Below are 72089 nucleotides of genomic sequence, written 5' to 3'. Positions count from 1 at the left end.
GCGTTGGTGCAGGGCGGAGAGTTACCGTTCTATCATCATCATCATCAATTTAAGAGCCACGCTCTTGTCGGTGCAGCATTTTAGGGAAAAATAGGGCAGTGGTTTCCCTCTTACCTTCCGCCCCGCAGTACTCTGTCTGACGCAAGTGGGATGGTGCCCAGAGTAGTCTATTACAAAGCCATACTAGGACTCCTGTCCTCCGCCTCTGAATAGTACTGACAGTTACTGCTGCCCTCTGTCAGGTTCCAGGTTATAAGGCCCTGTGACTTGCCCCTTCCCTCCTGCATTGCCGTACCGATGGCTCCCATCTTCGCTTCTGCAACCGTTGAGGGCTTCACCCGTATCCCTAGGCAAGGGTTAACGCGATACGTACCGTTCTATACGTAGTATAATCATTCCTTATTTCATGCTTATGGGACCCGCTTTTCCCCATGTACATACGTCACAAACCAAATTATTCTTCCTTTGGAAGGTATTTCGGCGCGTTAAAATTAGCTGCGCTATTACCATACTTTTTATTATTAAGAATTTACTCTGCGATTATGTTGGTAGAGACAAAAATAATGCAATAGGTACCTACGAAAATCGGTATTTTACCTTCATTAAAATTTTCTTGCTGTTACTGTAGTTTTCATTATGGGGATTAGTTACGTTGTTTGCCACTGTTTTTAATGTTTATATATAAGCAGCTTATAGTATGTCCTGCGAGACATGAGCTTAGTCAAGTACCATATTATACCAACAGAGATTTTACTCACAAAGAGAAAATCAAATCGCAATCGAACAGACGCGATCTGCGGATGTTTGTTCCTAAGTATAATAATTATTACGGACAGAGAACCAGTAAATATTGAGTACCATCGGTATATAACGGATTACCTTCGACCTTAGTAACTGAACACTTTTCTAAAGTTGTTTTTTGTCAAAAATGTAAAGCTTTTTACTTGAATAGCCTTGTGACAGCAATTTTGGATTAACCCAAATTGTTAACATAATTAAAAACGACAATTAATCAAGTTTGGTTAGGACATTACAGTAATCGTTACATGAGCCATGTCAGGGGCATTTGGCGGCTCAATAATAACCCTAACACCAGGGTGGTCGAGTCGTGGTTAAAATATTGTACCTACTAAAATAAAATGTTGAAAGAAAATGAAAAAAAGGAGTGACCTATCTGCCAACAAACTGCTGTGCAGTTTGGCGGGCGGTACCGATGTACACAGCAACATTTTTGGAAGACATCATTATCTTTTTTAAATCGAAATATCTAACTCTCACGGGAGTTGCAGGTCTTGTGACTTTGCACGACCGTGTTCTTCCATTCTTCTTCTATAGTGTGGGTAATTGGTATGACCATGGGTAGTGAGGTAAATGACCAACCTCAGAAACCCTAGTGTCAGGGTTATTATTGAGCCACCAAAGGCTTATATGGTGTTGCAAACGGAACGATCGTGTTAATCAAAACACCACCGGGTCTTCGTCCTGTCTATGTAAGTATTGTCACTAAACTGACGTTGGCGCCATTTATTTAATGCTTGCTTGACAAAAGATGTTGGTTCAAGTCCCGTCCGAGTCAGATTTTTTTTAATTTAATTTTCTTTTTGTTCAATTAAATATTTCAACTTCAACTTAAAATCCTTCTTATTTATTATTTTAATCTATTTAGAGTTACGTATGTTAATGTCAATAGAAACTTTGTAATACTAATCTGATTTTACTTAGCATTACTACGACAATGAAATAACTATAATACCTACTGCTAATAGTTCGAATTTGGAAGTCAACGAACTTGTATCTAAACTATAATTGATAATATACCTTGCGGAGTACGCAGCTTTCTCTAATGAGGGATTAGGTATCCAAGAGTAAAGCCTAGATAGACCTACTTACTACAATAATAATTAGTGCGTATGAAATGTATTCTCAGTTCTAAGCTGAATCAAGCTTACCTAGCAAATGCCTGTTCACTCTAGCCTTGAAGACTCCTAGATTATAACGAGCTGGAAAAACAGATGACGGCAGATAGTTCCAGACCTTTGCTGTTCGAATCAAAAAGGCAAAACGTTTAGCGCGGATTTTTTAGGTATTACACTCTGAAAATATTGTAGAAGTCATTATAATTGTAGAGGGCGAAACTATCGCTGATTAAATGATAAAAGTTCTACGAAGCCACGACCGGCAACATTAGGCATGCGACTCTCCAGTTAATTATCACTTTACTAATCCTCCAACATAATGCTACACAGCACGACAAAATACATTTTCTCATTAGACCCTCGCGTAAGGTGCCACAAATTATGGTTGACCCACTTTATCCAGTGTTTGTTGACATTAACTTACTTATTTTTTGCTGCGAATTCGGTGGTCTGGAAATATTTGGGTTTCTTGGGTGCTAGAAATAGGAAGGTAGACTTTGGAAGAAACATAAGGCCTTTGGTTCCGGTCGCATAATGTAGGTAAGCTAATACGTTCGATAGCCGTGTCAATCTTGATGCAATAATAATCCTGAAACCAGGGATGGTGACATCAGTCATCGATTTTAGAACAATTTACAAGTTTTGTTTCTGTCAATTATTTATCTTTATTTTTGATGTAACTTATTCTAGGAGGAGGAGCTCGGTGGCGCAGCGGTAAACGCGCTCGGTCTGCGATTGTTGAAGTTAAGCAACTTTCGCAGAGGCCGGTCATAGGATGGGTGACCACAAAAAAAAAATTTCATCTCGAGCTCCTCCGTGTTTCGGAAGGCACGTTAAGCCGTTGTACCCGGCTGCATTAGCAGTCGTTAATAACCACCAATCCGCACTGGGCCCGCGTGATGGTTTAAGGTCCGATCTTCCTATCCATCCATAGGGAAGGCCCGTGCCCTAGCAGTGGGGACGTTAATGGGCTGATGATGATGATAATAATCTTTAAGTAGACTTGCCACATATACACTTCTGCCTACCCCCCGGTAGGCGTGATTCTGTCTTATTTTGTGCCTAATTTACAAAGTGACAAGTGTAAACGATTCATTGAAGATCTAAAAGAAATCAACATTATGATATCACAGTCGTTGGAATCGGGAAAATAGAAGCTCATATATTTTTTTTAATCTTCATAAAAAGGCTCATCTTTGCAGTCCAAGCAACAAAAGACCTCGAAATTTGTTCGGGCAACAATAAAATCAATTATGCGAATCGCAGAGTTCCGTGGCTCTGTTTTCCCATGGGAATCATTGAACCATGAATGCCAATGAACGTTTTGACCAAATGGAAATAATCAAATGGAATATTTCGTGAATAACCCTCTTTAAATCAAAATTTTCACTTTTTTAAATACTTAATCAAATGGAAATATACTTCGTGAAAACCGCTCTTTCAATTTACGTTTTCTTACATAAGTATATTTCTGCTTCGCTAGTGTTTCCGGGTAGAAACTCTTATCCCCGCAGGATATAAAATTCTAAAACCCCCTTCTTTGTGCTTGCCCGTATTATAAACAAAAACTTTGGTGTAAATTTTAACTTTTCGATCCCAGTGGATGGGCTCAAATGGGCTGTGCGTCGACACGCCTGTTTATCCTTATTACTTTTAGGAATTTTGGTTAGCGAGAAAGGATGACGAGAAAGTGTCACATGCCAGGAACATAATAATTATATAACATTTCTTATATTACGTATATAATGTAATTTATAAATAATGTACATGTCATAAACGCAATGTTCCTGAATAAATGAATTGGGTAGCTTTTATAATTCCAACAGTATCAGTACCATTATTATAACATTACAATACAAACAATACAAATACACTTTATTGCACCAAAATAAAAAGAAATAATCATAACATTTATCTTCAGCAATATAGTAATTATTCATTTATTTGCTTTATAAATGGTAGGTACAGTTTGCAGATGGTCAGCATTTAGCATTAGGTCAACATTTTTAGTTATGAAAATTATAACATGCAAATTTTAATGTCAATTAGATATAAAATTATAAAATTCAAAATAAATTAACAAAATATAACAAACTAGCTTTTGCCCGCGACTTCGTCCGCGTGGCGTGTTATATAAGAGAGAGATCTTTGTGTGTGTGGGAGTGCATACTTATGCAGTTTAGATTTTTTCATAATTTTTTTTCCCAATAACTCCCATTTTTCAAAATACAGCCAAAAATAAACTTTATATTTACTAAGGTATGCATGCATGCTAGATTGAATCAATTGATTGAATTGATTTTTTTTTTAATTGATTGTTCATTGAGTTTTAATTTTAATACACACTTCCTCTCTTCCCTTCAACGTTGCTGTGCCCTACAGGGTCCATGTTTTAGTTCCTATGCCTATGTAACACCCCATTGTACTACATGGAATGCAATAAATAATTTAATTGAATTGAATTGAAAACATCTATCTTACGCGGTTTCGATTTTTTCATACAAATGTTTTTTTCCCGCTTACTCCCGTTTCCGTGGGAATTTTGCAATATCCTGTTGCAACTAAGCTTTAAGTTAACTAAGGTACCTGCATGCCAAATTTCAAGCGTCTAACTTAAGCGGTTTAGATTTTTCATACAAAAGGATTTTCCCGCAAATTTCCGTTCCCGTGGGAATTCCGGGAATTCCTTTCTTAGTGCACCTCTACGGTACCTAAGCTATGTCCCTTCCAAATTTCAAATGCCTACGTTTAGCCGTTCAGGCTATGCGTTGATATGTCAGTCACTGAGTCAGTCAGTTTCTCCTTTTATTTAGATTTGATTTTTTCATACAAATGTTTTTCCCGCTAACTACCGTTCCCGTGGGAATTTTGTAATATCCTGTTGCAACTAAGCTTTAAGTTTACTAAAGTACCTGCATGCCAAATTTCAAACGTCTAACTTGAGTGGTTTAGATTTTTCATACAAAAGGATTTTCCCGCTAATTCCCGTTCCCGTGGGAATTTCGGGAATTCCTTTCTTAGTGCACCTCTACGGTACCTATGGTACCTGCATGCCAAATTTCAAACGTCTAACTTGAGTGGTTTAGATTTTTCATACAAAAGGATTTTCCCGCTAATTCCCGTTTCCGTGGGAATTTCGGGAATTCCTTTCTCAGTACACCTCTACGGCATCTAAGGTACCTGCATGACAAATTTCAAACGTCTAACTTGAGTGGTTTAGATTTTTCATACAAAAGGATTTTCCCGCTAATTCCCGTTCTCGTGGGAATTTCGGGAATTCCTTTCTTAGTGCACCTCTACGGTACCTATGGTACCTGCGTGCCAAATTTCAAACGTCTAACTTGAGTGGTTTAGATTTTTCATACAAAAGGATTTTCCCGCTAATTCCCGTTCCCGTGGGAATTTCGGGAATTCCTTTCTTAATGTACCTCTACGGTATTTAAGGTACCTGCATGACAAATTTCAAACGTCTAACTTGAATGGTTTAGATTTTTCATACAAAAGGATTTTCCCGCTAATTCCCGTTCCCGTGGGAATTTCGGGAATTCCTTTCTTAGTGCACCTTTACGGTATCTAAGGTACCTGCGAGCCAAATTTCAAACATCTGACTTGAATGGTTTAGATTTTTCATACAAAAGGATTTTCCCGTTAATTCCCGTTCCCGTGAGAATTTTGGGAATTCCTTTCTTAGTGCACCTCTACGGTACCTATGGTACCTGCATGCCAAATTTCAAACGTCTAACTTGAGTGGTTTAGATTTTTCATACAAAAGGATTTTCCCGCTAATTGCCGTTCCCGTGGGAATTTCGGGAATTCCTTTCTCAGTGCACCTCTACGGTATCTAAGGTACCTGCATGACAAATTTCAAACGTCTAACTTGAGTGGTTTAGATTTTTCATACAAAAGGATTTTCCCGCTAATTCTCGTTCTCGTGGGAATTTCGGGAATTCCTTTCTTAGTGCACCTCTGCGGTATCTAAGGTATCTGCATGCCAAATTTCAAACGTCTAACTTGAGTGGTTTAGATTTTTCATACAAAAGGATTTTCCCGCTAATTCCCGTTCCCGTGGGAATTTCGAGAATTCCTTTCTTAGTGTACCTCTACGGTATCTAAGGTACCTGCATGCCAAATTTCAAACGTCTAACTTGAGTGGTTTAGATTTTTCATACAAAAGGATTTTCCCGCTAATTCCCGTTCCCGTAGGAATTTCGGGAATTCCTTTCTTAGTGCACCTCTACGGTATCTAAGGTACCTGCATGCCAAATTTCAAACGTCTAACTTGAGCGGTTTAGATTTTTCATACAAAAGGATTTCCCTTCACTACTCTGCTCCTATTGATTGTAGCGTGATGAAAAGTATACTATAACCTGTCCAGGAGTGTGAAGAATAATTGTACCAAGTTTCATTAAAATCCGTCCAGTAGTTTTTGTTTCTATAAGGAACATACAGACAGACAGACAGACAAAAATTTTACTGATTGCATTTTTGGCATCAGTATCGACCACTTATCACCCCCTGATAGTTATTTTGAAAAAATATTTAATGTACAGAATTGACCTCTCTACAGATTTATTATAAGTATAGATATAGATGAAGTACTCTTAACCAACAACATATTTATATTTGAATAAAGATTAATATTATTATGTTGATACAACTTAAACAAATTATTTCGACCAAATTTGGTACCATAAAAACGGTCATTGTGACTAAACCTTAAAAGATAGACATATGCCGTCGCGGACTTTTTTTTAGATCATGTATAGAGGAATAATTCTTTCATACATATTTTTTGTGTATCTTGAACCGTTTTCGCAGCGCACGCAAAGAAAGCCTTCAAAAATGAATAATTTTCCCCGTTTTTTACACATTTACCGCTCTGTCTTTGCTCCTATTGGTCATAGCGTAATGTTATTTAGCCTATAGCCTTCCTCGATAAATGGACTATCCAACAAAAAAAGAATTATTCAAATCGCACCAGTAGTTTCGGAGATTAGCGCGTTCAAACAAACAAACAAACAAACAAACTCTTCAGCTTTATAATATTAGTATAGATAATCATTAACAGTCAGTAAAAAAAACTTTACAAAACTTTAATAAAACAAAATGGATGAATCTATACTAATATTATAAAGCTGAAGAGTTTGTTTGTTTGTTTGTTTGTTTGAACGCGCTAATCTCCGAAACTACTGGTGCGATTTGAATAATTCTTTTTTTGTTGGATAGTCCATTTATCGAGGAAGGCTATAGGCTAAATAACATTACGCTATGACCAATAGGAGCAAAGACAGAGCGGTAAATGTGTAAAAAACGGGGAAAATTATTCATTTTTGAAGGCTTTCTTTGCGTGCGCTGCGAAAACGGTTCAAGATACACAAAAAATATGTATGAAAGAATTATTCCTCTATACATGATCTAAAAAAAAGTCCGCGACGGCATATGTCTATCTTTTAAGGTTTAGTCACAATGACCGTTTTTATGGTACCAAATTTGGTCGAAATAATTTGTTTAAGTTGTATCAACATAATAATATTAATCTTTATTCAAATATAAATATAAATATGTTGTTGGTTAAGAGTACTTCATCTATATCTATACTTATAATAAATCTGTAGAGAGGTCAATTCTGTACATTAAATATTTTTTCAAAATAACTATCAGGGGGTGATAAGTGGTCGATACTGATGCCAAAAATGCAATCAGTAAAATTTTTGTCTGTCTGTCTGTCTGTCTGTCTGTATGTTCCTTATAGAAACAAAAACTACTGGACGGATTTTAATGAAACTTGGTACAATTATTCTTCACACTCCTGGACAGGTTATAGTATACTTTTCATCACGCTACAATCAATAGGAGCAGAGTAGTGAAGGGAAATCCTTTTGTATGAAAAATCTAAACCGCTCAAGTTAGACGTTTGAAATTTGGCATGCAGGTACCTTAGATACCGTAGAGGTGCACTAAGAAAGGAATTCCCGAAATTCCTACGGGAACGGGAATTAGCGGGAAAATCCTTTTGTATGAAAAATCTAAACCACTCAAGTTAGACGTTTGAAATTTGGCATGCAGGTACCTTAGATACCGTAGAGGTACACTAAGAAAGGAATTCTCGAAATTCCCACGGGAACGGGAATTAGCGGGAAAATCCTTTTGTATGAAAAATCTAAACCACTCAAGTTAGACGTTTGAAATTTGGCATGCAGATACCTTAGATACCGCAGAGGTGCACTAAGAAAGGAATTCCCGAAATTCCCACGAGAACGAGAATTAGCGGGAAAATCCTTTTGTATGAAAAATCTAAACCACTCAAGTTAGACGTTTGAAATTTGTCATGCAGGTACCTTAGATACCGTAGAGGTGCACTGAGAAAGGAATTCCCGAAATTCCCACGGGAACGGCAATTAGCGGGAAAATCCTTTTGTATGAAAAATCTAAACCACTCAAGTTAGACGTTTGAAATTTGGCATGCAGGTACCATAGGTACCGTAGAGGTGCACTAAGAAAGGAATTCCCAAAATTCTCACGGGAACGGGAATTAACGGGAAAATCCTTTTGTATGAAAAATCTAAACCATTCAAGTCAGATGTTTGAAATTTGGCTCGCAGGTACCTTAGATACCGTAAAGGTGCACTAAGAAAGGAATTCCCGAAATTCCCACGGGAACGGGAATTAGCGGGAAAATCCTTTTGTATGAAAAATCTAAACCATTCAAGTTAGACGTTTGAAATTTGTCATGCAGGTACCTTAAATACCGTAGAGGTACATTAAGAAAGGAATTCCCGAAATTCCCACGGGAACGGGAATTAGCGGGAAAATCCTTTTGTATGAAAAATCTAAACCACTCAAGTTAGACGTTTGAAATTTGGCACGCAGGTACCATAGGTACCGTAGAGGTGCACTAAGAAAGGAATTCCCGAAATTCCCACGAGAACGGGAATTAGCGGGAAAATCCTTTTGTATGAAAAATCTAAACCACTCAAGTTAGACGTTTGAAATTTGTCATGCAGGTACCTTAGATGCCGTAGAGGTGTACTGAGAAAGGAATTCCCGAAATTCCCACGGAAACGGGAATTAGCGGGAAAATCCTTTTGTATGAAAAATCTAAACCACTCAAGTTAGACGTTTGAAATTTGGCATGCAGGTACCATAGGTACCGTAGAGGTGCACTAAGAAAGGAATTCCCGAAATTCCCACGGGAACGGGAATTAGCGGGAAAATCCTTTTGTATGAAAAATCTAAACCACTCAAGTTAGACGTTTGAAATTTGGCATGCAGGTACTTTAGTAAACTTAAAGCTTAGTTGCAACAGGATATTACAAAATTCCCACGGGAACGGTAGTTAGCGGGAAAAACATTTGTATGAAAAAATCAAATCTAAATAAAAGGAGAAACTGACTGACTCAGTGACTGACATATCAACGCATAGCCTGAACGGCTAAACGTAGGCATTTGAAATTTGGAAGGGACATAGCTTAGGTACCGTAGAGGTGCACTAAGAAAGGAATTCCCGGAATTCCCACGGGAACGGAAATTTGCGGGAAAATCCTTTTGTATGAAAAATCTAAACCGCTTAAGTTAGACGCTTGAAATTTGGCATGCAGGTACCTTAGTTAACTTAAAGCTTAGTTGCAACAGGATATTGCAAAATTCCCACGGAAACGGGAGTAAGCGGGAAAAAAACATTTGTATGAAAAAATCGAAACCGCGTAAGATAGATGTTTTCAATTCAATTCAATTAAATTATTTATTGCATTCCATGTAGTACAATGGGGTGTTACATAGGCATAGGAACTAAAACATGGACCCTGTAGGGCACAGCAACGTTGAAGGGAAGAGAGGAAGTGTGTATTAAAATTAAAACTCAATGAACAATCAATTAAAAAAAAAATCAATTCAATCAATTGATTCAATCTAGCATGCATGCATACCTTAGTAAATATAAAGTTTATTTTTGGCTGTATTTTGAAAAATGGGAGTTATTGGGAAAAAAAATTATGAAAAAATCTAAACTGCATAAGTATGCACTCCCACACACACAAAGATCTCTCTCTTATATAACACGCCACGCGGACGAAGTCGCGGGCAAAAGCTAGTATATCAAAAACAAGATAGGTTCCTGGAAACTGTTATAACGATACATGGTAATACTTATTTACTACGTATTTCTAATTAACATGCGTATCTTAGAAAGTTCGGAATCGAAGTTTGATTAATAAAAGGAAAACGTTAGCGTCCTTACTCGCGTAGATACTTAATTAAATCTGAAATAAAGTTGTAAACAACCATTGAAGTCAATATAAACGAAATTGCTAACCTCGATCAAACGCTAGTTAACAAGATCGAACAAGAAGATGAAAAATTAACGAAGAAATAAACGCGCAGCATCTGCGTCAGTTCACTTGGGTAAAAACCATTTTCGTGTGACCTCTCGATCATCGGATCAGACAAGCATTCAGTAAGAAAACTGAAACTGAGCAGAGTCTTGGTAAAGTGGTCGTCAGTTGGACCTATCATGAAATATTCATTGATAAAGACCCATGGTGCCTCGCGATCTCTTTTATTAGCATTTAAGACAAGTTTTCTAATGTAAGTCAGAATTCTTTTCTTGAAAGCGGTTGGTTTGTGAAAGCAAAAGAAAATTGTACTTGAATTTCAAAGCTTGAAGATGTAGTAGATTATTGTCTCAAGACATTTTTATGTCGATGTTTTTTTGTGAAGATACCATGATAGTTTTCAACATGACCAACAACCAAAATTCAAATTCGAATTCAAAAATATCTTTATCAGTAGGTAGGTAATATAGTTACACTTTGAATCGTTATTTTTGAATATACCTAGCTACCACATATACCTAGACAAGCTATAAATGTTTCTGTTTAGGTATTTGATAATGGGAGATTTTCATTTTTAGAATTAAAACATCCGCCTAAAACTACTGCAGCTTGTCTACCTTCTTACCTGCTATAACCCATTTGCCCATTGCCCATTGTAAAAAAAAATCAACTTTCTTTACTCCTTATACTATGTCGTCTATAATACGAGAAAATATTCGCGTAAGATTTCAAGTACACTTCACTTTCAGGTTTTTTGTATTCAATATATTATATTAATAAATAAACATGTTTTAACCTTATGTTATATACCATACCAATAATAAACGATAAACGAATGGATAATAATATTGCCGCATTTTATTTAAAACTCTTTTTGTATTAAAATAAAACCAAAACTTATATTTTTATATAACTTATTTATTTAAACTTATTCAACTTTTTTGCACCCTGAGCGGTGGGCACGGATCGTTACGCATTAGGTGCCTCATGACGGGTACAGGTGTCGTGGTAGACCTCAAAAGAGATGGCCGGATGACTTGGACGCTTGCCGGAGGGACTGGCCGGAGTACGCACAGGACCGCGAAAAATGGATAGAGGAAACGGAGGATATTACTTATAAAACATAAACTATTAACTCAATCAAATCAATCGTAGACAGAATTTTCCAATTCAAATTCACTTTAGTTTGGGACTTTTCGAAGATCCCTAATGAGTCTCCATTTTCTTTGACCCAAATAAGCTATGAGCTTCGGAAAACAAACTTGTATTCCAACGATTCTAACGGTTCGTTTAATCCCTTTCTTTGAAACAGCCACGACGCAATACGCTTTGCTCCAGCTAATTTGGTCCGTGTAATAATTTAGACACCAGAATTTGCACGTTACACGGTAAAGACTGTACTTACAGAGAATATTAAGCTTCGTGGATGGTTTTATTTTATGTATAGATAGTCATCGTTTATAAAATAAAGTTAATACATGCATACATACATAAACTCACGCCTATTTCTCACCGGGGTAAGCAGAGACTATAGAATTCCATTTGCTTCGATTCTGACACACTTCTCTTGGTTCCTCCACATTCATTAATCACTTCATACACGGACGCCTGTTCAGAGTAGATCGTCCTAAACCTTGTCTAAGGACGTCTCCAAGGTCAATGTAAGTCCTCCTAGGTGTAAAATAAAATAAATATAATTAACAATTCAAGGCCTTACGAGTCTAATCGTCAAACAATTCCACCGAGTTGTTCCAGGCGCAAATATCCCCATTACACTCACCGCATTACCACGTTGAATGGCGATAGACAACCTTTGCGTCAAGAAATTGCACGCACGCATATCGGACCCCCTCTCTCTTAACCTACGCCCCAGTCCTCTAATGAAGGCTATAGCCTCCAACCAACAACAGCCTTTCGTCTCAAACGAAAGCGGCACAAAATAAAAGATTCCATAAATTGTAAAAAAAATAAGTAATTAATTGGTCAGTGGTGACGGCGGTAGATCCCGACTATTAGCCCTAAAAGCAACTCCACCAACCCGTACCTAGTGGAGCAGCGTAGGGGAGGTTGATGGATGGGAGGAATGTGCCCTGCTGTAGGACGTATATATTATGTAGACTCTTATGTTATCTTTATATAATTAAGTAGTGCTATTAGTGATGTACCTAATTAAATATTGTGTTGAAGTTGTTTCTAATTGTATTATTGTTGGTTGTTTTTGTTTTGTTATGTTACATAAATCATATTCATCTTGGGACTTCGTATCAAAAGTGGCTGGGAGTTGCCTTTCGATCGCATGTGGCTCAGCCCATCCAATTAAGGATTACAAGCGTGAGTTTTATGTATGAATTTAGATTGTAAATAAAAAAAACAACAACAAAGATTATCTCGTGACATTACCAAGTTTAATAAAATCGCGTTCTTTTTACTGATCTCGCATGGCTTTATAAGAATGTATGAACTTTTTATCTTTTAGGGTCTTTTTAGTCAAATGAAAAAATATGTTTTAAGCAGCTAAACGAATAATAATATGGTTCTGGCCGTTTCTATTTCTTGATTTTCGACGTTTCCACATTTGTAATTGGAATGCGCCTTGAACAACTTTTTTTAAAAGAAACTAAGTATTCTGTATTCAGCTGTTTTATACCGTCATCACCAAGCCCTACTTTTTATTTATTTTACATAGCAGTAATATCTCAGATGTCGCTTATGAACTATTAATTTTTAAATTAATAAAACCAATAGCAAAGTTCTTAAAATTCTGAACTCGGAATTTTGTTCGTGGTGCTTCACAAAATATCACTGAAAATGCGGGTTAAAGTCTAAGCTTTTTCCCGGCAGCTCGTCCTTGTATAAGGAATTAAGCAAGTAATAAGTAGAAGTAGTAGTAATTATAATGTTGATCTTTACCACTGAAGACATAATAAGATGACCCAGGTCATCTTTAAATTATATTTCATCTCTTTAAAAATATATATAAAGTTTGCTACATTTAAAACGTGCAGAACCCCTGTTTCTTAAGTTTATAAAAATATAATTTAATATATTTATGTACTTAACTTTATTCATTTTTCACTGAAGGGGCTTAACAGAAGTTGGCATAAGCGGAAAAATCTCCGAAAGAGTTGAAGTTGACTCGAGACATTTTTATTTGTTTTTGTCACATTCAACTTTTTTATATTCCGGTATAAAGTGTCTTATTAGCTTCGAGTGACGCATCCTTACTTTGTTCGTAAAAGTTCGGCAGTTGTGAATAGAATATTTTATTTATTTGGCAGTGGCATTATTCTTTTCCCATACTTACCCATTTCTTTGTATGTTTGTTGCTTTAGTGGTTGAGCGTTGGGTTCACTAACCGGAGGCCCCGGGTTCGAATCCCGATGGGGACATATCACAAAAATCACATTGTGTTCCCTAGTTTGGTTAGGACACCTGATTGTCCGAAGTAAGTTCTGCTGATCGTGCTCCGGAAGGCACGTCAAGCCGTTGGTCCCGGTTACTACTTACTGATGTAAGTATGTAGTCGTTACATGACCCATGTCAGGGGCCTTTGGCAGCTCAGTAATAACCCTGACACCAGGGTTGATGAGGTTAGTATTCCACCTCACAACCCACACGATAAGAAGAAAATAAAAAATGACAATAGGAAAAAATTAGAAAATGATTATCACGTGGTCAGCGGTGAAGGAAAACATCGTGAAGAAACCCACATTCCCGAGAATTCCAAATTATGTAATTGCTAAGATTATTTGCAATTGACAAGAACTCATTTGTTGGTTTACGAAGTCTACACTTTAATTCAATTAAATCTTCTCGTACCATCTTGTGCGTAGGTGATAAGGAGTAAATTAGAATCCCGTATAATAATGAGATGTAAATAAAGTGAAACTCCATTTATTTGCTTAAACTTTTCTAAAGTTTCGCTAACAAGACGACTCCAAGAAACAAGTTTGTTTAAGTACTTATCCTGAGTCTATAACGTCTCAAAAAGAATAACCCAATTGCGAAATTCAATGTTGAGTATTCATTAATAATGAGTTTTGTGATCATTGATTTTGCAAACATGTTTCCAAAGTTTTGTTTTTCGATGTAGAAATGGTTAATTTATTTTAAAATTAGGAGAGCTGGATAAATACTTAGTTTCAGCGAAGGAGTAACCATATTATCATCATCAAAAGCCTACGGTCGCCAACTGCTGGACATAGACCTCTCATACGGCATGCCACTGAGCTCGGTCCTCGGATTTCCTCCTCCAACCGCTGCCAGCCATATTACGGATGTCCACTCCATCCAGCCCAATGGCGTCCTACACTTTCTCTACTACTGATCTCCACTCGAGAACCCGTCTTCCCAAAAGGTTGTCGGTTCTTCCGCATATGAAGAATAAGAATAAGAATAAAATAAATTTATTGCCAGTAACAATTTACATTTGCTATATACACTAAGTAATGTGACCACCCTTTAGCCACTTCAGCTAACACCCTGTATAAGATGTCTCGTAAGAAGCAAGAGAAGAGTGTCAGGATCGAAGCAAATGGAATTCCATAGTCTCTACTTACCGCGGTGGGAAATAGTTGTGAGTTTATGTATGTGTGTACACTACAGTCATAAGCAATATCATGTACTCTATTTAGAACCCTGATGCACTATCATATTAAAATTTGTCATTTAATGAGACTTACGGTTTCATTTGTCAAAAAAGTTAATGTGACATGGTTTCAAAGTGTATACATATTAATACTCGTGACCGTACTAAAATACGCTTGCTATATCACTCCTTAACGATAACAATATACTACTTTTACAGAGAAGTGTCAAAAATATATGCTGATGCCAAATGAAAAAGCCGGGACGATTTTTGTCTCTGTTCAACTGCTTATATTCATTCCAGTAGCAAAAGGCCCGGGGGTCATGTGATATACCTCTATAAAGAGACAGAATGTACCTGTAATTTCCAAACTATGAAGGATTTCTAGTCGATTACGAAACCTGACGAAGTATGAAGAATGCTACAGAATAATGTTAATTGAAGTGTCTTCAATATTTTATAAAGAAAATCTTTATGGTGAAAGAGAAAATAAAAATATAAATCAAATTGACTTTACGATCAGCTTTATGCGTTTATTGGTTGTTCGCAGTACCTATAAATTCTGGGTCACATGGGATATTGACTACCTTACCACCTATTTGAATGAATATATCCTCACTAGATATATGAGGAGCTCGGTGGCGCAGCGGTAAACGCGCTTGGTCTGCGATTGTTGAAGTTAAGCAACTTTCGCAAAGTCCGGTCATAGGGTGACCACAAAAAAAGAAGTTTTCATCTCGAGCTCCTCCGTGCTTCGGAAGGCACGTTAAGCCGTTGGTCCCGGCTGCATTAGCAGTCGTTAATAACCATCAATCCGCACTGGGCCCCATAGCGAAGGCCCGTGCCCCAGCAGTGGGGACGTTAATGGGCTGGTGATGATGAGATATATGATAATATATGTATTGTCATATATGTCGTGGCCAGATCTTAAAATTGATCATTTCATGACGTGATCGACCATTTCATGAAATGGTTATATTTGACCATATTGTTGAAACGTCAACGTTTATTTATATAACAATCAACGTTTGGCTATATCATTAATGTAGGCGGTGTTCAAGCTCTCTCTCTCTCTCTTTATTTAAGAGCTGCGCTCTTGTCGTTGGAGTAATCGCCTCCATTTTCATTACTCCATAAATAGGGCGTGTAGAACGGTGGTTGCCCCGATCGCCTTTCGTTCCGCAGTACACCGACCAATTTCTCAATCGGTAATGTTCTAGCTAGAGCCCTACCAGAATCCATTTCCTCGGCCTCCAACCAGTTCTGATACCGCTGCTGGCTTGGCTGCTGCTTTTGCTGTTGTTGGCTGCTGTCCAAGCTATGCAAAATAAAATGGGAACAGTCGATTAATTTCTTAGGTTCAAGAATAAGTTTTATTCTTGTAATTTTCATTGTATTCATTCATTCATTAAATAGCTCACGATAACAGGTACAAATAGAAACATGTAACCAGATTTCGGATGGTACATCTGTTTCAATTAATCACTAAAATGATCAAAGTGCTGGCAAGTGTATGGTGAATCATAATAGTACCTACCACACATGTAATTTAGTTCACATCAGTACGTAATTGTATATTAGTAGTAACACAGCTTAGTAACAGTAACAATTCGATTAACAAACTGATTCAAATTACCACTTCCAATTAGATAGTACCTATTTATAGTATATATCGTAATCATATTATTATGTATAGACTCCACTCATGTTTAAAATAGGGTACGTAAAGCCAAATGTTTTGTTTAATTAATTACTAGACCACAAGCTGTTGTTAAGTGAAGATGACGGTTATCTAGTCTGCAGCCAATCAGCAATAAGTCACGTCAAAAAAAAGTTATATAGCCACAGCCTTCTCATTTTATTCTTAAAAAGTCGAATATAATGGTTTGAAAACAAACTGCGGTAAGTTTTCCTTCTCTGTTTGTATTAAAAGGTAAAAGCGTTCAAAGCATTTGAAGTATTCAGAATACTTGCAGACACTATTAACTTGACCTTAAGGCCGGGTTTCCACTGATGCGGAGATAGGTGAAGAGCGGAGATGTGCGGATTTGACCAATTACAGCGTTCGAGAGCGAAAAACGAAGACGCTCTGTCACACTCTCCCTCACGGTGATTGGTCAATTCCTGCACATCTCCGCACAGCTCCGCGTCAATGGAAACGCAGCCTTAAGGTCAAGATGTTATAGAAAGGTCAGCTCACGTTAATGGAATCGATTTAATGAGGAGGGGACAAGTAAAAAATAACTTTGTTATGTGATTACGACTTTTCAGTCAGATTCCCTTGATTTTCTAAAGTTCGACGGTTCTGTGCATTGATTAATCATGACATAATATAAGTCACCGGGTGAGAGCCCTTAGCGCTACTCATTTGTCCGGCCTAGTGGTTAGCAACATCTGTAGTCAAAATGTGACATCAGTAATACATTACGTACGAAAATAAGATTGAGCCAAAAACCCTTTCACTCACTGTCTGAGGCAAAACAATAAATCACGTCAAAAAAACAGATCGTTTCTATGAAGCTGTCAAACTTGCGATTGTAAATATAACAGCAATGTGAGCATCGAAACAAATTGCATTTGGTTACGTAAACAGTCGGTTACACTGTTAATTGCCAGTCATGTAACGGATCTCTCTGTTTTCAGTAATACCAACATTCACAATTTTCACACAATATAAGTGAAATAATTTAACAGTTATAAGTAGAATTTATGTTGGTAGGACGGTAACATAATTATATATTAAATAAATATTATTTATTAATGTTGGTGTTAAAATATATTTTTATAACATACAAGTACCTACTTACAAAATCCTTACCAATAAATAAAACATGTCAACTCCGATTCGCGCGCCGGGCGTTCCGAGGTATTAAAGAAAAATGTAATAATCGAAAATAATGTTTATTTTTTCTTTTTTATTGACTTTGTCGTTGAAAAACTATTCTTCACTAAACTACTAATCTCCATACGTCGAAATAGGTTGCCATTAGTTTCCCTACTAAAGGAAGTGTAAACATTCTTTTTACCGTTGAAAACATCTTATCTCCATACATCGACATAGGTCGCGATTGTTTTAGCAACTGCAAATATGTTTGTAATTGCAAAAAGAAATGCTTTTTTTGTGATGAAACAAAAAAACGAATTTCGGATTTGAAAGCAAGAACTAAATTAACGCTTTTTAAATAAAAAGAAACACGAATTACAAATCGGTGCCAGCCCAACTAGGTATTAATTAATACGGAACTAACTCTAATAATAATTTATTATTGTAAATAGAAAAAAAACCTTTTATTTCTGAAAATTGTTGCTTTGTTGTATCATATGTAATTAAAAAATAAAAATAAAAATATTTTGTAAATGTAAAAATATATTTTGCTGTTTTTCTAATGAGCTTTTTTGTGTTTGTTTCTTGAAGGCGGTTTTTTTATTTAAAAAGCGATAATATTTTGCTTTCCTCTTGGTGTATGCAAATGATGACGAAATTGATCATTACCCGACCCTCAATCTGATCAATTTTACACGGTACTTACTATATCAACAACAAACTTTATCTCGTTACAGAAATTATTCAAATTCCCAATGCACTCAACGTCGATAGAACTTTATCACAATCAAATCCATTAATGGCAGATGTGCAAGCATATTAAGACACGTCTCCGTCTTCGCAACTTCGTCACTATCAACTCGAGATATGAACTTACTACGACATGGTTCTACCTCCCAAATAGATCCGTCTTCCATTACATCTGCGATTTCACCGTTTCACTGAACAATTTGCGATAGATGGTTATTGTTGAACGAGTTCGTATAAACTTATATATTTATGGTTAGACTGAAGTTTCAACTCAATAATCCGACTTAGCAAATAATAATGTAATGGGTACGTAAACCAGTACTATCGAATGGTTTCTGTTCTATCGCTAAGTAATTACTACACTTAGGTTTAGAACTATTCCAATAATAATCTTGTAACAATCGGATTAGTCTGATAGCTTAGCGTTGTCTTGTCTTTTCGAAATAATGTATGTGGTTAGGTGTGTAAATTTCATTATTCGTAAAAGACGGTGCGGGGAGACCGGGAAAGATAAATCATTGTTCATTCAGTCGTATTTCCTTGTCAAAATAATATGAAGATGACAAACACAACAGAAGCTCACGACTGTATGTGTCCCAATTGGGGTAGTCATAGGTAGATCTGTCGCAAAATAAACTAAGGGTGGTATTAATAAATTAATCTCAGCTTCGAGACTGCCCTCAAGATCATGTCAATGTGAAAGTTCTTATATAAAAAAGAGACTTGAGCATGATCTTGAAGGCCGTCTTAGCTGAGATTAGTTTAATTATACCACCTTTTTAGTTTATTAGTTAGTACTCACAACGTGGTCCTGTGGTTGAGCGTTGTGGCTCACGATCTGGAGGTCCCGGGTTCGAATCCCAGTGGGGACCAATCACAAAAATTACTTTGTGATCCCTAGTTCGGTTAGGACATTACAGGCTGATCACCTGATTGTCCAAAAAGTAAGATGTTCCGTGCTTCGGAAGGCACGTTAAGCTGTTGGTCCCGGTTACCAATTACTGATGTACGTAAGGAGTCGTTACATGAGCCATGTCAGGGGCCTTTGGCGGCTCAATAATAACCCTGACACCAGCGTTGATGAGGTTGCTAATTCACTTCACAACCCACATGATAGAAGAAGAAGAAGCTGTTTAGGTGTTAAAAATTTTCATACTTTCACTTTCTAAGTAGGTAAGTATGGATATTTCTAGACATAAATTCCACGAGAATATCGTGGAATTGTGTCACGTGAATATCTGTTTTTTTATGAATCATATTAAATTACTGTTTACATTAACCTGAGTAATATCAATTTTTCATATATTTATTAGGTATTCATATTTTTATACTTTGTACAAATTACCTCGTGACCTGCCGTAGACAAATGTCGTTCGCAAATAAACTGAATTTTTTATTCCAGACAATCTTGTTTAAGTGTTTTTCGAAACTTTTGCAGCTTTAAAAACTATGTAAGCCTTTTCTAAGGGCCAAACAATTTGACTGCTTTGGCCTTCAATTAATTTATATGCCTATAAAAAATCGCTTCCGAAAAGTTTTTAATGAGTTTATTTTTTAAGCAGGAATGAGGAATTTTGACAGCTTCCCCAAAAAAAAATAGATGGCGCTGTACAGTGTTGCCTTCGTTTAACCTTCGAGTTTCATGAATACCAGACACATGTATCTTTTATCTTTGTTTTTTGGTATAAATGATGACCCTTGTTATAGCCAGGCTCAAAACACCTTACACGCATTATTATTCTGATCAAAATAAAGACAAGCAACATAATTTTATAGGGATTCTCTTAAAATGCATAAATGGTTTTGTCATAATTTTAATTATCATAATCCTTTTCGCATAAGGTTTTTAAGCATAATAGTACTTTCCCGTAATAACATCTAAGAATACTGGTTTGTTAGGTATAACTTATTTTTGGACTAATATTTGTTGGTATAAATTTGATTCGCATATAAATAGGTATCCATAATTCTTTTTTAGAATACTTAATAGTGTTTTGTCATATTTTTTACAAGGCATAACAGTAGGTTGGGGTGCGGCGGGGGTGGCTCTTGGGCCACACTACGCCGCCAGCATGTTTATCTTACACACGAAAAGTATACTGAATGATCACCAACAGCATGTAATAGAGTCAAAAAATATAAAAAGTCACAATCATGAACCAAATGCAACCAAGGAAAAAGTAAGTTTCAGAAATGTTCAAAGTTGTGCCAAAACTTTTCTTATTTGGAGTATAGTTTTATGCTTATAATACTTATGCTTATATGTCATTATTGTCATTAATTATTATGCTTATGGTAGTTATGAGTTTCAACATTATGCTTAAAAAGTTATGACAAATTAACATTATGCGTAACTAATAAAAGGACAAGTAACATTATGTCATGGTAAATTATTACATAAAAAATGATGCGTAAAAATAGAGAACCAATTTTATATCTACATCCATCCATGCATTATTAAAGGTCTACCAGAATCTGATGGCATAAAAAAGTAAAAAATATATTAATTTTCTTATAGTAATGTTAAACTGTCTCCTGTCAAGTCAAAGTACATGTTTTGTCAACAAAACCATTGTATAAGTACTTTATATAATGTCCAATATTGTCCGTCAATAGGTAAAAAATAAAAGTATCAAGACGTTTTCATCCAATTACCCGAGTGTTGCTACTGTAGTCTCTGCTTACCCCAGTGGGAAATAGGCGTGAGTTTATGTATGTATGTATCAGAAATTATTGTGACCATAGGGTATATTAGGAGCGGGAAGAGCAAGGAGAGCTAGTTCATATTTAAAGTGATCGAAGAAAGAAGAAGAAGTGGAGAAGTAAAGTTGACGTGAAGAAACAGTGTTTAAAACAGTGTCATGTGCAGTGTTTAGTACAGGTGTTAGTGCGGTATTTCGTGCAGTATTCAAGTGACGCGTAAAGTGCAAATTAGGTGGAGTGACGTTGACGTAGTTGTACTGTATAGCTATGTGCGCGTGCTGTAATGCGCGCTTAGAGAACAAAATCCGTTTTCTCTTGGACTTAGCGAGTTTCCTTCCAATCTCGAAACTCATTTCCGTAACAATATAAATAAATAAAACATCGCAACAGCGTCGCTAAACCGAACCTATATCGCCAAACAGCATAAACTATCTAATTCCAACTGAGAACACTTGAACACAATTATTGTTTCGTGTTTGTCATGTCCTATTCGATATTCCATTTGGCACAGAGGTTCGCTTCACTCAGCGTACTAATAAATAATACCGCTAATGAGTACGTACCGGTACAAACGGGATCAATACGTCTAATACCGGTAGAACCGGTACAAATGCATCCGCTGATTGGATACTGGGTATTCTGGCTTTGTATTGCACCTAGCCCTTGATGGGTTCAATTCATTTGTAATGTAGCACTGTCAGTACAAGCGTGCATTAAATGAGGGACTTACCAGGCTAAGCTTTTCCCCAAAAAAAATAGATGGCACTGTCCAGGCTCTCTCTCTCTTTATTTAAGAACTGCGCTCTTGTCGGTGGAGTAATCGCCTTCATTACTCCACTGATAGGGCGTGTAGAACGGTGGTTACTCCAATCGCTTTCCGTTCCGAAGATCGCGTTCGTTCGTGTCCAGACTCAAAGTGATAATTACATATTTTCGCATTATTAGGGTTCATAATTGTTCAAAAATATAAATATAATGTAGTGGCAGAAGTATATATAAAAATGATTGTTACTTGATATTTTGGTATTTGTGTAATTCTGAAGCTACCTATATTGCTTCTTTTTATTTCGATCAGAATTATAATCGTCGGAAGATTGGGTGTAATAAAAAGGGTCATCACTTATACCCAAAAACAGAAGTTTGCCAATCTGTCCTAAGAGTTTGCTTACCACGGCATACGACCACGGTTATCTCCTAAATATCACTAAATGAAAGAATTTCATAAAAATATTTTATTGTTTCATACTTTTTAGAGCGCGATTTTTTCCTAGTCGAGTTTTTTTAAACTTATATTTTAATTCAATTTTGTGTACCCATCAGTGGGAAATAAATTTAATATCAAGCGGGTCGGACCATATATAGTGGAACGTTAATGTATAGTTAAAGAAATAATGTTATGTACAGACTTAAAAATGTGCTTAAAAACTTTATCTCGGTAATTTTAAATCATTTTTTTTAGATTCCGGTAGATACCGCACTTTCACTAAAGAATTATTTTACCGTTAGTACAATTTTCACCAACACATTTAGCTTTAACAATGTAGACGGCGATACGGTTCACTATCTATTACGTTGCGCTCAAAAAAGCATCTTATCGATTTTAAGTTGGTTCATTAAAATTCGTTAAATCCAGTGAAAAAAAAAACATACGTGCCCACTCGATACGCAACTCCAACGTTGCAGTTTCCGATCGCTAAGCAAAGTTTCCCACACATTTTTCCTTTGAATTCCATTACTTTTAGTCTACATGACAGCTACTGAGAAATGGTTACTTGCTTCCTGTTACACGAAATTCACCTTTACATTTCTAGATTCAAAGTTTATATCAAATGCAATCTCCTAAGGGACACAGGTGCGGGTAAAGCAAAAATTGCAACATTATTTTAAGACACCGATTTCAAATGCGTGTGTTTTCGTTAAATAAACGTAAATATCTAAGGCATTAAAGTCCTTTTTGTAATATTGAATAAGTTTACACTACCTGCCGTGGTAGCCCAGTTGGAAGAACTCTCGACTCGCAATGAGAGATTGCAGGTTCATTAGGACAAACCCAAATCTATGCCTTTTGTTTTGTTTCGAATTCATATTTGGATCGGCTACAAGGAAAGAGAGGAAGGGGAAGACCAAGAAGAGCTTAAGTAAATGGAAAAGATTGAAGAGAAGGCGAACGTCGTGTCTTTTAAGGAAGTGAAGGAATTGGCCTTTGACAGACAAGAATGGAGAATGCTACACCGACAAGAGCATGGCTCTTAAATTAGTGATGTTGTGAAATGATTATCACCTGTTAGCGGCGAAGGAATACATTTTGAGGAAAGTCACACATCCGAGAAATGTGTATGGGTGTATGTGACCTAACCTGTAATGGGGTTGGTTATCCCTTAGAGATGTAAAATCAGCCAGTCATTTCAGTAAAAATAAACGGACCAATCAAATCTTCAGGCCAGATAAGAGACTCTGTGTAAATTGGGACAACGTTAAGGAATTGATGAATAACCTAACACACCCTTAAGTTGAAATTATTAAAAGCAATCTTGCCATATTTGTTAAGAAAATGATAGATGAATGAATATATCTTTAGAGTACCTATTCGAGTTATTTGAAATGAAATGCATAGATATGTGAAGAGATTTATTACCTCCATCATCATTATTATGATATATACAAAATAATTAATTATATCTAAAATTGGTACGCTTTACATAATTGTTAGAATTCTCTTTGGTGGACAGTGTAAGTATTTAGTGTACATTTGTAAATTACATTACATTTACAACTTTATTGGAATCGTGGTTTGTCATCTTTTCGTGTCCATACTCACATCCTAAACTTACATCCTCAGCTCACATTCTAAGATCATATTATTACTAAATCGCAACCTGGACCTGACTTCAAAGATTAGTGTAAAAAAATGCGTCCTTGAACAATTTTCCACCAGAACTTGAAGAAGTTTTATTGCTGTTTCAAGACAAAATGTCTTATATCTGAGTACATCTCACAACAAAGCAACATTTTAGCACCTTTGGTAGAGAGCTTTAAACCTAAGAAAAAAAAACAATTACAAACTAATAAATACGATCAACACTTAGGTACAAGTACCGAATGGAAGTCCGATTTCAGGGTAAAGATACCAACCAGTAGTAGACGTGAACATTTTTAGCAACATCATAACTCATAATTTCATAAGTCTCATAAGACATGTTTTGACAATTTGTAAAAAGTACATGTAGGTAGTCTTTACCCTGTATTAATACTTCGAAAACGTAATTTGTTCGGATGTCGCACGAATTGTTTCGCGTTATGAGGAAGTTCGCTTAGATCAGCAATACACGTCCGTTTTTTTGTCAGATTACCGGATCCGGGAACATGATTCTAGTATCATTCGTGCCAAAGAGAAAATTTAATCTAAACAGTCTGATTCGGACAGGACTTAAACGTGCAGATCTTGTGAAGCCAAGACCAGGGTTCCAATTCGTCGTCGCATCATCGAGCGTCGCGTTTTCTCTCTGTCAATTTCTCTAAGCACGGATGAGCGTTATAAAAACAAGTCATATTTATTGTTCACATCTTTTTTTTTACATAATAATTGTAGCTTTGTTTCAGATGGTATTAACTTCTTGGCCAGTGATCGTTCGTGACATATATTTCTTAGAAGAGATCACGTAGTCAAGCCTCCCTGATCACAGTACTGGATAAAAAACCTTACGGATATTGCCGCCGTCAGATACTTATGGTTGTATTATTGAAACAAATATTACGTAATTACTATTATACTTGAAGATTCTAAGGGTTATTTATTACAGACAGACTTGCAGTCAGCGTGCAGTTAGTTCTAACGACTGCACATTACCTAACCAGCTGCACGGTTGTAGAACGGTTCTATTCACAAAGTACAGATAGATGCCGCGGGAGCATAGCCGAAATATGGACAAAACGTTAATAATTTATATGAAGCAACGATCCTATTATAAAACTTTCCACATCATTCATTCCTGCTTTAGTATCGCGCAACCTCAACTAGTGTTTGTGTTACTACGCAATGAACAGTCGAACAAATGTCTTGGTGTGGCCGCTTCAGAGTAAGTTAACAAGCGACATGCGGACTTGTGTAATTTAGGGGTAAGCACATATCTTCATTGTTTATATTATCTGTGGTTGCAATTGTAAAATCTGTACAAAATCTGCATCCGACTTGTAATTTTGCAGTTGGTTTTGGCAGATCAATAGCAGTCCGTCTGTAATATTCCTCGCATACAATTCTTTTGTTCTTTAGGAAGGCAGCTCCCAGTCGACCTCGTCGTTATATCGTTTGTCTTCTGGTAGTGGGTGGAAGCAAGGGAGCTTTGCGATGAATCCTGAAACAAAGTAAACCTTTTAATTAAGTCATTCTTTCTTTTCTATTCTTAGTCGGGGACAAAAGAAAATCTTCAAATGATTATGCTAGATTGAAGTAGTCAACCTACTTGTTGTGCTTAGCATGTCATAATCGGCAAAGAAATTGTGTTGTGTCTAAAATCATGCACGTTATGTTAAAATCTATTTTTAATTTGATTGATGAGACTTGTTGATTCGCTAGCTGGACCCAATCCATTATTTAAGTTCGACTTTAATAAATAGTGTTAATATTTTTATGCAAATATACCCACTCATATTTTTAATTATTATTATTGTCATTGATGTGGAAGGAAAGCACGCAATATGTCACAGTGTTTCTATATGCCAAAGTTTCCATTGTGTTGCTCCAAACTACTGAATACAGTATTAAGCGAAAACTCGCTTTTCACATTTCAGCCCGTGTGATAAAATGCAATTTCGAAAAGTTTTATTCCAAAATTTGAGAGTGGGCTAAAAATCTATGTACTTATACGAAATAGTTTCTGGGAGTTGCGCATTGAAATTGTATGTTAAAGCATGAGCATAAACATTGCGTTTCTGGAATTCTGCACCACTTGTTCATCAAAATTAGAATTGATGAAATACACCAGGCAAAATTCACATTTTGAAATAATTCCACATTTTAGAAACTTTCAAGCACAGTTTATTTCACAGTCGAATTAAAAACTAAATAACTAACGTAAGATGAACTTATACTTTTGCATTTTTTACGGATAAGTTCAAGAAAAAGCAACACGACATGCAATTTTTCCTGAGTTTACAAAGATTCATAATTATTAGAAGCTATTTTTTTACTCAACTTCTTGACCTATGTAATGTTACTAAAAACGTGTTCTTAAACCTGAAACAACCGGCATCTTTAAATATTGCCAAATAATAAAAACTCCTTTCTACATCCTTTTATCCTACAAAACAAACCAACAAAACTTCAACAATTGCAATTCCTCAATCAAGATTGAGCCGTCAACGACCGATTACTTGCCGACTTTAATAAACAAAACAAGGCACCTCAAATTTGTGCTTTCAATTATTATCCTAATTTCCTGGAAAATACTCTACTAAGAAATTTTGTTATCCGCTTATGTTGGAAATATAATGGGATTTTAATCGCCCCCAGCTATTGTATAAATTATGCATCGTTATTCAACAACCTATTTAACGATGCCTCGATTGTTTAGGCTCGAGATTCGGGATTAATGTGGTGATTGAGTGGGCTTAGTCGATTTATTAAAGGTTGCGGCTTTATGTAAATTTAAAGAACTAGTAAATTGAGAGCTGTTAATAATTGATTGCCTGAAAACTGAGAGAAATTTACCTTAAATGGTCATAATTCTGGTAATATTATTTTATATATTGGTTTTCGATGTCATTTGTGAAAGTGGTGGGGTTACCGAACAGCCTCCGTGGTCTAGTGGTTAGAGCGTTAGGCTCACGATCTGGAGGTCCGGGTTCGATTCCCGATGGGGACATTGTCGTAATCACTTTGTGAGACTGTCCTTTGTTTGGTAAGGACTTTTCAGGCTTGAATCACCTGATTGTCCGAAAAAGTAAGATGATTCCGTGCTTCGGAGGGCACGTTAAGCCGTTGGTTCCGGCTATTAGCCGTAAAAAACACCTCCACCAACCCGCAGTGGAGCAGCGTGGTGGAGTATGCTCCATACCCCCTCCGGTTGATTGAGGGGAGGCCTGTGCCCAGCAGTGGGACGTATATAGGCAGTTTATGTTTATGATTATGAATATTGCTTGCTATGGTAGATCACGCATACCTAGGCAATGTCTGAATCAATAAAGCACTAAGTATTTTTTTTTAATTACTTACCAGTAATCAATCCAGTGACGAATGATATCAACAATGTGGCGCCTAATGCTGCTGCTTGCATCAACGCCTGGTTTTGTGCACTCCTAGGGTCATCCAGTTTCTGTAAATAAATATGTTGACTTCAAAACTACAATATCAAAGTTTCTGAGAATATTGTAATACTGTCAAGAACAAAGCATGGTAGTTCGAGGCACGGCGCCGGGGCGTGGTAGCTCACAACATTCTGTCTATAGTTTGCATTATTTGTTGTACTTTCGCTTTTCCACCTCTCGCACGTCTGTTGTTACTCGTGATGCAGAGTTCGCGATAAACCATTACGTTTTTTCTGCCAATTCTTCTATGAAGTATGACCCCTTATTCAAAATTCTCACGATTTTTTGTTAACATAATACAACATCATATAAATAGCCTTTATACACAGGTCTTCCTTCAATCGTCTGTCTGGGGGAGCGCGTTTTAGAGCATACTCGACACTGCTCCACTGGCGAGTTGGTGGATACAATGCACATTAAGCCGATGCATATTGCCGATGTTTGCTGCTATATGAAGATTGCGCAAAGCAAAATAGATTGTCCGCAGCTCCTCTGTAATATTAATCTGTTACCTCCCGAAAAAATACTACGTAGGAATGACTTGCTACACGTCCCTTTTAATCGCACTATCTACCGGAATAACAGCTTTCTGCTGAGAACGGCAAAGATGATCAACAGGCATAATGCGGTTGACCGCTTTGACTTGTTTTATAGTAGTACACAAACTATCAAATCGATACTGCATAATGAACCAGACTTGATATGTTAGCGCTGAGACTGGCTTTGACTTATTATGTATTTAAATATTTTTTCTTTTCATTTGTGGTAGCTTGTTGATTGGCATTTAAGTATTATAAGTCAAAACATTTTGTAAATTAGGCTGTAAGCTCCCCGAAAAAAATAAAATAAAATTAAGTACATAAGTTAATATATTATAATGCATTTCTTGATAATCTATTAAAAGCTAGCTTTTAAAACATTTTAATTTTAACGTAAAAGGAGCACACCCATAGAATATTATTTCTACGCCTAGTCAGTTTGTTTGTTAGTTGAAAATTGTTTTCGAATGAATGTTACTTACTGGATCCATGGCAGGGAAGACCGTCGCAAGTTCAGTGCCATATACATCACTAGTCGCCAAGGCAGCGATTATTATAGATATTATACCGGAGTAGATTCCAGGCATTCCGTGCAGATTGTTGACGCCACACGTGTCTAGGAGGCCTTTCTTTGTAAGCCATGGCTGTAACAAGAGGTAGACAGTAATGCATAGGTTAGATCAGATGGAAAGATGGATAAAACAAAGTAACGATTAGGTATGATGTATTGTAAACCTGCATAAAGTATAATTTTATCAATTATTAACCACAAACATGAAATCGAATAATGACAAGCTCCCAAGTTTCATCCGATCTTCCAACTCGAAGGGAAAACTAGTTAGATTGCAGATAAGATCACATGCCCCCGAAAACACACTTCTCCGTCATTTTGGTTTCCTTGCGGTATTTCCTTCACCATTATACGTAATATCAACAATATTTATGATCCAAACATGATCATTATCTGCTCGCTTAACCTAAAGGTCCAGGACCATTTTTCATAGAAGCAACAATCAACTCTACAACAATTTGAAGAAGATAATATTGAATATTGTATGCATGCAAACTTACCGTCAAAAACCTGTATCCAGCTACGCTAAGGATACCAGCGCCGATGCCAATAAGGATAGCACCTCCAGGTTGTATATGCATGTTGCAAACAGCACCAACAGCTACGCCACCAGCCAGTGTGGAGTTCTGAACGTGAACCATGTCGAATTTGCCCTCATCATGACTCAGCCATGATGACATTATGAAACTGACCACCTGCAGGTAAAATATATTTTTGAATTCATTGCAGTAAAATAATTTACGTGGTCCAGTGAGTAGAAAGGCAGGTTCGCATTTGATTTCCAATAGAGACATGGACAAAATCAGTTTGTCTGACTAAGACATTCCAGACTGAAAATCCCGATTGTCCGATAAAGTAAAATGATTCCATGCTTCAGAAGGTACATTAAGCCGTTGGTTCCGGGCTACAAGCCCAAACCTGCAGCGTGGTGGATATGCTTCATATCCCATACATTCGATTGGTTTCCGAACCAATACATACACATACATACATAAACTCACGCCTATTTCCCACCGGGGTAAGCAGAGACTATAGAATTCCATTTGCTTCGATCCTGACACACTTCTCTTGCTTCCTCCACATTCATCAATCGCTTCATACACGCACGCCGGTTCAGAGTAGATCCAAACCAATATACTTTTTTATACATGGGCAGAACTATACTGTCAGCAGAGCCAATTGTAACAGTTGATCAACAGCAATTACTGACGTAGCATCGTTTGCTTTCACAGCGTTAAACTTCAACTGGCTTTATGGCTCATGGGTAAGAGGCCTAAGTCATTTCCTAAGAACAACGCCTTTATCGCGGACTCGTTAATGTCTATCAACATTCTGCGGAAGGAGTATCATTGAAAACTTGTCTATGTCAAAGTATTAAACTGAGGTTTATCAGTGTTGACTGCATAGCGGGCAAAAGTCAATGCCTTAGGGAACCACAGTCCAGATACAGATAGGTACTTTTGTTAAATGTATTTTAGTTCCCTGTTTGCAGCAAATGCGTCATGAAACCAATTGTTTTCTAATGCCTTTTAGACGCAAAATGAATACTTCACTCTTAAAATATTATATTAATTTGGTTTAGATACGTATAGTGGATGAAGTTTAATAGGATTACGAAAGCGGTATATAAAACAAAGGTTGGTGGTATGGTTGGCAGAGGAAGACCTAGAAGGATCTACATTGATCAAATTGGAGATATTCTTTAAAAAGGTTCAGCACAATCTACTCCAAACCAGCGTGCGTGTATGAAACGATTAATTCCATAGTCTCTGCTTACCCCGGTGGGAAAGAAGCGTGAGTTTATGTATGTATGTATGTAAATATTACTATTAGGTTTTACAACTGCAAATATTTCCTTTATCAAGAAAAAGAAGAGAGGTTGTTTTCTCGTTCGATTCTTTTTTTCCAAGTTCATCCTTATTATTTGGCAAAGACCGATGTTTAGTTTATTATTGTGTTCTTTCTTCAATTGTTTATTTTATTCCAAAAACCACTCTTTTCATAGGAGGGAAACCCAGTATCATAGTTTGTTTTGTAAGATTTCTTGCATGTAGACGATAAACTTGTACATGTTTATTTATTTAAGTATGTTTTCTTCGTATTTTCTGAGGATATTTTTATTTGATTGCTATAATGTACTACGAAAATGGAATGATTAAAACACGAACAGTTTAGTTGAGATGGTTTGAAATATAAGGTTTGCTTTAGCTTTTGGTATGTTGATATTTACTAATATACCGGGTGTTAGTGACATCGTAACGAATACTGAAAGGGATGATTCAGACCATGATTCTGAGTTAATATCTAGTGGAATTTTCCGTCGCAAAATTCATGAAATTTTGAGTTTTGTTTTTAATTATTTTCAATTCCATATTGTGCTTTTAGCTGCATAGAACCCAAATTTCAATAAAAAAAACAATAATGACAAATTATCGAAAATTTTCGATGTAATGGAGACAACAGCTGCTCGAACGGGTCAACGGCCACACGCACCGCGCCGCGCGCCCCGCTCCGCACGCCCCGCTCCGCGCGCCCCGCGCCGCCGGGGCGGCGGCGCGGCCTACAAAGTAGGCACTACGAACCGATCCTATTTCTTTCTCTGTCTATCGTAAATTATAAATTTATTTTATTCTTATTCTTAAATGGACGGATAATCAACAGGCATAAAATTTATGGAATACACGTCAATTTTAAGCAGAAATCTAAAACAACCGACAGAATTAAGTTACCAGCGAGATACCTTTTTGATTCGACCGGGTTATTCATTCATTTACTCATAGGAATCAGGGCCATTATCTACCTAAAACAGTTGAAACAGTAAATAATTTGTATTCTTTGTTGTCATTAGAATAACTAACAACCAACTAACACAACCACCACAGATTAGGTAATTAGTTACCTACTATGTCAACCATCCACCAACTTAGTATGTAAGTACCTACGCAAAACCTCGCTACACAAAAATCGAAAATAAATAAATCTTTTAGATCAATACCCATTATTGTTACAAAGCAAGACCTATCGGTACTATCGCTAGTATCGATCTAAATGTACTATCACTACTTTCGATAGTTTAGACAATTTTCAAGTTCAACAATTGATAATCTACCTATCGATAGTTCGGCAACTCCGCCGCGTAGGCAATGTCGGCATGTTCAAAGAAAAAAATTGACCGAGTGGAGTGATCTTATTTTTCTTGTTACATGTTGGTACCGTACCGAGGTACTAAGTACTAAGTTATTCGTAGTTTTAAATCTCATTGTTAAATCATCAGTAAAGAACTAATTAAACCTATCCTGTTCTGTGTACAATATTCATGTAACGGCTACGTGCTTACATAAGTACCTAGTAGACGGGAGCAACGACTTAACGTACCTTCCGAAGCACGGATCATTTTACTTTCGGACAATCAGGTGATCAGCCTGTAACGTCCCAACCAAAGGCCTTATAAACAGATTTTTGTGATATGTCCCCACCGGAATACGAACCCGGACCCTCCGCATCCCATCGCTCAACCACTGGACCACATAGGCCAAGAAGGTTCTAAGACATAATTAAAGGATCCTGGGACGCAAGACCTCCGAGTTAGGGCTTGTTTGATCTGTCTTGATGGATACTCGGACGTGAATAGCCTCACGGATCAAGGGCAACGCGCGCCAATAAAGTAGGCATTACGAACAGATACTAGGTATTTCTTTGAGTTGATAGGTATCAAGTGAAGTTTCCTGTCGCCAAATTCATAAAAATAATAGATTTTTTTCAGTCCCATATTGTGTTTTAAGCTGCATAGAACGCACATTTAAAATAAACAAATAAAAATTACTAATTATTAAATTTTATCAATGTCATCAATAATAATAATAACGTATCTACAACTTCAGCTATGCGCAGGTGAATAGCCGGCGCACGGGTCAAGGGCAACGCTCGCCAATAAAGTAGGCATACGAACAGATACTATTTCTTTCTCTGTCACTTGCACCATAAACATACTTCTCTCTCTCTCTCTAGTCGTCGGCTCGACGCGGCCGCGGCCGGTGCGTCGTCGGCGCCCTTAGTCGGCGCCTTTGATGCTTTGCGCTAACGCCGCCGCGCGCTTCCGCTCAGTCGAATACTAAGCTTGACCCGAATCGCGTGATGTTTTTCGAGGATATTTTTTTCGTGTTTGTGAGTGTTTGTTTCATTCTGTAAATGAGTAGTGTCGACTATGATGATAGATCATAGACCATTTAGTGCGCAAAAGTATGGAAGATTGTTGATGTTTATTAAAGAGCAAGGTGTTGTGTTTGTGAGTGCGTGTGATACCTACCTACCGCGGAGGAAACGCGATGTTGCATACCTACGTGACGTGACATGTTCTAGGGTACCTACCTAGGTACTTCATCCGAAGGAATAACAATTAAGGTAAGGCAAGAGTAGGGTTTTTATTGTTAATAAGTTAGGAACGTTTTAATAACTGGTAGGTAGGTACCGTGCGTGAAAAATCGTGGCAGTAGGTGTTCTACTTCAACAAACAACATTTTTAAACGTTGAACCACTACTAAGCATCTAAATACAAGAGAATGAAAACTCCTACCTAGATATCAACATCGTATCTCACACGCGTAACGTAGCCGCGCGTAAGTTTAGCGTCTGTGTGGCGCGTTGTTCGACTTACATTGCGGCACAGTAAAAATTGAAAATCTTAATTAAACATTTGCGACAAGAAAAACACCCACCATCGTTTTTAGTACAATCAAATAGGCGTTCCATTTTTTTTTTCGTTACGATGTCACTAACACCCTGTATTATTTACACTACACGTAGGGAAACTCACAAAGAGCAGAGTTTTGAAGTATACTTCCAAATTGAAAAACTCGTCGCGACCTGACTAAAGATGACGCGTTCGCATTCCGTACATTTCCAGATTTTTTTTAGGTAAGTACGTACAAATTATACGAAAGGGACGAGGCGTAAAACCTTACAGGAATTAATTATATACAGGAGTTGTCATTCGCCCGTTATCCCCCGCAAATACATGAACGTTCGTTTTTTGTTATTTATATGACGGTTTTGTTTTAGTATGTGTTTACAAAGAAGTTGCTTTTTAATGAAAAGGTTCAGTATGATCTACTCGTACGATTGATAAATGTGGAGGAAGCAAGAGAAGTGTGTCACGATAGAAGCAAATGGAATTCCATAGTCTTGCTTACGTTGGCTGGAAATAGGCGTAAAATATATGATTTTTTTTGAATATTTTTTTTTAATGAGCGTTGGGCAGTGACTTTCGTGCTGTAGGTATAAGTATACAGGGTGTTAGTGACATCGTAACGAAAAAAAAAATGGAACGCCTATTTTATTGTACTAAAAACGATGGTGGGTGTTTTTCTTGTCGCAAATGTTTAATTAAGATTTTCAATTTTTACTGTGCCGCAATGTAAGTCGAACAACGCGCCACACAGACGCTAAACTTACGCGCGGCTACGTTACGCGTGTGAGATACGATGTTGATATCTAGGTAGGAGTTTTCATTCTCTTGTATTTAGATGCTTAGTAGTGGTTCAACGTTTAAAAATGTTGTTTGTTGAAGTAGAACACCTACTGCCACGATTTTTTACGCACGGTACCTACCTACCAGTTATTAAAACGTTCCTAACTTATTAACAATAAAAACCCTACTCTTGCCTTACCTTAATTGTTATTCCTTCGGATGAAGTACCTAGGTAGGTACCCTAGAACATGTCACGTCACGTAGGTATGCAACATCGCGTTTCCTCCGCGGTAGGTAGGTATCACACGCACTCACAAACACAACACCTTGCTCTTTAATAAACATCAACAATCTTCCATACTTTTGCGCACTAAATGGTCTATGATCTATCATCATAGTCGACACTACTCATTTACAGAATGAAACAAACACTCACAAACACGAAAAAAATATCCTCGAAAAACATCACGCGATTCGGGTCAAGCTTAGTATTCGACTGAGCGGAAGCGCGCGGCGGCGTTAGCGCAAAGCATCAAAGGCGCCGACTAAGGGCGCCGACGACGCACCGGCCGCGGCCGCGTCGAGCCGACGACTAGAGAGAGAGAGAGAAGTATGTTTATGGTGCAAGTGACAGAGAAAGAAATAGTATCTGTTCGTATGCCTACTTTATTGGCGAGCGTTGCCCTTGACCCGTGCGCCGGCTATTCACCTGCGCATAGCTGAAGTTGTAGATACGTTATTATTATTATTGATGACATTGATAAAATTTAATAATTAGTAATTTTTATTTGTTTATTTTAAATGTGCGTTCTATGCAGCTTAAAACACAATATGGGACTGAAAAAAATCTATTATTTTTATGAATTTGGCGACAGGAAACTTCACTTGATACCTATCAACTCAAAGAAATACCTAGTATCTGTTCGTAATGCCTACTTTATTGGCGCGCGTTGCCCTTGATCCGTGAGGCTATTCACGTCCGAGTATCCATCAAGACAGATCAAACAAGCCCTAACTCGGAGGTCTTGCGTCCCAGGATCCTTTAATTATGTCTTAGAACCTTCTTGGCCTATGTGGTCCAGTGGTTGAGCGATGGGATGCGGAGGGTCCGGGTTCGTATTCCGGTGGGGACATATCACAAAAATCTGTTTATAAGGCCTTTGGTTGGGACGTTACAGGCTGATCACCTGATTGTCCGAAAGTAAAATGATCCGTGCTTCGGAAGATACGTTAAGTCGTTGCTCCCGTCTACTAGGTACTTATGTAAGCACGTAGCCGTTACATGAATATTGTACACAGAACAGGATAGGTTTAATTAGTTCTTTACTGATGATTTAACAATGAGATTTAAAACTACGAATAACTTAGTACTTAGTACCTCGGTACGGTACCAACATGTAACAAGAAAAATAAGATCACTCCACTCGGTCAATTTTTTTCTTTGAACATGCCGACATTGCCTACGCGGCGGAGTTGCCGAACTATCGATAGGTAGATTATCAATTGTTGAACTTGAAAATTGTCTAAACTATCGAAAGTAGTGATAGTACATTTAGATCGATACTAGCGATAGTACCGATAGGTCTTGCTTTGTAACAATAATGGGTATTGATCTAAAAGATTTATTTATTTTCGATTTTTGTGTAGCGAGGTTTTGCGTAGGTACTTACATACTAAGTTGGTGGATGGTTGACATAGTAGGTAACTAATTACCTAATCTGTGGTGGTTGTGTTAGTTGGTTGTTAGTTATTCTAATGACAACAAAGAATACAATTATTTACTGTTTCAACTGTTTTAGGTTGATTCCTATGAGTAAATGAATGAATAACCCGGTCGAATCAAAAAGGTATCTCGCTGGTAACTTAATTCTGTCGGTTGTTTTAGATTTCTGCTTAAAATTGACGTGTATTCCATAAATTTTATGCCTGTTGATTATCCGTCCATTTAAGAATAAGAATAAAATAAAATTTATAATTTACGATAGACAGAGAAAGAAATAGGATCGGTTCGTAGTGCCTACTTTGTAGGCCGCGCCGCCGCCGCGCCGCCGCCGCGCCGCCGGCGTGCGGCGCGGGGCGCGCGGAGCGGGGCGTGCGGAGCGGGGCGCGCGGCGCGGTGCGTGTGGCCGTTGACCCGTTCGAGCAGCTGTTGTCTCCATTACATCGAAAATTTTCGATAATTTGTCATTATTGTTTTTTTTATTGAAATTTGGGTTCTATGCAGCTAAAAGCACAATATGGAATTGAAAATAATTAAAAACAAAACTCAAAATTTCATGAATTTTGCGACGGAAAATTCCACTAGATATTAACTCAGAATCATGGTCTGAATCATCCCTTTCAGTATTCGTTACGATGTCACTAACACCCGGTATAGCACTGGACAATCACCATCACGGCTTTTTGGCGAAGGTGAGGTAACGTCCCCAAAAAGTGCCACAAAATAGACTGTAAAGCTAGTCCAAAGGCAACTATAGTCTATAATGTTTCTAAGCATCAGATAGAAGCAGTCGCATCTGCACCATTTCTGTCTAGCCTGCACATTAAAAGTCGCTCATCGACTTTACAAATCACTAGACAATTATTTTTTTCAGAACTTACAAAACCAAACTCAAACTTACCGTAGCAGCACCCAATGACAAATACGTATTCATGACGGCTCTGTCATACTCTCCAGGGGTTTCGACTAAGGCAGAGTTGAACGATGGCCAGTATATCCATAGGAATATTGAACCTGTGTGCAAATTTACATGATGTAATATTTTATTTATGCCCAAGACTATGCTCTTGGAAAGAGAAGGAGAAGGCCTTTGCCCAGCGATGGGACATGAATTAGGCTCATTATCACTTATTTAAAAGCCACGCTCTCATCGGTGTAGCATTCTATATGCTACTTTTTAGAGAAAAATAGGGCAGTGGTTTCCTTTTGCCTTCCGCCCAATTACTTAGGCTACAAAAATATTTGTTTTACAATAATGGACGACAGTTTAAAGGATCTAAAAAGGTCACATTGTTGCAATTTATCTAAAAAAAAACTATTGCGTTTTTAGATTGCTTGAATATTGCTTTAACTCGCAACTTGCGGTGTTTGACTAATTACGTAATAGCCACAATTCCTGCAGACAGCACCTGATTTTATTTTAAGTTATACCCATCATTTTCTTATCCTCCGAAAAGGGACGGGATATTGACAATTGTAAATGTTAAAATGAATGACTAACCCGGGCGAATTAAATAGACATCTCGCTGATATGCAACGCGGTCCACGTATGCTGTCAAGTTAATTCTATCGGGTTATTGAGCAATGTAAACATTGTAGAGGATTGTTTTAGATTTCTGCCTAAAATTGTCGTGTGTTCCATACATTTTATGCCTGTCGATTATTTGTCTCTTTCCTTTTCGGCGGGTAAGAAAATTACCGATATAACTTAAAATAAAATTTAATGGTGAATACTGGAATCGAGGCCATTGTATACATAAAAGAAATATTTTTATCATAATGGCCATTAATTAATTGTAATAAATATTCAATTGTGTGTGAGAGTATGTTTGTTGGCCTTATTTGAATGTCAATTAGGTACCGTTTCCAATTATGGATGCCTTTAAAGCTTTAGAAACCCACGTCACCTCGTGCGTAAATAATTCCTTGTCATTACGAATTTAATATAATCTATGCGATTGACATGAACGGGGCCTTATCTGATTATTAAAATGCTTTAAAACACGTTTCATGTTAATAAATTGACCGTTAAAAAGATTTCAGAAGTAGGCAGCTACTTTTAAATTAATAATTATATTGCGTATTTTTTATTGTTCGGCATTTCAATACAAAACATCATAATTATTTGACTTGTGTTAATAATAATGTCAAGTTGGGTGCAGATATTTCTTCAAGCCCCGGTCGGGTCGATGTAGCGACTTTTATAATTAATTTGCTTTTTCAAATTGGAAATGGGTGGTGGAGTACGCTCCTTACCCTTTTTGATTGTGGCCAGTATTGGTACAAATAATTAGCTGTCGTACTTAATTGGTTATTTTTTGTTCAACCCATTTTTATGTAAGATTTTAAACAACTACGCCTAAAAAATCATATTAACATATCAAGGGCAGAATCTACAAGCAATGGCCAAATTAGAAGTGTCATACTGCTATGATTGAAAGGTCAATGACCTCGTAACTTCTGTCCCTTACAGTGCTCATAATAATGTCAAGTACGAATCATGTCAACTTACCTATCATAGCTGTGACATCAGAGGTGTAGCTTGGTGCGTTCAGGCTTACTGGATTGTTGGCAGCATCTTGTGCTGCCTTCTTCCTGAATGCCAAGCTGACGCCAAGGCCAAAGTATGCTCCGAAAGTATGAATCGCTATGGAACCACCCGCATCCGCCGCCTGAAGTAAAAGATACAATACAATTTGGTACTGTTTTGTACACACAGAACGACACAGAAACATCATAGAGTCGTCAAAGAACAATCAATAATTAACGTGAAACCAGGAGAACCGTAGTCGCATATGACAATTATTATCATTACTTGATCCCACTGCTGGAGAAAGGCTTACCCCAAATCTTTCCACAACTCACGGTCCTGTGCGAGCTCAGTCCAGTCTTTCCGATTACAGTCAAGATCATCACGCCATCTTTTACATGGTCTACTGCGATTTCGGTACCCATCCCGCGGTACCTAATGCGTGATGATCCTGGCCAAGCATTCAGGATGCATGCGGCACACATGGCCAGCCCAGATATCACGATTATGATCTTTTTCTATCGTGTAGGTTGTGAGGTGGATTACCTACCTCATCAATCCTGGTGTCATGGTTTTTATTGAGCCGCCATAAGTCCCCGACATGTCTCATGTAACGACTGCTTATAACATTTGTAAGTAGTAACCGGGACCAAACGTACCTTCGGAAGCATGGACCAGGTGATCAGCCTGTAATGCCCTAACCAAAGTTTAGGATCACAGAGTAATTTTTTATGATATGTCCTCGCCGGGGTTCCAACCCGGGACACTCAACCACTGAACCACAGATACAGACAGAGAGAGAGAGACAGAAAACATACGACATAACAAAATACTTAGGCGTAGGAGCTTACACAACCGAAGAATTACATTACCTTTAAAACATCAACAACCAGATACAAATTTGCGCAGCCTATTGCAGTCTCGACAATGGCGATGAAAAGCAACTGAACACCGCTGGCGACCCCCAATAGAGCGCCAAACGTGATGAGCACTGTCGCTGCCATTATGTCGGCCTCTGTAAAAAAAAATATGGATTAAGAAAACAAGGAAAAATACCAAGGATTAAATATATTTTTCTATACTTATAATAAATCTGTAGAGAGGTCAATTCTGTACATTAAATATTTTTTCAAAATAACTATCAGGGGGTGATAAGTGGTCGATACTGATGCCAAAAATGCAATCAGTAAAATTTTTGTCTGTCTGTCTGTCTGTCTGTCTGTCTGTCTGTCTGTCTGTCTGTCTGTATGTTCCTTATAGAAACAAAAACTACTGGACGGATTTTAATGAAACTTGGTACAATTATTCTTCACACTCCTGGACAGGTTATAGTATACTTTTCATCACGCTACAATCAATAGGAGCAGAGTAGTGAAGGGAAATTCTTTTGTATAAAAAATCTAAACCACTCAAGACGTTTGAAATTTGGCATGCAGGTACCTTAAATACCGTAGAGGTGCACTAAGAAAGGAATTCCCAAAATTCTCACGGGAACGGGAATTAGCGGGAAAATCCTTTTGTATGAAAAATCTAAACCACTCAAGTTAGACGTTTGAAATTTGGCATGCAGATACCTTAAGTACCGTAGAGGTGCACTAAGAAAGGAATTCCCGAAATTCCCACGAGAACGGGAATTAGCGGGAAAATCCTTTTGTATGAAAAATCTAAACCACTCAAGTTAGACGTTTGAAATTTGTCATGCAGGTACCTTAGGTACCGTGGAGGTGCACTAAGAAAGGAATTCCCGAAATTCCCACGGGAACGGGAATTAACGGGAAAATCCTTTTGTATGAAAAATCTAAACCATTCAAGTTAGATGTTTGAAATTTGGCTCGCAGATACCTTAGATACCGTAGAGGTGCACTAAGAAAGGAATTTCCGAAATTCCCACGGGAACGGGAATTAGCGGGAAAATCCTTTTGTATGAAAAATCTAAACCACTCAAGTTAGACGTTTGAAATTTGGCATGCAGATACTTTAGTAAACTTAAAGCTTAGTTGCAACAGGATATTACAAAATTCCCACGGGAACGGTAGTTAGCGGGAAAAAACATTTGTATGAAAAAATCAAATCTAAATAAAAGGAGAAACTGACTGACTCAGTGACTGACATATCAACGCATAGCCTGAACGGCTAAACGTAGGCATTTGAAATTTGGAAGGGACATAGCTTAGGTACCGTAGAGGTGCACTAAGAAAGGAATTTCCGGAATTCCCACGGGAACGGAAATTAGCGGGAAAATCTTTTTGTATGAAAAATCTAAACCGCTTAAGTTAGACGCTTGAAATTTGGCATGCAGGTACCTTAGTTAACTTAAAGCTTAGTTGCAACAGGATATTGCAAAATTACCACGGAAACGGGAGTTAGTGGGGAAAAAACATTTGTATGAAAAAATTGAAACCGCGTAAGATAGATGTTTTCAATTCAATTTAATTCAATTATTTATTGCATTCCATGTAGTACAATGGAGTGTTACATAGGCATAGGAACTAAAACATGGACCCTGTAGGGCACAGCAACGTTGAAGGGAAGAGAGGAAGTGTGTATTAAAATTAAAACTCAATGAACAATCAATTAAAAAAAAATCAATTCAATCAATTGATGCAATCTAGCATGCATGCATACCTTAGTAAATATAAAGTTTATTTTTGGCTGTATTTTGAAAAATGGGAGTTATTGGGAAAAAAATTGTACTTATGAAAAAATCTAAACTGCATAAGTATGCACTCCCACACACACAAAGATCTCTCTCTTATATAACACGCCACGCGGACGAAGTCGCGGGCAAAAGCTAGTAAAAAATAAAGGACTGATCTATTCTTTGACGTGCAGCCAATCTTGTTTTGAAAGGCAGGCAGGGGTGCCTAGAGGTGGAGAAGTGAGGTATAATTATAAACATCCACTCCTCACCAGCTATGTTTAAGTCCCATGATTAGGTAAAGGTTGATTCAGGGGAGGCCTGTGCCCAGCAGTGGGATGTATATAGGCTGTTTATGTATGTATGTATGTGAGAGGTTGATATCTAATTTTCAGTTACACAGTGAACGTGTTAATCTACCTTTGGTAATATAGTCGTGAGCTTATACTACTATCATTTTAAATCCTTCAAAACTCAGTTTTAACTAGTCCACTTGCCTATCAGAGTAACTCTCGAAACAACATAACATAAAACTCACTACTATATTCATCACAAGATAAACTAAGTACCAACCTCACCGAGCTTTCTGTTAGATCAACGTGATAGTTGGTGAGCCGTATCGCTGTACATAACGAGCCAACTGTGTTGGTGAAAACTGCACTTAAGGTAGATTAATTACTCATTGGAGCAATTCTGGTATAGGGGTACCAACCGGCGCTCCCCGTTTGAGAAGCAAGCAGCATCACAGTGACTCGAACACTTACCGACCGAACATTACTCTCGAACACTTACCGACCATTTCCATTTTGGACACCAAAATCTTTCCATCTTTCATGTGAAAGGCATTCTGGCAGAACATAGCCCATTGTATGACGAGGGCGGCCAGCAGCCAGTTGAAGCCGAGGGCGCTGTAGCAGTATTTCTTCAGAAAGGTCATCAAGAACCCGAAACCGATGAAGATCATCACATGGGTACCCTCGAAACCTGTGGAAAAGAAAAGAAAGACTCTGAGAATGATGTGTTTTTTTTATTGTACACAATAAAACAGCGACAAGGAACATACAAAAATAACATACAGTAGATAGCTAACTTTAATAGATAATTATAAAATATCCAGGTTTTGAAAACCATGCGCCGGTTGTTGGCCGACGTGAAAACTTTTATTTAGTAGATTTTTCGCAAATGGTATTTACTGACCGAAAATGTAAAAAAAAAAATATTTTTCCATTTAAGTACGAAAAATGACTACATCTACCGCATAAGCAATATTTGTTTTTATTCCATTAAAGATAAAAGATAGAGTACCAGTAAAGATACCAGTGGTTGAGAAGGTAAACGCAAAAACAGTTACGTTGGAATGAAAATCAGTACAATTTTTTGGGGTAGGAAAAAGCTCATTTATTATTGATATAAGGAATATTTTCATGATACCTATAAGTATGTATGACAGTTGACCAGCCCATCACAATGCTATGTATGAGATAATATCCTAACAAATACGTGTCTACGAGATAATAAAATACGCATAGTTTTCGTTACTGACTATTCACAAAACCTATTTAAGTTTAATGCAACGAAAACATTATTTTGGGATAAAGCATCACCATAGATTTACAGAGAACGTAATGAGTGTATAATTCCAATTAGTCATCGGCTCCAAAATGGGATTACGTTGATAAAAGACTTGCAATTATATTATATTAGCGTGAACGCGGTTAACACAAAATAATGAACATTTTTAACACAAAGCTGATGGCTTTTGATCTCGCTTTATTAATCTCAGCCTTGTCTCCTCTAGCCGACTATTATCGACCATGTGCTATCATACGACATCGGCAGACTTCGCCCGATGCTTGAACTATATGACAATTACCTGAATGTCACGAACTCTGTGGTGCAGTGGTTGAGCGTTGGGCTCACGATCCGAAGGTCCCGGGTTCGAATCCCGGACATATCACAAAAATCACTTTGTAATCCTTAGTTTGGTTAGAACATTACAGGATGATCACCTGATTATCTGAAAGTAAGACGATCCGTGCTTCGGAAGGCACGTTAAGCCGTTGGCCCCGGTTACTACTTACTGACGTAAGTAAGTAGTCGTTACATGAGCCATGTCAGGGGCCTTTGGCAGCTCAATAATAAGACCAGGGTTGATGAGGTTGGTGATTCACCTCACAACCAACACGATAGGAGACCTGAATGTCAAACAAAATCTGCCGGTGTCTCATCCTATATCAAGTGTCACATAACGAAGATGAGGCTTTAGAGTAGTCAAAAAAAGCTTGCCTACATTATACTTTTTTTTATATCGGACATCCTCCATGTATTAGGTGTTTGTGTATTCATTAAAGGCTGAACTGTGGCGTCAAGCATATTAATTCATCCTCTTTCTTACAAAGAGAAAATTTAAATCGAAATATTTCGCATGGATAAGAGGAGGACTCGGTGCGTAGGTAACGTAGGTAGGTAGCGTAGGTAACGCACGTCCCGGCTAGTCAAGAGCTATGGGTTCAAGTCCCGTCCGAGTCAAAAATGTTTTCGATTAAGCACGGGTAAGTGCTATAAAAATAAAAATCATCTTTCTGTCTAAGAAATTGTATATCTATCATAAGTGCTTCTGGGTGTACGCTGATTATGTTAGTCAATCAGTTTCTCTAAATTATTATACTTAGATAAATAGATACTCTACGAGTATGCCTACATCCATCCCCACAGAAAAGTAGGTCACTCAACTGCGTGTTCTCACGATGATTATGAACCTGTCAGATGTCAAATGAAAAATTGCAAATGAAATTGCACAATACAATGTTTTCCGCGAAATAGCCGCAACGGGACAACAGGGCAAAAAAATATTAGCTCGAACAACAGATCAAATAGTCACTAGACGCGTATAAAATGATATTTGAGAATGCTAGATGAAAATAAATAAAAATAATACATATTTAAAAACAATTATCAAATTGTAAAAAAATATAATAAATGTACAAAAATAATATCAAATTGTAATTTATGTGAAGTTTGTGAATTTATCGGACAGTCTTATTATTAGATAAATATTGAATAAAATTTAAAAAATAATATTATAAATTAAAATTATGATTAATTTATTGGAATACCCATCCCGTCAAAGTTCAAGAAACTTACTGCGATATGTTAATGTTCGTAGAGATTTAGTGAAAATCTAATAACCTTTATTCGGCAGGGAATGGCAATAATTTATTTGAAAAAGTTTTTAAATTACGGCGCATTTTAGTACCTAGTCATCAATCATTAAGGGTTTAAAATTACTAGCTCATCACAGTAGTGTAAGAGGCATACTCCAACAGGACACCAACGCATTATCATTAAATACCGGTGGGTATTAATTGTGGATCACTTTACTCGACGATTTTATGGCGATACGGCTCACCACCTATCACGTTGGCCTAACAGAAAACTCGGTGAAGTGTGGGTACTTAGTTCATCTTGCGAAGGACGTACCTATGACTACCCCAATTGGAATATAGCGAGCTTATGTTAAATGTTATATATTGTTGTTTAAAGGACAAGTGATTAACTTATTCTTTAAATCTGCTAAGATATCTATAGAGCTTCGCTACGCGATTTTCTAAAAGCATCTTGCCAGCCATTAATACTTCTTGGTCAATTCTCATTTTAGCGCATTTTTATTCGAAACACATAAGTTCCTATTTCCTAAGTCTTTCTTTTTTCGGGATTTTTGGTATCGATAATTAAAAGACATAATAACGAGATCTTACCGCGTTTAAATCAGGGGTATGAGACTCCCGATATTTCGACACTGTTGCAAGTGCCATGATCACGGGATGACTTATGAGATTGGAGTGGAGTAAGTAGATTTATAATATCCGGAGTCTCATATCCCTGATTTAAACGCGGTAAGAACCCGTTATTATATTGTGTTTTAATTATGATAATAACCGCGTAAACCTAAAACAATGTGTAAAATGCGATAAGTTACTTGTCTATATCGTTTTCCTTTCTGTGCTTCTCGTATAGAAATTGTGTACCCTTTATACCGGGGTGATATTTGTTTTATTGTGCGATATCGTTCCGGTGTATTGAATTGGTTTTATGGTTTAATTTTTAGAATCAGTTTTGGATGATTTTTATACTCGTATATGTCGAGTATATTTCGAAGCTTTTTGTGAAATAACTATTTTATCAACCAATTGTTTGTTGGCTGCTAAAATAAAATATAATATATAAGCAATATACAAAAAATTTTCAGTATTATATACATCACTGATAGACGTGGTAGCCACCCATAAATATGACACCGTACCGAAAGGGATGATTCAGACCATGATTTCGAGTTGTTATCAAGTAAAATTATTATTTTACAACGCAAAGTATGGAACTGTAATTTGCCTATGAGTGTTTATAATACTGTCAAATATGAGAAATTGTAAATTGCTAAAAGTAGGTATAATATATATATATATATTAGTGTTATATTATATAGGTAAGTAAGTGTATAGTATATTATATAGGTAAGTATTTAGTTGTATTATCTATATTTCTGAACCAAAGTTTTCGTTACAATTATAAAAAATAATTGTAATAATATGATATGGGCTTCCATGAATTTAAAAGTATGAAATTGGTATTATGTTACGACAAAAGTATGGGAAGCCCTGTCCAAGACGATGTTTACGTTCTGCTGTCGTGTGTGTGGGTTGTGAGGTCGGTTACCAAACTCACTAACAATTGTTACTATGGAGCAGCCAATGGCTCATACGTTATTTGTGTAAGTAGTTTTGATCCAACACAAACGGCTTAAATAATTGTCTTTAATATCATGCAGTAAAATTGCTTTCAGGCAAACAGGTAATTCAAGTCAAGATCTACAACGTTCTAATCAAATCAGGGACAATCTCATAAAGTGATATTTGTTATTTTTCCCAGGCTCCCGAATCATAAACGAATACTTTTACTATTGGACTATAGACGTCGACTGAATTATAACATATGAAAAATAATAATGCAACGGGACGACGAAGGAGACGCTATAATCAAACCCTATCTCACACAGTGAACGAATGCCCTTTACACCGGTTCCCAGGTGGCATAGCCGATATGCATTGAGTGACGGATGCGGCAGAGACTTACTTGGTTTAGGGAGCTTGAACTGGAAATATACATAAGTATATATTTTTTTGCCATACGCAATATTATTATAACTGGTCGACAGAAATGAAAATAAAGAATTAAATATGTACAAAATTTTACTTAGAATAAATAGATATTCAATAAAATAGAGTTAAAATGAAAATTAGTTAAAAAGATATATATAGATAAAGAAATTAAATATATTATAATTGCAAAATTCTAAAACGTTCAATATTTGGGCAAAAATGCGACAAGAACAGAAACAGAAGTCAATCAATGAAAAACACGGACGAATAAAACATAAATTCAGGATTTCGGTAAACGGTCCTGAAAATTAAGGGGATTGTACATGAAATCTAAAAAGTATAAACTGATATAAAAATAATCGTAGGTCGTTTTTATAAAAGAAACATTTTTTTGCAAGTCTATAGCCGAAGCGAAAACCGACACAGAATGTTCATCGAATCCTATTGTTAGCAATACATAGCCAGAGCTTACTCAGAACAATCATCCCTTATTACGGTATAATATCTCGTGATCCTATCCCGTAATTTCATCTACCCACCTCACAGATTATCCCTATAGATACCGCTTGGGTCCACCTTGACGAATTTCAAACCAAACTTGGCTTTGTCATATATTTAGTATGTACAAAATCTCCTTCTAAGCTTCTTCTTTTTCCTTCTCCTTTTTCGTGAGGGTTGTCAGATGGATTACCAACGTGAGCAAGACATGGCTTATCATCATCATCATGTCGTGACTACATAATTGCATCAGTAAGTAGTACCCAGGACCAACACGGTTTAACTTGCCTTCCGAAGCACAGATCATCATACTCTCGGACTCTCTGGATATGCCTGTTCCTAACCAAACCAGAGCTCACAAAGTGATTCTTGTGATAAATATGTCCCCATTGGGATTCGAACCTGGGATCTTCGGATCGTGAGCCTAAAGCTACCACTGGACCACGAAAGACGTACAAAATAAAGAAGTGTGTCGTATGTATTTTGAGCATGTCAAGATTGAGAATTTCAGCTTATATCGACCCGGTGGGAAAATAGACTTGACTTTATGTGTTTGTATATACGTTTGGTGCATTATACCATACTACTAGCCCCGATTTCTGCAGGCACATCCTAATTTTATTTTAAGTTATACCCGTAATTTTCTTATCCGTTGAAAAGGATAGGGATGGATGAGATTGACAGCTGTTAATTTTAGGAAGAAAGAGTAAATGAATGAATGACCTGGGCGAATAAAATAGGCATCTCGCTCATAATAATATGCAACCTGCTTGACGCGTGCTGTCAACTTCATTCTGTCGAGTTATTGGCCAATGTAAAATTTTGGAAGGGTTTTTTAAATTCTTGCCTAAAATTGACGTGTGTTTCATAAAATTTATGCCTGTCGGTTACCCGTCCCTTTCTTTTTCAAGGGGTATGATAATAACACGTATAACTTAAAATAAAATTAGACGCTGTGTACAGGAATCAGCACCATTATCTTAATGCGGTGTCTATTGTAGGTAATCTGTGCACGCGTTATTACGAAAGAATAAGTAGGTAATAAATGATCGAAAACCTGATATTTTTTCGTATATCTTCGTCGAATCGAATTAATCCAGGGAAATAGTATTCTCGTAATGGGTGGTTAAGGTGATGCCAGCATGATAGATTGGTCCTCTGGAAACCTTGTATTAACTTGATGAGAAAAGGAAACGTGTAAAACCGTTTCGTAGAATAGGCTAGTTTCCAACGAGTCAAATCTTTTACTTTTTACTAAACGTCAAAACACGTAATTACTACGAAAGTATAAAAAAACAACCTGTGACGTCATATAAAAATGTGACAAAATGATACACTTATTTATTATATTTTTTTTTTTATTAAAATTCTTAATTAAGTTGAATTTAAAAAAGAAAACGTTCTTTTAGATTTGTCTTCATTTAATAATCAGAATTTTATAATTTATCTTGGACCTAGGAAACTACGCAATATGCTTATTGACAATCATGTAGGTTATGTGAGACCAATGACTGACCTCATGACTGGTGTCAGGGTTACTGTTGAGGCGCTAAAGGTATTTTAAGTCCTCTACAATATGGGGCCTATTGCTTAAATACAATAAAATAATAGTATAGTGACTGGTAAGTCTATTGTCATACTTACTACTCGTATTTGTAGTATTGAGATGTTTGGTAATCATCCGCCGCGTATATGTCTTTACTTTCCTCAATTATTCAGGGTGTTAGTGACATCGTAACGAATACTAAAGAGAATGATTCAGCACATGATTCTGAGCAAATATCAAGTGGAATTTTCCGTCGCGAAATTCATGATTCATTTTGTATTTTTTTTTTAATTATTTCGATTCTGTTCGAATCATATGAGCATCTCGTAGATATGCAACCCATTTGACTTGTTCTTTCAATTCTGTTGGGTTGTTGTTTCAGGTTTCTGCTTGTAATTGACGCGTGTTCAATAAATTTTATGTCTGTCGATTGCTCGTCCCTTTACTTTTAATTGAATAAGAATATGACAGGTATAACTTAAACCAAAATTAGACGGTGTCTACGGGAATATGCACCAATATTTGGTTATCCTCGAAGATATTTTTATTAACAAAACTACTAATTACACAAACGACTAATTTAACAAAATAAAGAATAAAAACAAGAAATAATAAATAAAAATAAACTAAAATAATTAAATAAAAGTAAAAATAAAACAATTTATGTAAGTACAAATAACAATTAAAAATGTGGACCGCTTTGCGATTGTGCGAATTATCCTTGTGTCGTGGTTATTGTATTTGGTTTATTACATTGTACCTTCCATTTTGCTTAAGTTTAACAAAGGGGAGTCATCAGGTCGTTTTACGACTAGGCATTACATAAACTGGTCCTCTAAGGACATGAATAGGGTCAAACCGGGACTATTAAAGTTCTCGCTAATGTCATAAATGTTAGGGTTACTTTAAAGCTTGTTATTATTTAGTTGCAAAATTACCCTAACATGAATTTGTTTAAAGAATTTTTGGCCTCAGTAGATAGAACGGTACTTTTGTAGCATCACTTTATCACTTTGTTGTCGAATATTATTATCTTTTTCTTTGCGATGGGTAAAAATATCTGTTGGAGATTATATTAGGCAATTTGGTGCTTTTACTTAGCATAAAAGGTTCTAAAAATGTTTCCTTCGTTAAACTATAATGTCTTAAGAGTAACTGAGCCCACGTAGATCACCGCTCTCGCTCGCACGCTCATGATAAGGCGTCACGCGGTATTGACGAGATTTTTGTATGGAGTATCCGGATTGTGTTTGAAGCCTAAACACTGGGTGCGATAGAAATCTTTACCCAATACAATATGTTGCTGTAGAATGTCAGACCTTTTACAGGGTGTTAGTGGCATAGTAAAAACACTTCGAGGCATGATTCTGACCATGATTCTGAATTTGAGTTGAATTTTCCGTCACAAAAGTACGGAACGGAAAATAATTTAAAAAAACTTTTAATGAATTTTCCGACAGGAAGTTCCACGTGATACCAACTCAGAATTATGGTTTGAAACATCCCTGAAAGTTTTACCCAAATACGTACTTGTAGTGCTAGTGACATCGTAACAAATACTGAGGGGAACGATTCAGCTCATTATTCCGACTTGAAATCAAGTGGAATTTTCCATCGAAAAACTATGGATAAAATATGAATTTTGCGACAGAAAATTCCACTGGACATCAACTCAGAATCATGGGCTGAATCATGCCCCTCAGTATTAGTTACGATGTCATTAACACTATATATACTTCCATCCTTGACTTCCTTAGAGGTTCAGAGATATTAAACTCATTCCAAGTTCAAACTTACATTAAAATAGTTTCGTCCTTCCGAGTATATGAAACAGTTTATATTTGATAGTGCTATAAATCTAAAATGGGACACTACGCCAAAGCAATTAGCACGTTATACTAAACTAAATGTTTCTATGTCGTGGTTAATCTATTATTAAGACTAATGGCGACAACGAGAACAGTTCTATGTTTTGGAGAAAATATTTTTCATAATTATGACTTTTTGACAAAAGATGGACTAAATATAATAAAGACTAAATAGGAGCTCGGTGGCTTAGCGGTAAACGCGCTCCGTCTGCGATTGTTGAAGTTAAGCAACTTTCGCAAAGGCCGGTCATAGGATGGGTGACCACAAAAAAAGTTTTCATCTCGAGCTCCACCGTGCTTCGGAAGGCACGTTAAACCGTTGGTCCCGGCTGCATTAGCAGTCGTTAATAACCATCAATCCGCACTGGGCCCGCGTGATGGTTTAAGGCCCGATCTCCCTATCTATCTTTAGGGAAGGCCCGTGCCCCAGCAGTGCGGACGTTAATGTACTGATGATGATGATGAAATAGAAGGGTGGCTAAGAGATGGCATTCGATATCGAGGCAGACCACTAGTTGGCAGCCCGGTTGAATGATATTATGAAGTATGCCGGAAAGCAGTGGATCCATAGGATATTTGCATAGGACATTCTTCAGGTATGTTCGCGAACGCTAACGTGGATGATGTCTATACAATAAAAAAAGACTGCTTCGGTGTAGTTGTGACTGCGGGGGAGCAATAACGAAGTCCTGAGGATGACTGCCGAGAGCATTGACTTGGCTGTTCTACGTCGCTTTACCGACTTACACGTTCATAAGCGCATAAATCAATATCTAAATCAATTACTAAATCTTTTAAGGGGCAATGTATACGTTTTTACAATAAGATTCCCATTGGCATTCAGAATTTGCCTTTCAACTGCTTTAAGACAGTAGTTAAACAAAAACTTTCCAAAAAAGGTTATTATAAAGTTAGTGATTATTTAGAAGATATGAATGCATGGGATTAACTGTCTGAGAACTGATATTAGGCAGCTAAATTACTCAATTGTATATCAATATTTTATGTTTATTTTAATTTGTTTAAAGAACGTCTAGGGCCCTGTGCCGAGGTTTTTCTTGCAGCTTCTTTTCCCCGGCTATACAGGTTGTGAGAAGCTGCAGTAGTTTTAGGCGGATGAGACGTTCGTTATGTAAAAATTGACGATTCAAAGTGTAACTATGTTACCTACTGAATAAAGATATTTTTGAATTTGAATTTGAATAAAGGGGTCTAAAACATGTTGTTGAAAATACCTAAATGAAATGAAATAAAAGAAATGATGAAAGTAACGACCCCTGTGGTCCAGTTGTTGAGCGTTGGGCTCACGATCCGAAGGTCCTGAGTTCGATTCCCGGTGGGGACATATCACAAAGATGACTTTGTGGTCCCTAGTTTGGTTAAGACATTACAGGCTGATCACCTGATTGTCCGAAAGTAAGATGATCCGTGCTCCGGAAAGCACGTTAAGCCGTTGGTCCCGGTTACTACTTACTGATGTAAGTAAGTAAGTAGTCATTACATGAGCCATGTCAGGGGCCTTTGGCGGCTCAATAGTAACCCTGACACCAGGGTTAATGAGGTTAGTACTCTACCTCACAATCCACACGATAGAAGAACGTGTTGTTTCTACCTATCTACTTACTAACATAGATACTAAGGGTGTGTCTGATGGGCAATACCTATTGGTCTGATTTTTTTTTGCATATGACTGGAAAGGATGACGTAATCGTGAAAGAGAGGAGACCTTTACCCAGCAGTGGGTAGCCATAAATAGGAAACTTTTTGTATAAGAATTAGATAAGGTACTTCATTTGGATATTCTCAGCACGTTTCTAAGTAAACGTATTTTACCTCTACTTTAAGGCTGCTTATGTTTATTTTGTTGTAATTTCTCTGTTAAGTATCTGTACGATCCTTTTTCGCCGAATGAAAGTAAAAAAATAATAATAAATAAGTATGTATATTTGTGGGAGTCCTTTTATATTTAACAATTTCTATTCTATTCTATTCTTGAAGTTACGCTGGCCTGGGAGTGAATAAAAACATGTGTATTGTGTATTGTTTTTATTTCACTATTAATTTATCTTTTCTTATTAATTAAAAAAATATATATATTTAAATTTTAATCCTCGAGAGCAGCGTGGTCACTTCCAATACGAGCATAATTATTATCAAATTACTTACTGGAAGATCCATTTTGTTATTGTAAAATACTGGAGAAAATAAATTTCTTTTTATTTTATTATTTATTATAACTATACTATACAGCTTAAACTGCGGCCAAAAAGCTGGGCGTCCTCAAGCGGTACTTCACACCTGGACAGCTTCTAACACTGTATAAAGCTCAAGTCTGATCATGTATGTAGTATTGCAGCCATTTATGGGACGGCTCAGCTAAATATCAACTTGCCGCTTTGGACTCAGTGGAGCGCTGAGTCAAGACGATGATCAGCGATACGCGCCTAACAGCTAAGCTGCCAGTATGTCGGCATTCTACAGACTGCACTTCGGAGAGTTAGCCGCGACCTACACGAGGTCATTCCACCGTCCCCCTTTTATCTTCGGACTTCCAGACGTACGGCCGGGTTCCATCCCTATTTGATGGATATTTATTTTTTTATTGATTTATTTATTCAAATCACTTACATCCACCATTACAGTTGATAATAACCAATTCGATAGAGTAGGAACAACTTGACATCACTCACTAATTTATGAGGTAACTAACTATTGTTTATAAATATTCATTTTATAACTTAACACATATAGCGTAACCTTTGTAAATTCACTCATAAAGCATGAAAACAAATATGTAAGTTCTGTAATCTCATTTAACACATCCATGACTCGCGTGAGAGGGGTGTTATCCAACTATTCGCACAAAGCGCTTCGCATCGTCCTTCATTATTAAAAAAAAAACTTCTTCCTATGCCTTTGGAGATACAGGCGTGATGTTATGTTTCGTGTTCCGAATAAACAGTTTAATCGGTTAGTATGAAAATGTTGTGACCCCTATGGGGACTCGAATTGCATGTCGTTCACACGGCCAATCACGTGTGGAGATCACTCAATCAACGGACAGACTTGTCATGCGACAGGCACGAGCTGAATAAAGCTACGGCCTTTGTTAAAAACCTACTACGATTTTTAGGTGGAAATTCGCAAATAAATAAAATAAGAAATAAATAAATAAATAAATTCATCTCTATGTAAAAAGCGAAAGGTGAAGCCCTAGTGACCTCAAATTTTGTATGGGGGTTCCTTTTAGGACGTAACGTAACGGCCTCCGTGGTCCAGTAGTTGAACGTTATGCTCACGATCCGGAGGTCCCGGGTTCGAATCCCAGTGGGGACAAATCACAAAAATCACTTTGTGATCCCTTATTTGATTAGGACATTACAGATCGATCACCTGATTGTATAAAAAGTAAGATGATCCGTCCTTCGGAAGGCACGTTAATCCGTTGCTCCCGGTTACTACTTACTGATGTAAGTACGTAGTCGTTACATGAGCCATATCAGGGGCCTATGGCGGCTCAATAATAACCGTGACACCAGGGTTGTTGGGGTTGGTAATCCACCTCACAACCCACACGATAGAAGAAGACTAAGACTGAAGATATTTTGGGAAATTCAAGCGCTAAGGAGTTTTAAAACTAAAACCCTACTGTGGAGAAATCACGCTCTAAAAAGTTTGAATCAAGAAAATAGGTATATTTCTCGGAAATTCTTCCGAATAGTGATGTTTACAAGACGCTCGTCGTCGTATGCCGTGTAAGCAATTTCTTAAGGTAGACTGCCATACGACCACGGCTGTCTTCTACAGACACAGCGGTCAAACACATAACCCTCCTTTTTGTTTCGCCGAAGTCGGTTAAAAAATAGAGTTTGTATAAAGCTGCTCTTACAGTTGTAGGGTTTCATTCGAACGAAATTGCGGTTAACAGCTAGTACTATATTATGTACTTCATATAAAATAAGGTCTGTTATTGCGTGTACACGTGTCAAATTGCAATATTGTACTCTTTAATTGAATACTTTAGAACGAGTTGATGAGAGTTGTTGTTATTGTAGAGTGAGTTGATGATTGGCAAAGGAAGACCTAGAAGGACTTACAGTGACCAAATTGGAGATGTCCTTAGATAAGGTTGAGTACGATCTACTCTGAACCGGCGTGAGTGTATGAAGCGATTGATGAATATGTAGGAAGCCAGATAAGTGTGTCAGGATCGAAGCAAATGGAATTCTATGGTATCTGCTTACCCCGGTGGGAAAAAGGCATGAGTTACTACTTTAGAGCTAGCTTAGAGTCACACTGAAGCTTAGTGTATTGGCATTGCAAACTGTGAAGTAAATAACAGTGTTCATTTACCTTTTGACCATTCATAATCACATTTGGAAGTCCCTATTATACTAAATATACTGGGTGTTAGTGACATCGTAACGAATACTGAGGGGGTTGATTCAGACCATGATTCTGACTTAAAATCAAGTGGAATTTGCCGTCGCAAAATTCATGATTTTTTTAGTTTTTTTAAATTATTTTCAATTCTATACTTTTGCGATGGAAAATTCCACTTGATATTAACTCAGAATAATCAGATGAATCATCCCTCTCAGTATTCGTTACGATGACACTTACACCCTGTACAAGTACATACGGTAGCCATATAAGTAGGTATGGGTGTTAGTGACACCGTAACGAATACTGAGGGGGATGGTTCAGACCATGATTCTGAGTTGATATCAAGTGGAATTTCGTGTCAAAAAATTCATGAAAATTTTTCTTTTCTTTTTAATTATTTTCCAATCCATACTTTTGCGACGGAAATTTCTACTTGATGTCAACTCAGAATCATGGCCTGAATCACCCCTCAAAGTTTTCGTTACGATGTCACTAACACCCTGTATAATGTAATGTATTGTAAATATTATCTACTAAGGAAATTAAGTACGATAAGAAAATAGGTCATTATTGTGTATAGATAATAAGACGTGTCTACTCATTGTTTCCTGTGAGATATCGATCCCAGTTATAAGTGTGAGGACTCGTTTTCACTAGGCGACATTTGTCGGGTGACGTGGTGTCGAACATGTATCAAACAATTGTGTCTTCGATATCGTATGACGTTGGCAGATTCCGCTCGACATCTAATGAGGGACTTTACAGGCTACGTTCCTCAAAAACAATAAAGATGGCACTACACTTCATTCCATTCCATTCCATTCCATTCCATTCCATTCCATTCCATTCCATTCCATTCCATTCCATTCCATTCCATTCCATACCATTTAATTTCATTGTGATAGCTATTTCATTTCAGTGTGATAGTAGGTCTTCTTCTTCTATCGTGTGGGTTGTGAAGTGGAGAGCCAACCTCATCAACCCTGGTGTCAGGGTTACTATTGCCCCGCCAAAGGCCGACATGGATCATGTAACGACTACTTACCAGTAACCACCTCACCAGTAAGTAGTAACCGGGACCAACGGCTGAACGTGCCTTTCGAAGCACGGATTATCTTACTTTCCGACAATCTGGTGATCAGATAGTAATGTCCCAACCAAACTAGCGACCACAAAGTAATTTTTTTGATATGACCCCACCGGGAATCGAACCCGAAACCTCCGGATCGTGAGCCCAACGCTCAACCACTGGACCACGGAGGTCGTTACGGAGTTTGGTTAGGTAGGACATTGCAAGTTGATCACCTGATTGCCTGAAAATAAGATGATCCGGAATGCATTTCTAATGTTTTACGGTATGGTAAACGTGTAATAAAACTAACGAGTGAGAGAGAGAGAGAGAGAGAGAGAGAAAATGTTAAATGTTAAATGTAAGTGGCTGCAAGGTCACTTCTAACGAAGTTGATCTGTGTTTCCGATAGAAATCAAGACAGTTATATGTATATTTGCATCAAACAAAGTGTAAAAACTCCAATTTTTTCGCACGTTTTTGGGGAAAATCGCTTCCAATGCAGACCCATAAATAATTCCATTGTTTACAGAAGGGCTGTATAGAATAATGGCGGGACATCAAATATTTATGTTCTTTTACCAATGCTTTTTTCGTGAAATCCGAAAAGCTGTAAAACTGTCGTAATCATTGACGGGCCCTATTTCTTGGAAGTGTATAACTTTTTTTATAGATGATTAAGGGAAGAAGTTTTACAAAGTCATGTTTGTGTTTATTTATTTCGTATACATTCTTCTCTAATGTGGGTTGTTAAGTCAGTGACCGACTTCATCAACCCTCTATGACCCAATTTAGGTTGTCAGAGGTTGTAATTGGGTTATTAGGTTGTACACCCATCACACAATTAACCACACGTGCAGATTTCTGTTAGGCCAACATCTCTTCTTCTTATCGTGTGGGTTGTCAGGTGGAATACCAGCCTCATCAACCCTGGTCCCTGACATGCCTCATGTAACGACTACATACTTACATCGGTAGGTAGTGACCGGGACTAACAGCTTAACGTGCCTTCCGAAGCACGGATCTTGTTACTTGCGGACAATCAGGTGATCAGCCTGTAATGTCTATACCAAACTAGGGATCACAAAGTTATTTTTGTGATATGTCCCCATCGGGGTTGTTTTAGATGAGTGCTTAAAATTGACGTGTGTTCCATAAATTTTATGCCTGTCGATTACCCGTCTCTTTCCTTTTCGGCGGATAAGAAAACGACAGATATAACATAAAATAAATTTAGATGGTGTTTACACGAATTAGCGCCATTGTGTGAATGAAGTACACATTTTGTTGTACTCCAGACATTATTTGCAATTATTGCTCCGGCCTCGTCCATACTTGGATTAATCAGGAATTTCTTGATTAATTGCGACAAAGTCCTTGTAAGACATATCTCAATTAACACTAGTTAGAGTTATCATTTGATCCAATTTTATCAGTGCTGTGCAACGGTCTCCGGTTACATGCGAAATATTGTTTACTGTCTGTTACATCAACTAGTACGGTCACGAATACTAATATGAATACACTTAGAAACCATGTCACATTAACTTTTTGACAAATTAAACCGTAAGTCTCAATAAAAGTCAAATATGATAGTGCGACAGGGTTCTAATGTGGGTACATGGTATTGCTCATGATATTATATAGGGTGTGACTGACACCGTACTGAATACTGAGGGGGGATGATTCAGCTCATAATTGGCTAGTTTCCAACTAGTCAAATCAGTTTCTTTTTACTAAACGTCAAAACACGAAATCACTATGGAATTTGTATAAAAAAGGACACTGTGACGTCATAAAAAACCTGATATGTACGTGTATTTAAATACATTAGTTTTTTTTTTATATAATCTTAGGAGTACTTTTTATCTTTGGAGCTTTTTTTTTGGCAACAGAGAAAAGCCATTGCCCTATTTTTCCCTAAAAGAGTAGCATGAAAAATGCTGTACCGACAAGAGCGTGGCTCTTAAATTGATGATGATGATGAGTACTTTAATTTGGTAGTAAAAGACAGAAAGTGAAATATTTCGTTTCGATATTTGCTTACTCTATTCTATATAACTGAACAGACTAGGAAAACACTAAAACGAATTATTGGACTTTCAGCGTTTACCTTTTGGTATTGACTAAAAATACGTCAATCAAGAGCCGAAGTTCAAATTTAATTGGGGAAAAATTGAGATTCCCTTAGAAAAGTTTTAGTACGATGTACTCTGAATCGGCATGCGTGTACGAAACGATTGATGAATTTGAAGGTAGCAAGAAAAATATCAGGATCTAAGCAAAGGAATTCCGTAGTCTCTGCTTACCCTGGTGGTAAGTAGGCGTAAGCTTATGTCCCTATGTTTGTTCAAACTTAGGACAGACAAATCAATCCAAGACCATGGACTGTAACAAGATATTGTTTTTGTTTTTTTAGTTGGCCTGGATTGTTCTGCTGGGCAAAGGCCTCCCCTCTGAGCTTCCATTTCTGCCTGTCCTGAGCGATCTCTCTCCAATCCGTCTGAAACGCGTCCAGGTCTTCTCTCCATCGCTTCCTGGGTCTGCCTCTGCTTGTCAATGTAGGTAAACGCCTTGGACGGGATGCACTACTCGCGTGGAATACATGAACCCCCAAAATTGTTGGATATAGAAATAACACGGGATATTTTAAATATCTTTACTCCTTATATTTTAACAAAATCCTCTAACCCGACCGACACCGCACCATCGACTCGCCTTTATTACTTTTAAAATTGCCCTATGTCCCATTCATTAACCATCCTCCATTCATATCATAAGCAATCAAATTCCCATTGTTTTTTTCTTCCATAGTATTCTCACGTTCCTACAGCTATACATTTTGTTTGTTTCATCGACCAACGAAACGACCTACTAAACTTAGGCGTAATTTAATAAAATATTGAAATGTGATCGCCTACCTTAATAACAGTATTTTTATCTACTTACTAAATTGTTTCAAAACATTATTAAATTCTGTTGGTTTGATTCCTCGTTATATTTTGTTTTTTTTTCCCTGTTAGTTTTTAAAGATGCCTACAAATGTTTGTGCTCCATATAATACGCTGTCTTTTGAAAGTAGGTTATTTAAATAATTGTTATTCTTTCAAACTCATCTGGAATTTGCCTTTATCAATAGTGCCTGCAAGTTTTCTTTGATAATTTTTTTCGCTGCCGGGGTAGGCAGCAATTTGGGATTACGGGCGTGAATTTTTTATTAAAATCCAAATAATTTCGTATCGGAAGTTTGAGAGAAAATACCTTCGAAACACTGAATGAGCCGGCATTTTTAACCTTTGTTCTCACAAAATGTTGTGTGTAGATGTTTATTCGATATCATACGCACAAAGCCTTTACAAAGGCGACCGGATACCTCTCACCTCCCGGGGATTCAGGCTGTATGGAGAATGCAGTGATGGAACAGGTGTACAGGATCAGTAACACTATTACTGTAGCCTTTGCCTTGTATCAAGAACATAAATGTAGTGTGTGTGTTTTATTATCATTTCGACCTGCATTTTTTGTTTTTCTTCCTTAATTGTCATTTTGTGTAAGTTTTAAATTAAGTTTACTATAAAATATACGTCCCACTGGTGGGCACAGGCCTCCCCTCAATCAACCGGAGGGGGTATGGAGCATATTCCACCACGCTGCTCCACTGCGGGTTGGTGGAGGTGTTTTTACGGCTAATAGCCGGGACCAACGGCTTAACGTGCCTTCCGAAGCACGGAATCATCTTACTTTTTCGGACAATCAGGTGATTCAAGCCTGAAAAGTCCTTACCAAACAAAGGACAGTCTCACAAAGTGATTTCGACAATGTCCCCATCGGGAATCGAACCCGGACCTCCAGATCTTGAGCCTATCGCTCTAACCACTAGACCACGGAGGCTGTCAAGTTTACTATACTCTACCCAAATCACTCTGAACCGGTGTGCGTGTATGAAGCGATTAATGAATGTGCAGGAAGCAAGAAAAGTGTGTCACGATCGAAGCAAATCTTTTTATAGTATCTGCTTACCCCGGTGGGAAATAGTCGTGAGTTTATGTATGATATTTTTGAAAAATTCCACTTGATATTAACTCAGAAAATTATGAGCTGAATCATCCCCCTCAGTATTCGTTATGATGTCATTATCACCATGTATAGTATAGTAGTGTATATATAACTACACTACACACTACTATACTTTATACATTTTTTACAGTTCCAAATTTCTTACTGAATCTACTTACCGGGACTATTTTTCGGTTCTCCATATCTGACGAAAACGAAAAACAACACCACCAAAATAATTTGAAACAGGAAAAGCGGTGCGTACTTCAGCAACGGTTTGACTGCCATCTGCAAAAGAATAAAAAATCAAATTAAGTTCATAGGCATACACTTTAGAAACTTTTAAATTAAGATAATAAAAAGTCAAGACTATATCCCAACTGGGTAGTTAGAGGTACATAAATCGCAAGATGAACTGAGTACCCACTCCTCACCGAGGTTTCTGTTAGACCAACGTGATAGGTGGTGTCGAGTCAACTGTGTCAATTTTCAAACCACAAAGTAATTCCCAGTCGGTTGCTTTTCACGTTTAAATTGCTGAACTAATTAATATGAAAATTGTAAAAATAGAAGGTAGAAAGTACGGAGATGTTAAACTTATTACCTACAACCTAAATCTACGCCGGACGCTGTAATTATGACAACAACTTTTATTAGGTAAAACATATTATTTTATGTGACAAGGACAAAAAAATAATCAAGATCCTCTTATGTTATAATCCCACGATTGCTTTACCGTTTGTTTCCAAGTGCTGTTATTTAAACAGTGAAGATTATTTTAAGAATCTGCGACTGTAAATTATTGTTGGAATAGTGATAAATGACTTAAGATTACTTCTCGTGGCGTTAATTATTTATGTAATATGTGCTAACAAAGCGATGCTACGTCACGCAGATATGTCACTTGTATTATCGCGGACTAGTTGAAGTGTATCGACCGACCCTACCCTATCGACCGTCTATTGACGTTTGCTCGTTGACAAAATTTTGATCATAAAAAAAATAATATTCATAAACATAATGCATAAAAACTCCAAAACCGTTCATAATAACTAGCGTACTCCTATATTTATTTATTTTTAAGAAGATTATGCGCTGAATTATGATATACAAGTTAATATTTAATTACGTGTCTAAAGTCTAAGGCTCAGCGCAAACGGGCCACGGGCTACAGCTGGTAATGCGATGCATAGCGACAGGCAGTTTGCACGCTTTTTCATACATTTTATCGAAGTCGCCGCATACACGACTCCGGCCAAGTAGTTAATGCCATCTGCGGCAAATCTACAATAAGTCAAAAAAAAAAAAAAAAAAAAAAAAAAAAAAAAAAAAAAAAAAAAAAAAACGCATACACGTGTCTCGCTACAGCACTGTCCGCGACTGGCCATTTGTGGTCGCTACAGACCAAACAATAGCGCGAGATAACTTTCCGTGTCGAAGTTTGCACAGCAGCCCCAACCAATAATCTTTCGATGTCTATCACGTAGATAGCAATCGCTGCCTCTGGTAGTCGAAACCCTCCATATAAATTGAGTCGTGTACTAGGTTCAAGATAAATTATGAAATTCTGATTACTAAATAAAGACATATCTAAAAAATAACGAAAATCATTTTTTTCTATTTAAATTATTTAAATTGTTTTTCTATGACGTCACAGTGTGTTTTTTCGTACAATTTCCTTGGAAATTTCGTGTTTTGACGCTTAGTAAAAAGTAACTGATTTGAATAGTTGGAACCTAGCGTATCAGCGCTGCGCGCGACACGGTTGCTGTGCAGAGCCTGCTGGGAGCGATAATAACATTAGCGGTTTACAAACATCGCTGATTCTCGCGCACTTCTCTGGACTTTTAGAAATTAATGTGGCGGTAACCCGCGACAGTCACCGGTGGCTGTGATAAGTGAAGAAAATCACAAGCCTCTACCTATTGATATGTAGACAACGGATAGACAATAATTGTGAAACATAACGTAGAATGAAAAACATTACGTTTAATTATCTGTTTGTTTTGGTTTACTTACATAAAACAACGGTTCGGTCGGCTTCAGTTACAATAAAAACCGAGGAATTATTATTATTATTATTATTAAGTAAGTCCCTTTTAATAAACCAACGTACGTGTTTTCGTATGAAACACATTGTTTGATGAGACAGTCGGTAATACTGAGAAACTCACTGTGTTTACAACATTTACTCACTGTATTACAGCATTACTATACAATTACTCTATAGATATCTACTACTATTATAAGTTGTTTTTAAAGTCAAGTAAAAACATTCAAAGGACACCACATTAATGATAGCCAAGACAAAATGAGCGCTGAGGATGTAGGCTTTATCAAGATGTTTAAAAATATTGAAAAGTATTTTTAAAATCTCAACTCCTTAAAATATGAACTATAAGCAGATGAAAACATGATGGCCTATTTCTGTCTCCAATCCCACATTCCGTTAGTACTTAAACAATCCCATGCATTCGGAAGCTTGCGAGTTCCATATACAGCAGGGTGTTAGTTAGTGACACCCTAACGAAAAACAATTTAAAACGACTACTTGTACTAAACGATGGTTGGCGTTTTTCTTGTCAGAACTTTTTGATTAAGATTTTTATTTTTTTGTGCCTCAATGTAAATGGAACAACGCGAACATTCGCTAGGCTACGTTCATAGGAAATTACCTATCTACGGACAACGTTATTGTACATTGATTGTCTTTAATAATTTAATTGTTATTATTTATAATTTAATCATTATTATTATTTTTTATTTTATTTTAAATTTAGATTCTATGAAGCTAAAAGCGCATTATAGGATTGAAATTAATTAGAAAAACACATAAAAACATAATTTTTCTGACAAGAAATTCCATTTGATATCAACTCAGAATAATGGTCTGAATCATCTTCCATAGTTTTAGTTACGGCACCCACTTCCTACAAACAACCTCGTTTCACTCAGACACTACACATTGACATTATCGTACACGCGCATCTGTGTGTGTGACGTCTGACACCATACGATTTAAGTCTAACTATGCTCGAGGGGGGTGAGGTAAACATAGCTCAGGCGCTGGTGGGGAGCGGAGAGTTGCCGTTCTATATATAGTATTATTCCTTATTCAATGGTTACGGTGTCACTAACATGTAATATTCTCTAAGAAGTTGCCAGCGGCTGCATTTTACTCATTCGTTTGTTATTTATTATAAAAAATACATTTCCACCCTTGGATCAAAATAACTAAAATATTTTAGTTCGAAACCGAAAACTATAAAACTATTAATAATTGGAATCGATATTGAAATCAAATCGCAACTGGTTTGGGAGAGTTGAGTACCTAGTTGATAAAATCCATCATTTACTAATAGTTGCAAGTTTAACTTCAGCCGCGAGTTGAATTCGTACTCGGCATGGGCGTATTTAGGTGATAAGGACCCTGTTTTATGTTGACTACAGGTTTCTTTAAAATATAAATAAATTTCCTTAAAAAAAAGGGTTTTTTAAGGTAATTGAGGCAGCCAATCAGCTCGCGACACCAAACACTTCAGGACCCCGATACCGACCCCGATCCCGCATTAATTCTTTCAAATATTTTTCCTCTCAGACGACGCCCTGAGCCGAGGTTCGCGCCCAACTGGGCACCCTCAGGCCTATTGTCTTAAACGTTGTACCGGGTGAGAGGCTTCAGCGCTCCCCATTTGTCCGGCCAAGTAGTTAATGCCATCTGCGGCAAATCTACAATAAGTCACGTCAAAAAATAAGGTAGGAAACCCTTGCTTGGGAAAGGCTTCTAACTGAAACCTTAACCGGTTATTCCATCTATACGTTACGTTTTGCGTCGCTTCTCACGCGGACTCGAGCCAGCCGCAGCAGTATCCTAAGACGTTATGTGATAGGTGGGACTCCCCCCTTCTAAAAAAGTGGATGGAGCTTCACACTTTATAAGTTTGGTTTTATGATCGCCCGAACAATGTTTGTCTTACTAACACTAGTTTTATAAATCGTTTGTATACTAACATTCTATGGACTTTGTTCGAAATAAAAGTTTTTTTTTAATCTATTTATTTATTGTATTGTATTGTATTTCTACAATACAAACAATACAAATACACTTTATTGCACCAAAATAAAAAAGGCCTTATTGCTTAAAGCGATTTCTTCCAGACAACCATAAAGTGGTGGTAATGGTGAGGAAAAATGTAAAAAAAAAACTATTTTTTTATTATTATTATTTTCTAGTGAAAATAGATTTCCGTTCATTTCTACTACTCTAATACTAAATGTTTTGTAATTTCAATGTAGTAATAATCCTAATAACACAATCAAACGGTACTAAAGAGGATGTTCTGATAATGTAACAGAGATGGATGGAAATCTGTTTCCCCTGGGAGAAATACTTTGGTAGAAATAGGTGGAATAACCGACCTTGACGCTACGAATAAAAATATTATTATATTCGACTAGGCTCTTCCCTTATCGATCGAAAGGTATTCTTTCAATTATTATGATTATACAAATATTTTCGACTACCATACTAAAATTCAATACAAAACCCTTTATTGCACATATAAACACAACATTAAAACCAATAGTTTTTAGTTGACGCGGTTTTTATCATAATTAAAACACATAATAACGGGTTCTTACCTAAAATATCGGGAGTCTCATATTTCCCTGATTTAAACGCGGTAAGAACCCGTTATTACGGGTTTTAATTACTAAAAACAATTGTAAAAGTGGCCTCCTACAATCGGCGGCCTACAATTGTAGTATGAAAATTCTACAAGTTCGCTGGTGACGGACTTGTTGTATTGGATGACATAGGTCCATGTTGTTAGCTTTGGGGCCTCAAAGCACCTCGATTTGTCCCTGTTTACCGTCGCCACTACTCGGTAGTCATTGTACAATCGATAGCGCGCCATTCGATGAAAATTTCAAATTTACCGACCATTCGAATATTTGTCGAAGTTTAGTTGAAATTACAACTGAACAATGTTATAAATTTTGCTGATGGAAATTTCAGTTGTATTTGTAATTTGAGTGTGTAATGCATTTGAATATACTCGGTAAGGTATCCGATAATACCGGATACGCAATGAGCGTCGTAACATAACAATACAACTAATCAATCAATCATCATTTATTTCCGGAAAACATTGGTATCATTGGTTCTTGAAATAATAAAATAGTACCTAAATGTCAACCATCCAGTGAAGAGCACAAACGACGACGGTGTCGATAACGTCATCACATGGTCTCTAGTCTGTGAGCGGCCTCCGTGGTCCAGTGGTTGAGTGTTGGACTCACGATCCGGAGACCCCGGGTTCGAATCCCAGTGGGGACATATCACAAAAATCTATTGTGATCCCTAGTTTGGTTAGGACATTACAGGCTGATCACGTGATTGTCCGAAAGTAAAATGATCCGTGCTTCGGAAGGCACGTTAAGCCGTTGGTCCCCGTTACTATTACTGATGTAAGTGAGTAATCGTTACATGAGCCATGTCAGGGGCCTTTCGCGGCTCAATTATAACCCTGACACCACGGTTGATGAGGCTGGTATTCCACCTCACAACCCACACGATAAGAAGAAGTAGTCGAAGCACACTAAGATGGACAGACTAAGTTGATATGTGATGAGCCGTATCGCCGTAAATAATAGTCAAATTAACCCCTCCCTCCCGGTCCCCCCTAAACTTAAACTATTAACATACAAAAGTATTCAGTTTGAAGATAATATTTGTAAAGACGCTGGAGCGTGAATTATAAACTCTAAAGTTTAATAATTAATGTTCAGTAAACTGAAATCCATTAATGGTTTTTTATAGCAAATGGGATTAATAATGGATAAGAGATACTACTAGCCAGGCAAGCAATTATACGTTTTCTGCTGACTACGTCTCGTTATATTTGGTTCAGTGGGTGATAATATTATTATTATACTATACTATTATTCCAGGTTTAGATATTATGATACTTAACTACATAACATAACATAAATAGCCTATATACGTCCCACTGCTGGGCACAGGCCTCCTCTCAATCAACCGGAGAGGGTATGGAGCATACTCCACCACGCTGCTCCACTGCGGGTTGGTGGAGGTGTTTTTACGGCTAATAGCCGGGACCAACGGCTTAACGTGCCCTCCGAAGCACGGAATCAACTTACTTTTTTCGGACAATCAGGTGATTCAAGCCTGAAAATGTCCTCACCAAACAAAGGACAGTCTCACAAAGTGACACTTAACTATGTTAGTTATTTTAATATTATAATTTAGTCTTTATGAACTTGAATATAAAATTGACATTGACATTGTAATGTACCCTCATTGATTTAAAAGATGTGTTGCTGTTGTACTTTCTTATCATTTCTTCTCCTCAGCTTCAGCACTTTGCGAAATGACGTAAATTCAAAAATGTTACATTGACCTTCAACAAGTTGATCCATGATAATAAAATTACGTTGAATAAATGATTCTGATTGGTTTGTTTGCTATCCTGGTATCTGGTACTTTTCGAAGTAGAAAAATTAAAAATATGCGTAAAGTTTTTTAAGTTAAATATCTGGATTATTTTTAACATTCATAACATAAAACATAAACAGCCTATATACGTCCCGCTGCTGGGCACACGCCTCCCCTCAATCAACTCGAGGGGGTATGGAGCATTATACTCCACCACGCTGCTCCACTACGGGTAATTATTTTTATTCTAATTTGAATTTAATTTAATTATTATTTTTTAAATCTAACTATAGATTTGTTTTCTTGTTCAGTGTCATAATAATTATTTAGTGAAATAACGCAATATTACTGAAGCAGAATTTGAATATTTTTGTTATTAATTATTTAACTAGGTATATTTCATTATCATTAAGAGTCACGCTCTTATCCGTGTAGCGTTCTCCGTTCTTGCCTATCGAAGGCCAATTCTTTAAGCTATCTGTTATTCTTTGATAAACTTGAAAAGAAAAAAGTACTGAAGAACCAATAATTTATTTCTATGAAAACTTTTTAAATAAGTAAGTGAAAAATCAAAAATTCACGAAAAGCTTTCGTTTTGAAAGCTTTTTAAGTTACCTATTAAAAATACCAAAATTTAAATCAAAAAAGAATAACTTTTTCACTGACCTCTGAAAAATTCACTTGGTTATTATTTCGTTCGAGTAAATCGCGCACTCACGCGCCGACCGCGTCCACTATTCGCACGAACCCCTACTGTAATACTGTTCTGTAATGACACAACCGTTACATCTAACTATTATAGCGTCGCAGCTATACATGCGCTTAGACATACTCGTGAAAGACTATTTTTTTTTCAAACGAAGCCAGTTTTATAACTGAAGAATCGTGAGTGACGTGTCGTTAAATCTGATAATTCTTAACATACATTTTTTAACAGTTTTCTTATAAGAACTTCATGTTATGTAGTAATAAACGCCAAAGGTGTATAAAATTATCTTATAATTTAATTAAAAAATAAAAAGCTCTAATTTTGAAATTTTGTTGGTGTTGCTATATAGAAAGATATCATTAAAAAGACGTAAAGAAGCGGAAATTGATTTGGAATATAAGTAGAAACGTATTTAAATATGGAGTAATAAGATTATATTGACATCCAAAAGAAAGATCAACTGTACTTGCTCCTTATGCCACCCATAATGATCCATTATTTTGGAGAGACCATCAGCCCGTATTATGGTCCATCATTCTTTGTTCCTTTAATCCTCTTGATAAAAGACTGTGTGAACCTGTTTTCTTTAAGCAAAAAAAAAATCGAATACCAAATATAAACATAAAAAATAACAATCATTTTTATCTAGCGACAACAAGAGTACAGGAAAATTACTTCACACACAACATTTCGAGCGGAAATTCCAATTAATTACACACGCTAAAACAAGCAATGGACATTGTAGTAATTATTCACGTATTCCAACTCAAATTGACCTTATAAACACAGTAAAATGAACGAAACGGTATAAGTAAAGTAGTATTAAAACCAATGAAATTAATTAAATATAATAATAAGTGGCCTGTGCCCAGCAGTGGGACGTATATAGGCCATTTATGTTATGTTATGTTATAATAATAAGTAAAATAAATACAATTAAATTACGCTTTATGAGCAATGAGAATGAATAAAATATATTTAATAAATAAATATACAATACATACTTAACATATTAAACAAACACTGGGAATCACTGAGTTGTGAATATCCAAATAAATCCGAATTCTGTAGCTGATACGATTCTACCATACTATTCATAAATAAGATAACATGATATTTTCCATATAACATTTTTTTTAGGAGCACGGTGGCGCAGCTGTTAATGCGCTCGGTCTGCGATTGTTGAAGTAAAACAACTTTCGCAAAGGCCGGTCATAGGATGGATGACCACAAAAAAGTTTTCATCTCGAGCTCCTCCGTGCTTCGGAAGACACGTTAAGCCGTTGGTCCCGGCTGCATTAGCAGTCTTTAATAACCATCAATCCGCACTGGGCCCGCGTGATGGTTTAAGGCCCGATCTCCCTATTCATCCACAGGGAAGGCCCGTGCCCCAGCAGTGGGGACGTTAATGGGCTGATGATGATGATATTTTGATGATGATAATATGATGGTATGCAAATACTACAAAAAATATTTACTACTTACGTGAAGAAAAAGTTATCTCTTAGGCCATTATGCCATTTTTCATAGCACTTAAAAAATAAAAGTAGCTCTAGTGAAAAAAATATTTTTAGCTCCATTTTGGATCTTGTTTCTACAGTTTTCACCCGGTTAAAAATAGAACAAAATGCCTAAGCACCTTCAGTCTACATGAAGGTAGACGCGAACTTCTTCTCAGGAGAAAAAGAAATACATAGTAGGTGGTGATGCACTTGCATAGTTTGAAATCCATGTAGGAAGTTTGACTGCAACATATCCGACTTTGTCTATTAATATGACATGAGAGAGTGGTGAGCAAACGTCATTGCACGTAATTGTACCACAGTGCAGAAAACTGAGTGTATCAAATCCCGTGTATAATACCAAAAATAATTTTCAATGCTCTTAAAAATAATACAAAAAACTGATGTCAATCGGCAGCAACCTGAGACAAAAGTGACGAATGGCGATACAAAAAAGACAAGTACTAGCCTGCTATTTGCATATCGCGACAAATCAACCAATACCTTTCACACATTTATCGCGTCGCTTGCGATACGCAATAACAGAGATAGGATTGTGAAAATTATACCAATTTTTTTTTTATTATCTATACTTATAATAAATCTGTAGAGAGGTCAATTCTGTACATTAAATATTTTTTCAAAATAACTATCAGGGGGTGATAAGTGGTCGATACTGATGCCAAAAATGCAATCAGTAAAATTTTTGTCTGTCTGTCTGTCTGTCTGTCTGTCTGTCTGTCTGTCTGTCTGTCTGTATGTTCCTTATAGAAACAAAAACTACTGGACGGATTTTAATGAAACTTGGTACAATTATTCTTCACACTCCTGGACAGGTTATAGTATACTTTTCATCACGCTACAATCAATAGGAGCAGAGTAGTGAAGGGAAATCCTTTTGTATGAAAAATCTAAACCATTCAAGTTAGATGTTTGAAATTTGGCTCGCAGGTACCTTAGATACCGTAGAGGTGCACTAAGAAAGAAATTCCCGAAATTCCCACGGGAACGGGAATTAGCGGGAAAATCCTTTTGTATGAAAAATCTAAACCATTCAAGTTAGACGTTTGAAATTTGTCATGCAGGTACCTTAAATACCGTAGAGGTACACTAAGAAAGGAATTCCCGAAATTCCCACGGGAACGGGAATTAGCGGGAAAATCCTTTTGTATGAAAAATCTAAACCACTCAAGTTAGACGTTTGAAATTTGGCATGCAGGTACCATAGGTACCGTAGAGGTGCACTAAGAAAGGAATTCCCGAAATTCCCACGAGAACGGGAATTAGCGGGAAAATCCTTTTGTATGAAAAATCTAAACCACTCAAGTTAGACGTTTGAAATTTGTCATGCAGGTACCTTAGATGCCGTAGAGGTGTACTAAGAAAGGAATTCCCGAAATTCCTACGGAAACGGGAATTAGCGGGAAAATCCTTTTGTATGAAAAATCTAAACCACTCAAGTTAGACGTTTGAAATTTGGCATGCAGGTACCATAGGTACCGTAGAGGTGCACTAAGAAAGGAATTCCCGAAATTCCCACGGGAACGGGAATTAGCGGGAAAATCCTTTTGTATGAAAAATCTAAACCACTCAAGTTAGACGTTTGAAATTTGGCATGCAGGTACTTTAGTAAACTTAAAGCTTAGTTGCAACAGGATATTACAAAATTCCCACGGGAACGGTAGTTAGCGTGAAAAACATTTGTATGAAAAAATCAAATCTAAATAAAAGGAGAAACTGACTGACTCAGTGACTGACATATCAACGCATAGCCTGAACGGCTAAACGTAGGCATTTGAAATTTGGAAGGGACATAGCTTAGGTACCGTAGAGGTGCACTAAGAAAGGAATTCCCGGAATTCCCACGGAAACGGAAATTTGCGGGAAAATCCTTTTGTATGAAAAATCTAAACCGCTTAAGTTAGACGCTTGAAATTTGGCATGCAGGTACCTTAGTTAACTTAAAGCTTAGTTGCAACAGGATATTGCAAAATTCCCACGGAAACGGGAGTAAGCGGGAAAAAAACATTTGTATGAAAAAATCGAAACCGCGTAAGATAGATGTTTTCAATTCAATTCAATTAAATTATTTATTGCATTCCATGTAGTACAATGGGGTGTTACATAGGCATAGGAACTAAAACATGGACCCTGTAGGGCACAGCAACGTTGAAGGGAAGAGAGGAAGTGTGTATTAAAATTAAAACTCAATGAACAATCAATTAAAAAAAAATCAATTCAATCAATTGATTCAATCTAGCATGCATGCATACCTTAGTAAATATAAAGTTTATTTTTGGCTGTATTTTGAAAAATGGGAGTTATTGGGAAAAAAAAATTATGAAAAAATCTAAACTGCATAAGTATGCACTCCCACACACACAAAGATCTCTCTCTTATATAACACGCCACGCGGACGAAGTCGCGGGCAAAAGCTAGTTAATCATAAGTTACTTATTACTTATTTCTTTAAGATTTTGTATTGGTACCATTAGTAATCGATATTGAAGAGCGCGGTCTTCTAACACAGGTGTCGTTCACTTAACAGAAGGCCGCTACACTTGGCAATGATTGTACCTTTTTGTTGAAATAAATAACTTTTTTCTTTTTTTTTCTTTTTTCTTTTCTTTTCTTATTCTTAAATAGTATATGGAATCAGCTTTTTGGAAACTTACTTATTACCTACTTCTTTTATACATCCCTGATAACCATGTTCGGAGAATGGGTGATTTGCGTCTTTAATGTTACGGGTTCGAATCCCAGGTCGTTCTCTATACCACTGAATTCACTTCACATTACTAAGTTAAGAGTCACGCTCTTGTCGGTGTAGCATCCTCCATGCTACTTTTTAGGGAAAAACAGAGCAGTGGTTTCCCTCTTGCCTTCTGCCCCGCAGTATTCCGTCTGACGCGTCTGATCATCAGCCCATTAACGTCCCCACTGCAGGGGCACGGGCCTTCCCTATGGATGGATAGGGAGATCGCGCCTTAAACAATCACGCGGGCCCAGTGCGGATTGATAGTTAAACGGCTTAACGTGCCTTCCGAAGCACGGAGGAGGTCGAGATGAAAACTTTTTTTTTGTGGTCACCCATCCTATGACCGGCTTTGCGAAAGTTGCTTAACTTCAACAATCGCGAACCAAGTGCGTTATTGCCACCGAGCTCCTCAGTAGTCCCAGTAGTAGTCTCAGGCGCCCAGAGTAGTCTATTTCAAAGCCGTACTAGGACTCCTGGCCTCCGCCTCCGAATTAACTTAATGATTTTGAATTCAAGTTTGAATAATAGATCATTTAATGTCACGTCGTTTTCAGAGTATGTGCCCAGTAAATTGCAATAGGCTCATCCTCTATGAGACTTAAACTTACTCAGCAAGGAGTATACTACTATAGACTTCTGCTTACCCCTTCGGAAATAAAGGCGTGATTCTATGTTATATAACTCCTATTCGTATAGCAATGTGAAGCATATTTATTTTGCTTTGACGAATAAAGTAATTTTTTATCATGACGAAATTAATATTCAAAAGTAAATATAGTTATGAATTTTAATAATTTTCATTAAGTAAAGGAGGAGCGCGGTTCAAGCTGAAATTCACATACTTAATTACTTTTATTTTGTTTTAATGAAATAGCGTTTTACGAAAATATTTTCATTCTTTTACCGAAGAATTTTCGTTCAACACAGAAAAAAATATATTTACATTAACTCATCATCTCCCTAGCGTTATCCCGATATCACAGGGTCCGCTTACCTAACCTGAAGATTTGACAGGTCCGGTTTTTTACAGAAGTGACTGCCTGTCTGACCTTCCAACCCGCGAAGGGAAAACCAGCCCAACGCAGGTTAAGTCACATATATTACCGAAACGAATTTCTTGGGTATGTGGGTTTCCTCACGATGTTTTCGTTCATCGCTAAGCACGTGATAATCATTTATGATCCAAACATGAAATTTAGGCCCGT

General features: G+C 37.0%; 1 protein-coding gene across 1 annotated transcript; it reads right to left on the bottom strand.

Moving 5' to 3' along the window:
- Positions 1 to 23726: 23726 nt before the first annotated feature.
- LOC126373330 (ammonium transporter Rh type B) lies at positions 23727 to 66723 on the bottom strand. The gene is made up of 10 exons (XM_050019459.1): positions 66582 to 66723; positions 59638 to 59746; positions 41672 to 41863; positions 39114 to 39256; positions 38224 to 38383; positions 36613 to 36725; positions 29025 to 29219; positions 28436 to 28597; positions 27323 to 27422; positions 23727 to 25463 (listed from the first exon to the last, which is right to left on the bottom strand). The coding sequence occupies exons 2-10, from the start codon at positions 59744 to 59746 to the stop codon at positions 25378 to 25380; spliced, it is 1260 nt and encodes a 419-aa protein (XP_049875416.1). The 5' UTR covers positions 66582 to 66723; the 3' UTR covers positions 23727 to 25377.
- Positions 66724 to 72089: the final 5366 nt, after the last annotated feature.

The sequence above is a fragment of the Pectinophora gossypiella genome, chromosome 15, assembly GCF_024362695.1.
Source record: "Pectinophora gossypiella chromosome 15, ilPecGoss1.1, whole genome shotgun sequence".
In the NCBI taxonomy this organism is placed as follows: domain Eukaryota; kingdom Metazoa; phylum Arthropoda; class Insecta; order Lepidoptera; family Gelechiidae; genus Pectinophora; species Pectinophora gossypiella.
The sequence above is the reverse complement of the archived record's forward strand: the minus strand, read 5'-3'. Positions and strand labels throughout refer to the sequence as shown.

Bases quoted from the DNA above. Each gene is read 5' to 3' on its own strand.
- LOC126373330 (XM_050019459.1), bottom strand. From the start codon at position 59,746: ATGGCAGTCAAACCGTTGCTGAAGTACGCACCGCTTTTCCTGTTTCAA. The intron at 27,423-28,435 runs GTAAGTAACATT...ATTTATTTACAG, and splicing joins TCTTCCCTGCCATGGATCCA to AAACTGGATGACCCTAGGAG. The intron at 25,464-27,322 runs GTAAGTAATTAA...ACTTTGTTTCAG, and splicing joins CGTCACTGGATTGATTACTG to GATTCATCGCAAAGCTCCCT.